Below are 72,089 nucleotides of genomic sequence, written 5' to 3'. Positions count from 1 at the left end.
AGACATGTTCTTCCCCAAAGTTTAAGGAACAGATTTGGGAGGGGACACCAGCACTCTTGAAGAGCTCTGTCATTGTCCCATCTACATGATAGACCCAACAGTGACAGACATGGCTTATCAACTGGAAACTTAAAAGTGTAGTGGGTCTGACTGTGGCTGGAGAGTAGTCAGTCTCTTTCTCTGATCATTCTTGTCATTGCCCACATGATGGCAGGATGATTATTCGTCGACTCAACACTTGGATCTCTTCTCACTAATACTGAACTGCTGTTGAGTGCTAAATTTGCCAGCAACAGAGACGAATACTAAGCTCTAACATGTCACCATTCCTTGGAGTAACCAGTCAACAACCTAGGGGCAGTTGACTACCCTGGAGCATTTCCACTGTGTAGGACTTTGTTCTTAGTAGAATGAAAACTTGTTTTAGGTATAGATTTACCCTTTTTTATGCAGAAAGCTACTACCAAGATTATCATTCATGAACTTATAGAATGACTTATCCACCATCAAGCACTCCATGTGGTATTGTCCCTGACCAAAGAACTCATTCACAGGCAAAGAAGTGCAGCAGAGAGCCAGTTTAGTGATCCATAAAGTGAAAGTTGGAATGGTACACTCACAATCACTCTTAATAACCCACTACCAAAATCCTGTAGGTTAAATCTCTAAAGAACTTTGTTGAATGTAACTGCACTTATAGTCTGCAAAATAAAATAACCATAATGACACAGATTTTATATAACATATATAAACTTTTACTAAAACACATACTAAAATCAAGTATAATCTTTGGAGGCTGGATTAGAAAGTGACTATAGGAGACTTTCATTGCCTAATTCTGAGTATGTAAGTAGATATTTCTTATCTACAGAAAAACTAAATATAAACAGATCGATGATGTTTGTTCAGTCAGTCACCAGTAATAACGTCTCCTCTTTACCAATCCCCATCTCTCTGTGGTTATTGTTGAGCCCTGACCTTCACCTAGATTTCTCACCATGCCAAATTCCTTTATCTCTCTGACCTTTGTTCTTCATAGCCACTAGGCGTATTATTGCAAATCCAGAGTTCAGTGTTCTGAGAAAAGTGCTCTCTGGTTTGTTTTATATGAGGTATAACTACAGGGACTTTGTTTTGGGCAGTTTTGTTTTGTTTTGTCTTCTTATACCTCTGAGGTTTTCAGTCAGCTAGGTGACCATGAGGAAAATGTCCTCACATCACTTTGGTCCTCTTTGATAAGCCATGATGGTTGTACATTAGGTATGTTTGTGTGCTTTTATTTGGGGTAATTTCCATTTTCAATGTTCTTACATTAATGTGTAACACTATAGTAAATTGAAACCATATTTTGGCTCACGTTGTTGCATCTGCAGTTTGGGCAATTACAATCGCCCCTAAAATCAAATTCCTGTGCAGTCACTGGAGACATGCTCTCAAAGTAGATCCTGGATCCTGTCCTTTCCTCTCCTTCTTTGTTTCCTGGATACCGTGAAGTAAACAAGCCTCCTCCCTGCTGTGCTCCCACCATGATATTCTGAACTATCATATACCCAGTAATAGTACCCACAAGCCAATAACTGCCACCTCTCAAATGGGAGTCAAAAAGTCCAGACTCTTTAGGATGATTTCATTGGGCATTTTGTTTTAATGGATGAAAAGTTAACACTGTATTTTCCAACATAATGTGTTTTTAAATGTAACTCATTTTTGATGCATGGTGTTCATTCTATGTAAGGAACAGGAGGGCAGGGATTTTACCACTTATATTTCTAGCATCACAAATACAGAACTATGAAGGAATGAGGAGAAGGAAGAGAAGGAGGAAAAGGGTGAAAGAATCAAAGAGTGGGAAGAGAAACAGAAAGAGAGTGACAAAAAAGAAAGAAATGTGAAAAGAAAACAGTCTGGGGGATATCTTCATGGGAGCTCAGTAAAGATAGTTTTTCACTCTGATATACAGCAAACCATACACTCTTGCAGTGAGAAAAATATCCTTTGCTTTTAGAAGTTTTTCCCTCAGTTTTGGGCACAGAACTCAAGGCAACCTAGATTTCATTTTAAGTCTTGTACTTGAGTTAATGAAATGAATATCTATATGTCTGTCTGTCTGTCTATCCATCTATCCTCCTCTCTCACACTCATACACACACACGCAGAAGACACCCTCAGTCAAGAAAGATTTCTATATTACATATATTACATATGTGGAACTATAAGCTCCCAGTCTCAATTATTCTCTCTCCCTTTCATTATTGTATATTTCACAAACATCCTTTCTCAAGGTGTGTGCAACTTTGTTTTTGAGTTACCACAGTAGAAAGGGCAGGAGATGATAGTAATCCTTTCCACTTCATTTTCCTTGTCATATACAAAAGTACACATCTTTCTGGTATCCTCTATTACTTTCAAGTCTGGTCCAGAAACCCACATGAAGAAAATTAGAGCCTCCTCCTGTCAGAGAGGCTGTCAGAATGAGAGCACCCACATCTTGGCTACCACATGCTCGAGTGAAAGCATCCACACCTTGGATACCACAAAACCCAATGTCATCTCTGGCTTTAGGAATAGTTTAAATTCTTTCTTTGACTCCTGATTTGTTTTGCTTTCTTTTGAATTGCATTTTTCATTGTGCTTTTGTTTTGTAATGAACAAGATAAGACAAGAGAGTAGAACAAGACAGAGAACCACTTTCTTGACATCTCCAACTGAAATTTCAAACTTGCAGTAATAATAGTAACTCTTTATTAAATCCTACTCATTACATCATGCCTTTGCTTAATATTTTTAGTATTGTGTGCAAGGACATTACTAGTTCCATTGTTCATAAAAGACATTGGATGAGGATTTAGCAGCATGGGAAGCTGTACACTATAGCAGGTATCCTGAATGATGGAAGTAGTAAAAACCACTCACTTTGCTGAGCTGTGAAAAGCCTTTTATAATTTCCAAAAGACAGAGGCTTAGTGGCAAAAAATCAAGGCATAATTCAAGCTGCAGTCAGTCCTTCTCACTGCAAAGGCCATGCTCTGCCTTTTGTGCCATGAGTATGTGTTCCCTTAGCACAGCTGTGCTGGGCATCAGTAAAGAGTAGTCACCCCCAGCCTTAGGTCTCCAGGACAAGTTTAGCCCTTTGCTGGTGAGTTTGTTAGAACATCCTTTACAAACATTTTCTTTATCCTTGGACTGGACACTCCAGGCATGACCATAGTAGTGATGTGTCTGAACTCACCCCTCACTGAGAGCTCTCACTCCATAATGATGTGAAGATGAATAAAGAGAGAACTAGAACACAAAATAAGGTCACATCCTTTCACCACATGTGCTCAGTAACAAAGAGACCTACTAACTTGTAGAGTTGACATTTCAGGCTAGGTAAGTACCTGCTGAAGTAGATGCTGGCCGTGGCAAGATGTTTGCCAATGCCTTTTATTTCTAGTCACTGCGTGTTCATAGCACTCATCAGCTGCTATGATAATCAAACTGTCTCAGGCACCATGAGTTTGGCCCAGAGATAGGAACAAGGTCACCTGCAGCTGAGAGTCAATGCCTAGAGGCATATCCTAGCAAAGAGAAGCAAGCAAGTAAACAGACTATGAATAATAGGATGTGATTTTAATAAAGGATATTTACAGACCAATTACTTTAGAAAACTCATCTTGTTCTAATCTCAATAATCTCCTGAGCTGCACAATATGGAATAATTCCAAATTTTATAAGTAATGGCATTGAGAAAAAAAGAGCTGAACTGACAAAACACACAGATATAGACTAGTAGAACCAGTGCTTGAATTTACCTGTCCAGTCAATGAGGCCCTGAGATGTGAAGAGTGTCCTAACATGTTTCTGTGCTTGTTCATTTTCTCTGCATATTTCCCAGCTGCATCTAGGACTATCAACTGAGAAGGAAAATTTATATTTGATGCCTAGTTATATCCTCTCATAAATACTGTAGTTAATCTTCAGGGGCCTCATTTCTGCAACTTATTTTGAGTGACTTACTTTGTGAGCCTTGCCTAGGTATCCAGAAGAAATATCTATTAATTCTGAAGGCTGAGATAGGTATTGAAAATTGATTCATCTTATCTCTGGTAATCGATCTGTTTTCTCTATAGAACCAAAAAGAAATCTCTAAAGGCAAAAAAAGAGTTTAGCTAGAATTAAATACAGCCAATTGTTTCTATTAAAATGTTTTTGTAAGACACTTGTAGAGAAAGAAGGAGTGACAGGGAGAGGAGATGGGGAACAGAAAGTGTACATATTCTCTCCCTTTTTAGTAAGAGAAGAATGAGGAAGTGTAAGGATGAGACTGTTGTCTTTCATGTTCAAAGTTCTACAATTGATTCAGAATACCTCAAGTAGAATATTTCCTTTATAAACAGGGAATAGTGTAAATAGTCCATCATTTGGATGACACAGCCCTTATTTTCTATTCATGTCACACTGTAGTAGACCACTCGTGTCTGTAGTCTTTCATTTGTGTGGTCTGTTTATACACCAGCCCGACTGGTAGAGCATGAAGATCAACAGAGGTACCAGAACCATCACTGAGAAGTCATTAAATCAATGGGCTTCACTGTGGAGGGTCTATGGTACAGGGTCAAGATGTCTGACCCACTAATTCATAATTACTGGGAGCATTTGAAGGCCTAGAGAGAATTGGAACTGAATAGCAGGTCTCTGAGAGTCAAATATGGACCAACATGTATCAGTTATGCATTAATGCTCCTTGGGGCTGTATTATTGTTTCCAAGATTGGATTTAAAAGTCTCTAAAAGGTAGAATACTGTTTACATGCCTGACTTAAGTTTGTCTTTGGGCCACTTGTTTGGGGAAGAAAAGAGCCTGATCTTCTGGTTAATGTAATAAACAGAAAAATCAGCTAACAAAATTCAAGGCAAGTAAATTCCCTTCTTATACTTGCAAATGACATCAGGAATTAGTGTAGAAAACATTGGCTTGACAAAAAATCTGTTACATCTACTTCCTAGTACTACATGAAGAAAGACGATGGCCAAATCTCAGTTTAACTAAAGGATATTCTACAGATTTCAACGGCATTGCTTCCCAGCCATTTGGCTAGGATCATGTGTAGATTGATGCAGCAAAACTAAGAATTCCTCTATTTACTTCAAACACACACACACACACATATGCACACACACATGCATGCTTACAGGCACAAATGCATGCACATACAAATATGCACACACATTCATACTTGTATAAATATCTAAATATATATTTACCTAATATTTTAAGTTATTAAAATAATCATCCTAATAATATTATCAGAATATGAAACAGATCAGTTATTTCTGCTAAACCACTTCTAAATGACCAAATCTGTCCAGTTCTGAATCTCACCAGCTCCCATACATATTGTTAGGTCTACAGTTATGTCACTTCAAAATTTTATTTACTAATATCTTAATTAAAGTTAGGTCCCCATATCCTGTGTTCTTTTTAAAAATATATTTATTGTTTTATAGCATTAAGATATTTGTATGACTTTATTTGTATAATGTCTGTCTCCCCCTATATGTCCACCTCCAGTGCCATAGTGTATGTAATGGATGTAATAAATGAGTTCAAAACGTTATTGACTGTAATCATGTATAGAGCCATTCATGTTCCTGGCAAGTTCTGGATACATTGTGTGTGTGTGTGTGTGTGTGTGTGTGTGTGTGTGTGTGTGTGTGTGTGTGTTTTCATTCTAAAATGCCTGTGATGTTCTTGAACATATTTAAGTAAAAGAATTTTTCTTGAGCCATCTGGAATGAGTCTTTCATTGCAACAAAAGTGTGCTAAGTCATACCATAAATGAGGTCACATTGATAAAACAGTCAAATACAATGACAAACTGACGCTCCCACATGAACTTCTGAAGTCTAACCCTTTAGTAAACTGGTCTCTGACTCCATATCGTGAAGACACACTCATGTGTAAAAATAATCTAGGGGCCATGAATTTGAAGTGTGCAAGGAGGAGTATGTGGGAGGGTTTGGAGAAAGAAATGGGAAAGTGGAAATTATGGATTTATAATGTTAAAAAATAAAGGAAATAATTTTTTTTTAAATTTGAAGTTCCCAGAAGCTCTGCAGTAGAAATAATTTGGGTAGTCATTTGCTTCTTATACTCAGTCCTCATGTCAAGCCTTCTTATTTAGGAGTCCAAGAATGTAAGTCTGGCGTGTAGTTCACACCTTTAGTCATAGCACTTGGAAGGCAGATATGGCCAAATTTCTATGGGTTCCCAGCCAGCTGTCCTATATAGCAGTTCCAGACCAGTAAAAAATATAAAATGACACAGGTAGAGGGGGAGAGACAGAAAGAGGCAGAGTCAGAGAATGTCAATAATATGGCTGTCTAAATTAGACATGCATAATGTCAATACCAGTAGACATGACAATATGGATGGGGAGTATTTCACAAGGTGCTATCACTAGATGAAGAGCTATAGACAATCAATGATTGTTGAGGGAGAATTTGTTTGCTACAGGTACAAGTCCTCTAATAGGTTATTCAATCCTAAGTTGTCAGATCTGAACACATATCCATAATAATGCCTAATAATAATTACAGAAGAAGAGAGGAGGAACTTGGGAGGTTGTAAGGGTGTTAGATGAGGAACTAGGAAAGGAAATTGAAAAGTAGAAATGATACAATTACAGTACTCATGTATGAAATTCTCCAAGAAAAAAAATGTGTTAAATGAAAGACAGACATACAGAGCACCATGTAGAAATGAAAGATCAAGAAATAAACCACACATCTGGAGTGAATTGACTTTTGTCAAGTGTTTCAAGACCATTCAACAGAGAAATGATAGTCTTTGTTATAAATGGAATAATGAGACTGTCTGAGGATTTAAAAGTATGAGCACAAACTAGCAGAGGGAAATGTCAAGCAAAAGTTTGATGCTCTTTAATATTTCCATTCTCTAATAAGCAGAAACTAATGTCCTACTGTGATGAAAAGATGAGCATAAAATAAGGACAGTGTTGTCCTAACTGTGTAAGCACCACCTATGAACTACTTTAAACCTGTTCTCTACAGAAAATTAATTGTAAAAACACCTTAGGCATTGTGACATTCCATCATAAGGAATGAATAAATAAGTTGAACACATTCTTACTGTAGGAGTGGTATGGAACTGAATTTCCAATGATCACTTCCCCATATTTCTTTCTACAACTTGTTGCTAGTACATGTAGTTCCTTGCCAGAACTTCCCACAGGTATGAACTAACTAGAAGCTACTTTGTAGAATGAGCTACAAAGGGATTTTGGATGCTTAAAATACATGGTAAACTGTTTTTCAGAAGGGGAAGATAGAGGTTGAGGGCAACTAACAAGTGAATGTCTCCAAGTATTGCTTCTATAGTGCTTCTAAGTTCTTCATTTTCTTTTATTTTTAGTGTTTAGTTAGTTTTCTTGTTTGTTTCTTTGTTTGTTTGTTTGTTTTGTCTTCTTGCAGGATGAAACTATTGGGATCACCAGGAGACTTCTTCCCTCCAGGGAAGCGTTGCTGAAGTGTTTCATCATTATCATGACTTTTTCTGTAAATACTATGTCAATATGTCGCCCCTGGGACTGAGACTGGGAACTCATCCTCTGTGAATAAGATGCCTCTTCATACAGTGTGGAAGGATTACTTTCCATTCTACCATATCCTCCCGCCCCAGCTGTGTCTTCTGTGAATTATGTGATAGGCAATTTCCTTATATATTGTTAAAAGCATTAAACAAACCCATGAAGAATTTAATATATACCTGCAACTATTAGTACAATTACATTTCAGTGGCCATAAAAGAAAATCTCTCTCTTGTCTTTTTCTCTTATGGATATCATTCATTCACCACACAAGAACACCAGGAGGAGAGGGGAAAAAAAGAAAATAACAAAGGAAAGAAAAAGGAAATTAAAAGAAAACCAGTGCCAAACATAAGTATTTATAAAATATTTTCTGTCATATTCCTGAAAAAGTAAAATGAATTTAAGCTTTGTGCAGGTCTGGTACCCTGTTCTGGTAAACCCTGTGGCAGCAAGAGGCCTTGATTCCCCTTCATTCTGTTTTTGGGCCAGAATCAACGGTAATGAATTATCCCAAAAAGTTTTATGTCTTTTCATGTGACAAAAATTAATTAATTAAAATTTTGTCACCTTCTGACCCTGCCCAATTTGTGAATCATAAAATGAAGATGTCAAAACATGGAGAAGTGATAATTTGGCAAACACACAGTAATGCAATGGAGAGTAAATCGATTGACCTGTGGACAGCCTTGTAGGTCCACACATGAATGATTTTTGTTTTTCTGTCAGCACAGTGGCTGCACCTGAATCTACTGCTGTGACAACCAGTAATTGTGGCTCAGCAGTTAGTGGTTCACTTCTCAGGCAGCAGCTTGGTGGGACTTTGATGACCTGCTGTATGTACCTACATCTTGCCACTGCCATCAAATGTAGTATTTAATTAAGTCCCCATCATTCCGTTTACCAATAAAGATTCAGGAGTCAGTGGCTGTGTTGAAAACCTGCTAGCTCAGAGAAGATGAGGAACACCAAATGACCTCATCCCTTCATCAGTGTCTTAGAAAGAGTTCATCCTTCAGCTCCACCATACCAAAAAAAGAGCAGCACCAACCAAGTCCTCACCTACTACTTCCTGTGAGTCTCTGTCAATTCTCCAGATTCCCTCTGATTCCTATGAGTACTTTCTGTCGACCAGCCGCTGGCTCCACTTTCTGACCCAGAATTGAATTTAATTAATTAATGCAAATGCAAACTCGGGGTTCACAGTGTGATCAAATATCCCACAACAAATGATTTAGGAGCCATTGCTAGCTGACAGACATACAGAAAGAGGAAAGGAGAAAGATTACTTACAGGTTTTTAATAGTAATGCCCAGATAAACTAGTAAAACTTCATTTGCTTATCCACCACTCCCAGCAGCCTTGAGTTCTAGAGAGTGAAATTTTGCACCCAGAGCTCTCAATAGAAGTGTTCCCCAATTACGTCCTTCTTAGCTTTCATTTTCTTTTTGATTCTCTTTCTTCATACCATATCTCCAACCATTTACTCTCCTTTTCTTTTTCTCTTCCTTTCTTCCTTCTTCCCTTACCTTCAGAATTGTTTGCTTTCTTTCACAATTATAGGATTTCTTGAGGTGCTGGAAATGCAAATCATGAAAAATCCCTGACCTCATGTAGTTTACACAGAATAAACCCTATGCATAAAAATGAGTCACATTTAAAAACATGTAACAGAAGAAAAGATAATGATAGCTTTATACCACTGTGACAAAAGTGTAACACAAATAATAAAAGCCCAGAGACAGATATTGGGGTTAGAGCTACATACCAGAAAAGCAAAGCAGCCAGTCAGTAGCTCTTACCTCCACCAAGGATGACATGGAGATCCTGTCTTCCCTGTGACTGGAAACTGAATCTCATGAGACCCTTTGCTTCTTCCTTATGTACCACTCTAGTGCTGTGATTAAAGGCGTGAGCTTTCTTACTCTTTTAGACTGATTCACTCTCATGTAGAGCAGGGTGGTCTTGGACTCAGAGAGATGTATCTGCCTCAGTTTCCAGAGTCCTGGGATTAAAAGTGTGTACCACCACTGTCCAGCTTCTATGGCTAACTAGTGTGGTTGGCTTTGCATTCTCATCTGCAGTGTGTTTATTAGATCATAAACAATATATCACCACACAAAACTCCCAAGGAGATGATTTTAATGGAATGAAGGTTCATTTATTTACTTATTTATTTATTGTCTCCTCATTCAAATGTGGCAGTTCACAGCTAGTGAGCCCTGTTACTGAGCAGGTAGGTGGTGGCTCAGAATATGATGTTGTCCTACAATGGTAAGGAAACCTGTTTGCCTCATGGTAGCCAGAAAGCAAAGAGGGAAAGGAAAGGAAAGGAGAGGAGAGGAGAGCAGAGAAGAGGAGAGGAGAGGAAAGGAAAGGAAAGGAAAGGAAAGGAAAGGAAAGGAAAGGAAAGGAAAGGAAAGAGACCCCAAGAGTCCTCTTCAAGAGCATGACCCCAGTGACTGTATTACCTTCTACTAGGTTTTTGCCCCTAAAGATTGCACTAACTCCTAATAACAACACAGGCTGCTCCCCAATAATTCAGAACAGAGACTTCAAGGAACATTCCAGACCCATGTCATGACTTGGGTACCAGAAAGAGATAAAGCCTGTGGGTAAACTGAGTAAGATAAGGTATAGCAGGACAGTGTGGGATGGCTTTGTGATTTTATTTGGGTTTTCACAATTGGTTTTGGGGAGATGTTGATATTGGTTGACAAGGCCCTAAAGGTAATGAAGGTCAGTCATGAACACTGTGCTGAGAAAACTGGTCCAGTAAAGTAGAACTACCATTGCAAAGGGTCTGCAGTAGATTTATGCCTGTTATGTATGGAAAATACTAAGAGACTAATTTCAATTAACTGGATCTTTATGCCTGTGATACATACATTGGATTCAGAGTCTTTTGTGCAGTGTTTTAATTACGTGGTGTCTGGCAGGAAGGCAATAAGTTTTCCTTCCATGTTGTTTTTGGAAAGACCAAAAAGAGTGTATTTGTCATAACGCCTTCAATACTTTTTTTAAGCCAGCATCTGTTTTTGTAAGTATTGGCAGTACTAGTCCAGCTGCCTCAGTTGTAGCTTGTTTGACATGCTTATGATGGCCTATAGATCTCATCACTTCTATGAATGGCTAGTGCTAGTTGATATTCAAAAATAGATGAATATGTTTTGATTGGTGAGTGGGGGAAAATACACTCAATGACAATAAGAGATAGGCTGATAATTTGCTGTAACCAGTAGCCAGTGGTTTGTTAGTTGTGGAGTATTTGCTTGGCACATATGAGCCTCAGAGTTCAGTCTCTAGTCACAAGCGCGTGCACACACACACACACACACACACACACATGCAGTATATAATAATGTTTGAAAATACCTTAGAAAACACCATAATAATGTTCATGTCCAATGAATACCTAAACTGCTCACTTTCACCAATCATGTCTTATGAGCAGAGCTACCTGTTCTGCTAATGTTTGCATTACTTATGTCTACATTGATTACTTTTTACAACCCTCTGAAGTGTGAGCTACTAATCCTCATTTCACTGATCAGACAAGGAAAAGAACACCTGTTGGGCTTAAAAAGGCTCGGATATGAGGCCTAGTGTAACCTCCTAAGTCTGTCTAGACTTTGGCAAACTGTCTCTGGCCTGTAACCTCCACGTTGGGGTGACTCAGCCAGACCTGATGTAAGACTGCCCCCTGCCTAGCTACCTGCCAGCTTGGTGGAATATTATTGGCCCTTGCTCCTCAAGTCACTTTACCCCATCCTATGATTCCCGTCCCCTACCTCAGCCCTATATAAGTTCCTGCCTGTTGGAATAAATCAAGATTCTGCTTCGATAAGTCTCTCAACTCAGTGTGTATTTTTTCTCTGGTAACTAATGGGGGAAGGGTCTGAGTCTCGACACTCACCATACTGCTCAGCCCCGGGAAGAGACTGGCTGGACCAGCCCTTCTCCTGCTCTACTTGCTGGAGGACCAGGCAACACCCTTCTCCCTAACAGGAAAAAAAAAGAAGGGGAGAAGAAAGAGAAGGAGGAGGAGGGCTTGTTTTCTGAAGCAGGTCTTTGTTACCAGAGACAACTCTTTTATATAAGCTTTTGCTAAGTTTTCTTTTAAAGATGTGATACCTCCTTATGCAAGGGCAGGTGTGTTTCCAGCCTGCCTGTTCTTGTCTGCCTGAAGCTTCTGTGATGAGTAACCTAAGAGTTGATATTAAGTGACTCAGGCTCTCCTTCAGCCTCTATTTCCTGATGGCTGGTGTCCATACTTTTACATTGGCCCCAGATTTAGAGGGTTTAGGAAGAGAAAAATTGGGTGATCTTTATCTAAATGATTAAAAAGAAAAAAGTCAAAACCATTAGGCAAAGAAACCAAAGTTTATTGAATTAAATGATCACTGTTTCATTTATTACAATAATCCAAATGAGTAGGTATCATTAATTCCTTTTAACAGAAAAAAACTATCTTTAACTTAGAAGTATGAAACTTTATCTTTACTACAAGGTTCAATTAGTTCAGAACTATCTAAACCAGATAATTGGGCTCCAAGGTCCTCTTGATTATCAATAGCCACCCTCATCCTCTGACTGGTACTATATTGAGGGAGATTTAATATTAATCATACCCTTGGCACCTGAGAGAGTTCGAATCAAAGTTTAGCATCAATTTGACTCAAAAAGTTAGATTATTTCTACAATAACACTACTTTGAAAGGGTAATGAAATTCACATGTGGCTAAAATATTTGTAACTAAATGATTTTAAAGAGCCTCCTCATGTAACCTGTTATAAAAAAGCAGGGTTCAAATAAATATGCTGCATAATTTGTCCTACTTAGCTTTAAATGTTCACTTAGCCTAGCCTAGAATCACAGAAAAACAAAAGAAAGTCTCAGTTGAGTAATTATCTTTATCAGTTTGGTCTGTGGAGCTATGCAGCCTCTATGGATGGTATCATTCTTGGGAAGGTAGATGGTCTTGGCATGAATAGATATATACCCATTCCAGGACCTCCATTGTGTGTGTGTGTGTGTGTGTGTGTGTGTGTGTGTGTGTGTGTGTGTGTGTGTGTGTGTAATCTGTAAGCAAACCACAAGCAATATTCCTCCAAGGTTGGTTTATACTTCAAGATCTTCCTTGAGTTTCTGCCATGATTTCTCTCAATGACAGGCTATAACCTGTTAAGATGAAGTAAATCTTTCCATCCCCTCAGGGACTTTTGTTGGCATTTATCACAGCAACAGAATAAAAACAGGAATTATATGACAGAGGCCAAATAATATGAGCACAAGTAGAGCAGTCACAAATGTTCCAAATGGAACATAACTCTTCCCCACAATTATCCAACGAAGAAGGCACTTTTTATCACCATGCATAAATATTTAGTCTGGTTTGCAACACATAATGTAAGAATGAAATAAGTTGTCAATGCTTTGCTCTTAAAATCATCAATAACTCTCTAGTCATTAGCAGCTCAACAATTTCAGTGCAATGTTTCCTAGGCTCACTTTGGAAGTCAAGAACAAGGGTCAAAGACTGAAGGTTTTGAAGTACAATAAGCCCCAATATGTAGGAAGAGTTAGACAAAAAGAATCCATTATTGTAGGTAAGAATTAAACTATATCAATTTTCAATATGAGAAAGTACCATAGAGTAGATTTAGCACAAAGTTTGCCAAGGGTTATGTATTAGATAGTATAATGTTGGCAACTCTAAAGTTTCTGAATTAGATAATTTCATTATGATCTCAAAAAATAGCAACCGAATTTTGAAGAATGAAGAAATGTTTTAGACTAAAAGAACATGATGTCTATAGAGGACAAAATATCTCTTTATATATAATAGAAGTGTTAGTACTAAGAGAGAAATTTTTAAAATTAGTAAATAAAGAATGTAAAATATTCTTTATACTGACTTGGTACCTACAAACTTTAAATCGCTTTAACATTATGTTTACTGTTTAAATGTTCATTATATTTTCCCGGGAATGGCAAATCCTTAAGTAAAGAACCAGATAAAAAGGGGTAAAACAAAATTGTAAACTTGGGTAAAATTTCTTTAGAGTGTTATAGTAACAGCTTTTAGTAACATCTGTATAATCAGCACTGTAAACACTATATACTCATTAAACTATTTAACACATTGTGCTAAAGTAGATATTTGGAAGCATTCCTTTTCTCTTTATTGTATCTCCTTCACAGAGTCATGAATTTGAGTTTGTATAGATTTAAGAATTTTCATTCATGGCTATAGACACTTTCCTCTTAAGTAATATAAGAATCTAAGGGTCAATTTACAGACATGATCTGGAGTTTCCTTAAGTCCCAAAGTGAACTCTGACCTTATCTACCTATATTCATTCTATGCCAATGAACAGACAACTTCTCGTTGCCTGCATATCAAGATGTAAAACTCTCAGCTCCTTCTCTAGGACCATGTCTGCCTACAACCTGCTATCTCTCTTCATGATGATAGTGGACTGAACCTCTGAACAGCCATTCAATTAAGTGTTTGCCTTTATAAGAGTTGCCATAGTCATAGTGTCTTTTTATGGCACTAGAAATGCTAAGAAAGAGTTGGTACCAGAAGTGGGGTTTTACTGTGATAGGCCTGACCATGATTTTGTTTGAAGGAATGTGAACCTTCAGGTAGAGGATTAGAAAAGCAGTTGAATGATTTAAGTGCTGCTTAATGGGCCATACTAGTAGGAATATGGAGGACAGCAGTGCTAAGTGTGTGAGTCTGGCTCAAGCTATTTCAGAGAAGAAGAATATTAGTATGTGGCCTAGAGATCATTCTTGTGATTTTTGGTGAAGAAAGTCTGTTTGAGGCTAAAGTGAAGAGTTTTGGATTAATTCCATTTGCAGAGGAATTCTCAAAACAGCTTCACATAGACTCGGTCATGCAGTTATTAATGGTAAATCTAATGGAGATTTGTATGAAAAGGAGAAAATTGAGCATGGTAAATTACAAAATGCAAAATTTGAGGAGAAAAAGGAACATCAAGAAGTGATATGAAGCTAAGTTCATTGTTCAAGGAGATAAACAGATTAACAAATGGAATAAAGGGAGTGATGACCTCAAGTCTAGATCCCACCCAGTTAAGTTTCTAGCTTGTGAAAAGGAATTAAAGAAAAGTTTCAAGCCAGATGAGGTGATATACACCTTTAAATCTAGAACTTCAAAGGCAGAGGATGGTGGATCTCTGAGATTTAGGCCCGCCTGATTTACAGAGCAAGTTCCAGGACAGCCAAGCTTGGGCAGTGAAGGTGACCATCAAAAACAGCAATCTGGTGAAAATGAAATAAGTGGGGAGGGGGCACTAAGCAGAAGAATGTGGTAGCTTCAGCCACATGATTCTGGAGTTATGGGTAGAAGAAGAGGGCTATAGAATTTTCCTCTGGAAAAAAAATGGAATCTTGACATTTGCAGGCAAATGGATGGCACTAGAAGAAACCATACTAAGTGAGGTAATCCAGTCACAAAAAGAGAAACATGGTATGTACTCACTCATTAATAGATTTTAAACATGAATCAGGGGAGTGCAAGCATACAATCCCACTGCCAGAGAGTCTAGGAAACAGAACCTTCATCCAGCAACTGGTGAAAGCAGAGGCAGATACCCGCAGACAAACACTGAACTGAACTCCTGGAATCCAGTGTCAGAAAGAGAACTGATGGGCAAGGGAGTTAAGAGTGGGCTTGTTTAACCCACAGAAACAGTTGACCTGAACAAGGGGAAGCTCTTGGACTCCAGATTTATGGCTGTGTGCAAAGCATGGGACTGACCAAGACCCCCTGAATGTGGGTGTCAGTAAGAAGGCCTAGGTAATCTATGGGGCCTTGGGTAGTATTTATCCCTGGCGTACAAAATAGACTTTGAGTTCCCATGCCACAATATGGGAGTCTCTCTCAGCCAGGACTCATGGGGGAGGGCCTAGGCCCTGCCCTGGATGAAATGACAGTTACTGGAGATCCACCATGGAGTGCCTCCCCTTCCTTGGGGATTGAAGTGGAGATTGCTTGGGGGTCTGGGAGACCTGGGGGGGAGGACAGGGGATGAGGGGAGGGAGTTGGGATTGACATGTGAAACAAGATTGGGTCTAACATAAATAAAAAATAATTTAAAAAGAAAGTCATTTGCATATTGGACCCCCCCCAAAAAAAGAATTTGCCTCCATAACTAGGGAAAGCTGCTGAGGTGAGACATGTGTCAGGGGTGTCCCTTATGGAAGCCTAGAGAGGCCGTTGTATGAAGCTGTGAAGTTGAAGCCTGGATTGCCATGGAGACACTAAGATGCTAAAAATGACAGAGCTATGGGATACCTGCTGAGGAAAGCTGATAACAGGGAGTGGAACCAACCCAAAAGAAAAAAAAATATGCTGAAGTCAACAAAGTTGAAAGGAATTGGAGATCTGAAGAACATTTTGACATCAGACATGAAGATGCCAGGTTTGAAGTTGCCCAGCTGGTTTTTGGTCTTGCTTTGTTCTAGTATTTCCTCACTATGCTATGTTCCCTTTGTTTTGGAATGGTAATACATATCCTTTGTCATTATATGTTGGAAGTATGCTGCTTTCTTATTTTGATTTTATAGATTATAGTTAAGAAACAGCACAAACATCAGAAGAGTTTCTGAACTTTAGACTTTTAAATAAGTTTGAGACTGTTACATGAGGCTATGGGGACTTTTGAAGTTGGACTTCAACAATTTTGCAGTATGATATGGTTACAAGACTTTGAGGGCCAGAAAGTGGAATGTAATGATTTGGAAAAAAAATGGTCCTCAAAGGAAGTGGCACTACTTAGAGGAATGACTTTGCTGGAGTAGATATGGTCTTCTTGGAGGAAGTGTGCCACTGTGGAGTTTAGCTTTGAGATCTCATGCTCAAGCCATGACCAGTGAGCAGACCACTTCCGATTGACTGCTTATCAAGATGCAAAACTCTCAATTCCTTCTCTAGTGGCATGTCTGCCTGCATTTTGCCCATGTGCCTTCATGTCCCACCATGATGACAATGAACTGAACCTCTGAATTGTAAACCAATTTATAAATGTTTTCCCTTGTAAAAGTTACCAAGGTGATGATGTCTCTTCACAGCAATAGAAACCCTAACTAAAACAGTGATCATGGAACTGATTTTTCATCATTAGTGTCTTCATCAGGATATTAGTTTGCTGTAATGTGTTGTCTTCCCTGTCAGCAGCCTAGGCCCTGCCTAGCTGTCTGGATCCCCAAATAACACACAAGATACTATATTAATCATGAACCTGTTGGCCGTTTGCTTGGTTTCTTATCAGCTAGGTCTGTCTTGATTATTAACATAATTACTCATACATATTTTATAAGAACTTATCTTTGCTAGAACGCACTCTTACCACATCTGTTCCTCCCGGGAGTCACATGGCGACCAGCTTCTTCACTACATTTCCCAGAATCTTCCTAGACTCCCAGTCCCTCCTATCTTGCTTCCCTATTGGCCAACAGTGCTTTATTGACATATACACAGGACTCTCCCATCACTTTGCATAGTTCCAGAGCTCTGGTACTACAACAGAAAGTTTTCATAACTTCCTCTAGTCCCCGAGCCTTTCTAGGGAATTTAGCCATTCCCTCTAACTCTCCTTGCTTGTCAGTCTTTTATCATAAAAGTAGGAAAGCACAATTACATCTCCATTGAAAGGTTAGATAGGGAAACTCTAACAGAAGATTTGAGGACCATAAAAAACAAAAACAAACAAAAAACATAGCTTGGTTAATTTAGTGTATTAGAAGAAAGCAACCCAGTAGCAAGTTTGAGGCTGTAGTTAAACATGGACAAGTTCACAGCAATAAATGTGGGTCAATTTCAACAATAACAATAGCAATTAAAAAATGTATAGCTGCTGGCTCAATGGGTAAAAGTGCTGACCCCTGGAATACTTTCACCTGAATAGTAATTGAGATCCTTGGCCCCTAATTAAATACAGGGTGGATGGATACATCTGGCTAGCAAGACTAGACAAATCTGCAAAGTGTTGATTCAAGTGAGAGACCTTGCCTCAATATATAATGTGGAGAATAACAGAGGAAGACATGAGATATCAACCTGTGGTCTCTGCAAACATAGTATGCACTTTCTAGAACAAGCATATTTGTACTTAAACAGATGTAAATGTGCACATGTATTACATGCATATCCCACATGTAAGCATGGGACAAGAAAAACTAAACACACCATGAAGAGAAGTATATAATTTTATCATTCCTTTAATTTTTGAAAGAAATGACTGTAAATTGTACCCTAAGTTCAATGGATTTTATGTTGACACCAATAAATGGAGAGCCCTGCCCAATTTTTTTCAGCAATTTCAAGGTAAATCCAGAAATATGTACCTTGGTAAGTAGTGGTGGAAGAATAACACAGGAAAAGAAGAGAAAAATATTTCATAGGACAAACTATTTAAGAATCTGTACCTAGGTTCTGAATGGTGTGCTCCAATTCTGTCTAATAGTTTGAGCTTCCCAGATAAGGAAACTATTTTGTCCTGTGACTATTTGTGTATATTGAGATCATATTTATGACTACTAAACTAAATTCTTGCTCAACAATGATTACCCATAGACTGAGAAGACATCTTCTAACTTTAGAAAGTTTTAAAAATTATTGCTGGCATGAATTTGAAACAAATAATGTAATATAAATAATTTTAGAGACATAGGATGAGACAGTATGAAGCAGATATTTTCTGTTTAATCCTGTAATGTCTTATTTATATAATATTTAATTTCTGAATGTTCAGACATGCTTCTGGAACTTGTCTTATTCTGTTCTCAGTCTTCTCTGTGATATATAAAAATGTCTGGGTACAGTTAACTGTGATCACTTCCCACTTATGTACCCACACCTTAAACACATCATGTAAAAATGTAGGTACTGCAAAGTTTTAGGAAAATTCAGCCTTCTTCTGTATTTTGTCATATTTCACTCTTACACTATGTGACTCCTTCAGTTTACAAAAGTTTAGGTTTTCCTAAGCCTTACAATTACTATAGATTTATACAGCTTAAGAAAGTTAAAACTGCAATAATTTCGGGTCTCAGGAACCACTGACTTTCATTGATTCTCACAATGCTATTCATGACTAGAGCAGCTATTAGAGTGTCACAACATCAGTGTCACAAGATGTCTGCAACTTGAAAATAATAAACTACTTTAGTACAGAATCTTACTCTTGAAACTTATAGTCAAAAGATTCCTAACCTTAACTTTCAATTCGTTGAACTAAGAATATTGTAGAACACAAAAACCACACCACACAAATATCTCTTGTTTTCCTTGAGCCCACCTTGCTTCTCATGTGGGAGCACAGCCCAAAATGAAAAGATCCTTGATGAAAGGCACAGAAACCAGACAACTTGAACTGTGCTATATGACTGGCCATTGTTGGGATCATGAATCAACCACAGTTCTGTTAGACTTGTGTACTTTGTATCTGTGAGTATTTGTCCATTGATGTTTGGTCACCATCTGTGGCCTTAATGACACTCTAAAACACTCATCCTATCATTAGCATACTAACCGAGTCCAAGCCAGTTTTCTCATATCCAGAACTTTATACTCTAAATACTATTTAGCTTTAAAATCATACTTCCTTCCCTTATATCCACACCAATCTTCCAATTTGCAAGTCCTATAAAGTGCAAATACCTTTAGGCACAGATCGTTCCAGTAACTTTTGAGTGTAACTGACCACTGCATGAAGCTCAATCATAATTAGCATACAGACCAGCAGGCTGCAGATCTCTGTAGGAGACATAATTCCCCTGGGGAATTAGAACATGAAGAAAGAAATTACAATAATTTTGTTGAATTCCATTCCAGTTTGACACTACCTTGATGGAGAGTCATGGACTTCAAATTAATTAATATCTCTTTCCTTCCTTAAGTTGTATTCAATAAAAAGTCCTGGCCAACCATATAATTTAGCCGTAGATATCTTACTCACAGGCCTAAGAACTAGAACTGGTTTCAGCATCCTATAAGATTGTAAGAGGGGAAAACTCCCCTGCCTTACTGAGGGTTTCTATTGATCTGATAAGACAGTATGACAAAAATCAAGTTGGGAAAGAGTGTTTCATTTTATAGCTTGTACTTCAATTTCCAGGAAAATCAACTGATGTAGAAGCCATGGAGGACTGCTGTTTACTGGATTGCTCTCCAAGGCTTGTTCAACTGATTCCTCATATACTCCTTAACCCCCTGGCCCAACCAGGGTGACACCACCTTCAATGAATGGGCTAGGTCCTCCCTCAACCATCATTAATTAAGAAAATGCTCCACAGACCAAAATAGGGAGGGCATTTTCTATACTGAGGTTCTGTCTTTCCAAATGATTCTAGCTTGTGTCATATTGATATAAAACTAACCAGCACACTCTTTAAGAGTAGTCCCTTGACCTTCAAATGCATACCTGAATTCACAAGAACACACATACCCCCACACACATACAGGCATGCACTCATACATGCATGAACACATGTACTAATGCATACACATATTCACCCAAAAGAAAATAAATGAATTTTTAAAAACCCTAAACTTACGAGACTGGTAATTAAAGAGCAAATACCTCTTTCTACAGTATATATGCTTCTGATTTTGATCAAAAATTACAAATATAATTTTATAAGATGAAACTGTATAACTGATACAGCCAACATCCTATATTAGCCTAGTCTACCTCTTAAGAAAGAATATTTTGTAGCTGTAGAATATCTCATTTTAGTTTATCAAATACTGTACACTGGGTCTTTCAGCACTAAGTGTTCACCTGTGTGACCTTATAAATAGACAGGAGCCCCATCAGCACCCCAGGAAGACACTGTACTACCTATTCTTACTCTATGGCTAGGTCCAACTTCAAATGGCCTTGCAGTTTCTGGTAAATGTGTGTTACTTTTGCATATTCAAAACTAGGAAAAGTGTAAACCCACCCTCTGTCTGTTTTACTGAACAGGAAAGATTTTTCAGAAGTACACTCTGGTATGAGCGAGAGAGAGTATGACTAACTAAAGTAAGCATCATTTTACATTCGTGTATCACATACTAGTGTTGAATATTGAGAAAAAACAAGTATATAAAGTGTATTTAATTCTGTTTTTCTAAAATTTTTACACCTGCACTACCAATTTTGAGTGTTTGGTTACTCATATTAAAATTTATATTTTGACATTGTTTTGTGTTACAAAATATTTGCTGACTTGCTTCCAAATTATGTTCAGAGATTGTGGGGGAACAAAAGCAAACCGCAAGAATCTGAGTTAGTGAGTACAATCTACGGACGCCACAGTTTATATACACACACAGCTGTGGGTCAAACAGACCTATGAAACATGCCTTTCATGTGGCTCTGTCTGCTCAGTGTTCTCTTTGTGGGAAAATATGGGATATTGTAAGCCTCCTGCACTCCCAAAAGGATGGGGAGAATCTTACTCTGAGACAAAGCCATGGGAAAAGCATCCCTACACAATGCTGCTGGAAATAAAAAGCCTTCTTGGTTTTTCTCATGGATTGCGTCTCTTCTTTTCTCACTACTTACATTTAATGTTGCAGGAGCAAAAACAGAGCTTTGGTCCTTAATTTTAACAATAGATTAAAATTATTATTTATGTAAGTGTGGAGGCATCTGACTATGCACCCATCCATATAACTGGTTCACACACACTCCATGTTTATCACCAATCTGCTAAGAGGAGAAAAGAAAAGGGAAGAGAATATCCTTCTCCAGTATTCAAACTAGATAGATATACATCATGTGAAAGCAAAGCTGTCCCTCACTGACTCCAACAGTAATTGTTCCGGAGATCCCCAAAGACAACCTGAACCCAAAGATGCTAAACTGACAAAGTATTTGCATGTAACATACACAGTACACCCATTCAATGTAAATCATCTCTAGATTACTTCTGATACCTAATAGTAATGCTAGATAAGCAATAAGTACACATTAGTGTTTAGTGACTAAGGTACAAAGAGATAAAAAGTGGTCTATCAGTTGGTATTCACAATCACGATAGGATTCATCACTTTGTCTATTTCAGCAGCAACACATTTCTAACCCTTTGTGGGTACAAAGGGTCCACTATATTCTAAAGTGAAATTTATTGTACCAAAACTTATTTGAAGTTCATTTTTCATATCTTCAAATCTAGGAACAGTTGAAGTACACTTTCTAAGGAAGATTTTTTGGGTTGAGGTGTTCAATTTCTGTATTTCTCAGTGTCTTAGTTACAGTTTCTATTGATGTGAAGAGACACCATGACTATGGCAACTCTTATGAGGGAAAACATTTAATTGAAGTATCAGCTTACAGTTTCAGAGGTTAGGTCTATTATTATCATGGTAGGGATCATGATAGCATGCAGGCAGACATGGTAGAAGCCACATCTAGATCAGAAGTCAACAGGAAATTGTCTGAGATATTGGGTGGTATCCTTAAAACCCAAAGTGACCCATTTACTCTAACAAGGCCATACCTACTCTAACAAGGTCACAGCTACTAATAGTATCACTCCCTGTGAGCTTATGTGACCATTTACATTCAAACTACCATACTTATTTTCTATTTGCACTCTTCCATGAAAACTCAGGATGCACAGAGACTGCTGAACCCCTCAGAATATTATTGTATTGTCCTCTAACTAATGTAGCCACTAGGTCAACACCCCTGCTATGGGCTTCTTAGATAATATGACCAATGTACCAAGTATAAGAAAAGACCATAAGACCTAACCATCAATAACAGCACTGGAAAAGAATCTATTTCAAGATATCCATTGTATTTTGGTGGAAACACTAACAATGAGAAAGCAATTGATAAGAATACTGTCTCTGAAGTTATCTTATATACTGGGCATGCATAAAAGAAAAGTCTACTCAGGTATGACTGGTGAAGACTTTCAGCTGGGCATCTGAGTTCCAACAACTGCTGAAATACAAAAGATATGATAAACTATATATAGGATTTGCAAAAAGTATCAGAAGCAACAATGAAATGTTGTAAATCACCCAACAAGAAGGTCAGCTTGAGTGTTATGAAGTTGGAATAATGATAAGGAATTTTTGAGGAGATGTATTCATTGAGATTTTAAAGTGAGTCCTGGAAGGAATCACTAAGAAAACTTGATTAGTGTTTCCTGCAATAGGTTTCCCTGCAGTGGTCTACTATCTGCTTCTACCCTGAAAGAGACATCAAGAGAATACGGGGAAAGCTGGTCAGCATCCCTAAAAGTAAAAACACAGAGTCCTGCTGCCATGTAAGGGTCTCATTGTATGACTGTGAGTAAGCAAGGGGAAGGAATGTCTGACATGGGTCACATGCCAATGTCTTTGCTGTTATAGCAAAATCTTGCAGACTGCTCTGCCCTAAACATGAAAACTTGTTTTCTCTAAGTTCTAGAGGTTAGAGACAAATGTTCATGTTTATAGAGCACTCTTAGCTTGTAGACTAAGAACGTTAACTTTTAGAGCTTGCCTTATCCCCACTGGATCTTTTTTCCTATGTGCACAAATTTTTCTTTTGTTTAATATATTCTTAGAAAGGCACCTGTTAGCCGGGTGTTGGTGGCGCACGCCTTTAATCCCAGCATTCGGGAGGCAGAGGCAGGCGGATCTCTGTGAGTTCGAGGCCAGCCTGGTCTACAGAGCGAGTTCCAAGACAGCCTCCAAAGCCACAGAGAAACCCTGTCTTGAAAAACAAAACAAAAAAACAAAAAAACAAAAGAAAGGCACCTGTTTCAGTACATTAAAACCTATTTATTGTACTTCATTTTAAGTTTTAGTTTGATTTAATTCATTTTAAGTGGGTATTGAACACAGTGTCTAACACATATTAAGCAAGTCATTTATCTGTCATCCATAGCTGTACTTCTTTCCCTCTTTAAATTTACGTGTTTGGGAAACAGTTCTGTTCATTAAGGTGCTGAAAACAGAAAATACATATAATAGTACTCATTATCATAAATTTTCTAGATTGATTCAATCAAAGAGAATTATGGCTTGTTCTATAGCTGTAAGAGGACAAAAGTCCTGTGATAAAAAAAATTTTCACATTACGGAGTGCATATAATCCTCAACTTAGGAAATACCTTAAGAACAAAAAGAAGAGTACCACCAAGAGAACTCAAAGTGCTCAAGTCAAGATCACAATAATATCAATCCTCTGAGAACATTCACACCCACAAAAGACTTCTTAACCTTCCACTCCAGACTATCTCCAACAAAGATTTCAACTAAAGAATGAAAAATATACTCAAACAACTGGTAGGTGATGAAGATGTGGGCTAGCAAAGAAAGGAAAAAGAAGAAAATTGATTCTTTCAGTTAACGTGTTTTTGTGTCACAGAATCTCCCATTTGATCATGACAAATGGGGGCCTTGAATAAGGTGGACCTCTGTGAAATAAATGCCCCTTAACACCTTATTACTATATGAAGTCTTACCCGCCTAAGGAATCATTAGTCCCTGGGCGTTGGTGGCTCATGCCTTTAATCCCAGCACTCGTGAGGCCAGAGTCAGGCAGATCTCTTTGAGTTTTAGGCCAGCCTGGTCTACAGAGTGAGTTCCAGGACAACCTCCAAAACAATACAGAGAAACCCTGTCTCGAAAAATAACCAAAAAAATCATTAGTCAGTGAGCATTGGTGATGCATGCCTTTCATCCCAGAACTCTGGAGGCAGAGGCAGGTGGATCTCTGTGAGTTTGAGACCAGCCTGGTTTGTAAGAGCTAGATCCAGGACAGCCTCCAAAGTCACAGAGAAACCCTGCCTTGAAAACAATAACAATAACAACAATAAAAGAGCCATTAGTCTCTTTGAATGAAATGAGTCGGTAGTAGCTATCATGCACAGTCAGAGCAGAACTTCTTCCATTTAGTATAGTTGGACCCTGTGCATAATACAGGAGAGCTTGGAGAGGAAGCCTGGAGAAAAGCTGACTCTTCAAACAAGTGCAAAGGTGACAGAACAAGGCAACTAACAGCCATATGCACATCAATACTCTCAGCTCACTTCCAGCCAGTAACTAAAACAATTACATGCAGAAAAGTGACAGGTATTGTTATAGCAGGAGATATCTTAGTCTGGAATTCCTACAGAAAGTAATCCTGCATGCTAGTCATGTACTTCTCCTTGAACTCACTAAATAACCACACCCATCACACTTAACCTGTAACAGCTATGGACTGATGGTTTTTCCTGAAGGTCCATGGGATGTCTTTCCATTCATAAACTTAAGCCTACAGGGCAGCTTTTGTGAATTTTGAATGGGAGGAGTTTGATTTTGTGAACAATTTACTCTAACTTCCCAATTGATTCTATGGAAAACAATCTGCTACAATTAAAACGCCCTGGGAACTTAACTGAAAAGAATGACTGGCAGATGTGATTCAGTTGCTTCCCTGATAGCAGTTGTTCCCCATCATGTCAGATCTTCTCATCCTGTGTTTCAAAAAGACCTTGTAGATCAGAGAAGATCCCAGGGGAGTTTCAAAGACCCATCATTGACCTATAGGGATCAAAATTATGAAGGAAAAGGAGGAGGAGGAGGAGGAGGAGGAGAAGGATAAGAAGAAGAAAAGAAGAAGATGAAGAAGAAGGAGAAGAAGAAGAAGAAGAAGAAGAAGAAGAAGAAGAAGGAGAAGAAGAAGAAGAAGAAGAAGAAGAAGAAGAAGAAGAAGAAGAAGAAGAAGAAGAAGAAGAAGAAGAAGAAGAAGAAGAAGAAGAAGAAGAAGAGACAATGCTTCATTTCAAAGAATGACCCTTATCAAATTTCACCATCGTTGTCTGTCTGAGCTCTGCCTACTATTTGCTGTGAGACTTTGCATCTGCTTCCATCAGTTGCTGGATGAAGCCTCTCTGGTCTCTTTGATGACAATTCTGCAAGACTTTGGTCCCAGAACACTGCAGAAAGGAAAAACTGTAGATTGAATGTTTTGTGGCTGGATTGGTGTCCCAATCCCTACACTTGAGGCCATGCCTGGTTACAGAAAATGGGCTGTTCAGACTCCATGTCCCCCATTACTATTAGTATTTTCTAGGGTTACTCTTGTAGATTCCATGGAGTTTACATTGCACTATGTTTCCACCTCACCCCTGAAATACCCTAGCTCCACCACCTGATCTCTCAAGCTCCCAACTCCATACAATATCCACCTATTCTATTTGCCCTTCCTGGAGATATCTTTGTGTCCCCACTTAAGATACCCTTGTTACTTAGTCTCTCTGATTCTGTGGGCTACAGCATGATTAACTTTTACTTAAAGGCTAATATCTGCTTGTAAGTGAGTACATGCCATGTTTGTCTTTTCGGGGTCTGGGTTACCTCACTCAGGAAGTTTTTTCTAGTTCCATTTGTCTTCAAATTTCATGTCATTGTTTTTAACAGCTGAGTGATACTCCATTGTGTAAATGTACCACATTTTGTCTATCTATTCTTCTGTTGAGGAACATCTAGGTTGTTTTAAGTTTATTCACAACAGGTGAATAAGGCTGCTTTGAACATAGCTGAACAAGTGTCCTTGTGGTAAGATGGAGCATCCTTTGGGTATATGCCCAGGAGTGTTATAACTGGATCTTGAGTTAGATCAATTCCCAATTTTCTGAGAGATTGCCATATTGATTTCCAAAGAGGGAGAACACTAGACTTCACTCAAAAAAAAAAGATGAAAAAAAATAATGTCGCTGCCATCTGAAAGCTTAACAAAATGTGTTATAAACCTGAAATATATGCTGAGCCTATTTTAGTCCTGGGTGAGGGCTGTCATCCCAGACAAGTGGAAGGGTGAGACAAGAGGACTGTGAATCCAAAGTCCTTCTGGGTTACAGAGTGACATCCTGAAAAGCATGGGCAAAATTTAGAAAAAAAATCCTAATGGTTTTTCATGGAACATGAATGCATAAGAACAAACTTACCTTTCTCACGGTACAGTCTAGAGTCAAAGGTGAGACACATGGGCTTAACCTTGAAAGCTAACACCATAGACCCATGTGGTACCGGGGCTGTTATACTCCTGGGACACAAGGACATCAGTGTTTCACTTGTGAATTTCTGCCAGAGTTTTGCAAGTTGTTACAACAGGGAGAAACTAGGCAAATGTTATGTAGTTTCCACTGTGTTGTTTAAGAGAAATACCTGTAAAGTGCAATGTCAACACTTTACCAAACCATTTTTGCCTAATTGCTTAAGATACCATAAGCTGGCTTTGAAATATATATAGAGTTTTTTGAGATACAATTCTCTGTGTAACAGCTCTGACTGCCTGGAACTTACTTTGTGGGCCAGGCTGGACTTGAACTCAGAGAGATACACCTGCCTTTGCCTTCTGAGTGCTGGGATTACAGGTGTGCACCACCAATATTAAAATGTCTTGAACTTTCCACCTAGCATTGAATGTCAAATATACAGGTCATTTACCACACAAAGTGCAGCTTCCCAATTTTATTTCTCATTTCCAAGCTAGAGTCGTCTTCCTTCACATGCTTGGGTTATAGTCAGTATACAAAGGAACTATGGTTGCCCTTCCATGGAATCAGAACAAAACTGCTTTTTCCAATGGAAAAAAAACTGCAGAATTTCTTACTATCAGTCACAGACACTATGTGTTCTACTTTATTATGATTATACAATTTTGTGTGAATTTCTCATCTTTTCTACTAGATTAAAGCATTGAACCTATGGGATCTTTCACGTTTCTGTCAAGCAAGTCTTGTCAGAATGCCACCTACAACCAAATTGACATAGAACAAGGAATTCACACCTAGAATGTCCACTACATGTCTCCATGTTCCCTACACATTATTTCAACGCTTCATTCATCATTCAGTAAATTCAATGAAATTTTATTTTTGGAACTAAATTATCAAGACTTTAAAATGTAACAGAAAAAATAAAAGAATAAAAAAGAATAAAAAAATCTCACTAGACTAGACATTTGATGATCTTTATCTGAGGTCTGAAACTGTCCTGGCTTGAATGGAAAATTCCAATTTCTATCGCTGAGCTTGCTATTTGTGAAAACGAAAATTATTTTGTTCTATATGCTTTGTGAACAATAAAAATCATACTTACAATTGCAATACTAAATCTCTCAAAAAGTTCTTCACACATAGACCGGCAATAAATTCCATAACATTCCAAAGTTTTAATCATTATTGCTGATGTGGCTCTCATGCGATTAATGAAATACAAAAATATTGTCCAGAGACTCAGGACCAGACAATGTAAAGCAAAAAGGTTTTGTTTAATCCTGTAATGTCTTATTTATAGAAGGAAGATATGATTTTCAAATAATCAAACTGCTTCTGGCTTTTGTCTTATACTCTGCTCAGCCTTCTCTGTGATGTATGAAAAATGGTCTTATGGGGTGCATTGCCACAGTGTTCACATATCTGCTGGCTGACATATTTATACATGGTTAAAACACATCTGGTAAAAATATAGGCACTCTTTGGGTATAAGAAAATGCAACCCCACTTTTTATATGAATATTTTTCATTCTCAGTAGCAAATTACCTTTCAGGTTTTCTACAAACCTCCATTTCTTAAACTTTTAAAATGGCAGTAATTACATTCCAAATCTTAAAAGGCAGCCAAATTGCAAATCTTCTAAATTTATGAAAACAAAGAGGCTAAAATTATACAATGGAAAAAAGAAAGCATCTTCAACAAATGGTGCTGGCAGAACTGGATGTGGAAGAATGCAGATAGATCCATGTCTATCACCATGCACAAAACTCAAATCCAAATGGATCATAGACCTCAACATAAACCAAGCCACACTGAGCCTCTTAGAAGAGAAAGTGGGAGTTACCCTTGAACGTATTGGAACAGGAGACCGATTCCTGAACATAAAACCAGTAGCACAGACACTGAGATCAACACTTAATACATGGGACCTCCTGAAACTGAGAAGCTTCTGTAAGGCAAAGGACACAGTCAACAAGACAAAAAGGCAGCCCACAGAATGGGAAAAGATATTCACTAACCCCATATCTGACAGAGGGCTAATCTCCAATATTTACAAAGAACTCATGAAACAAGTCTCCAAAATACCAAAGGATCCAATTAAAAAGTGTGCTACCGAACTAAATAGAGAATTCTCAATAGAGGAGACTAAAATGGCTGAGAGGCACTTGAGGAAGTGCTCAACATCCTTAGCCATCAGGGAAATGCAAATCAAAACATCTCTGAGATACCATCTTACTCCTGTCAGAATGATTAAAATCAAAAACACCAATGACAGTTAATGCCGGGGAGGATGTATAGAAAAGGGAACATTCCTCCACTGCGGGTAGGAGTTCCAACTCATACAGCCACTTTGGAAATCAGTATGGAGATCCCTCAGGAAAATGGGAATCAGTCTAACACAAGACCCAGCAATTCTACTCTTAGGCATATACCCAAAAGATGTACATTCATACAACAAGGATGTCTGCTCCATTGTAGTCATATCAGCATTATTTGTAATAGCCAAAAGCTGGAAGAAACCTAGATGCCCCTCAATTGAAGAGTGGTTAGAGAAAATGTACATTTACACAATGAAGTACTAGTCAGCGGAAAAAACAATGGAATTTTGAAATTTGCAGGCAAATGGATGGCACTAGAAGAAACCATCCTGAGTGAGGTAACCCAGTCACAAAAAGACGAACATGGTATGTACTCACTCATATATGGATTTTATACATGGATCAGGGGAGTGTCAGCCAACAATCCCACTGTCAGAGAGTCTGGGAAACAGAACCTTCAACTAATGACTGATGGAAGCTGAGGCAGACACCCACAGCTAAACACTGAGCTGAACTCCTGGAACCCAGTGACAGAGAGGGAGGACTGATGAGCAAAGGGGTCAAGACTGGGCTGGTTTAACCCACAGAAACAGCTGACCTGAACAAGGGGGGAGCTCTTGAACCCCAGACTGGGAGTCCAACATGGACTGATCCAGACCTCCTAAATGTGGGTGTCAGTGAGAAGGCCTAGGCAATCTATGGGGCCTTGGGTAAGAGATCAATATTTATCCCTGGCATGCAAACCGACTTTGGGTACCCATCCCACAATAAGAGATGCTCTCTCAGCCTGGACTCTTGCGGGAGGGACTAGGCCCTGCCCTGAATGAAGTGACGGACTCTGGAGATCCCCATGGAAGGCCTCACCCTCTCTGAGGAACTTAGTGGGGATAGGGGTGGCTGGGAGAGTTGGTGGGGGGGGGCATGGGAGGAGGGGAGGGAGAGGGAGCTGGGATTGACATGTAAAGCAACCTTGTTTCTAATTTTAATTTTTAAAAAATTCTCACAGCAAAATTAAAGTTTAAATTTAAAAACAAAAGCTTAACAATACTTGATATTGGAGTTGCCCTGACTTCAGGAGCCACTGACTTCATTCATTCTCACAATGCTGGTCATGATTATGGCATCTGTTAGAATGTTACAGTATCACTGCCACGCAGTTTCTACTATTGAGAAATGTTAAGCTATTTAATTACGACATCTGAGTCTGTAAGCTGTTCATCTAAAGATTCCTAATCATGAAATTTAAGTCACTGAAATAAGAATTTTTTAGAAAACACACCAATGCTCAAATATTCTCTCATTTTTACTTGAGCCCAGCTTGTTTTCCATGTGGGAGATCCAGCCAGAATGAGAAGGTCCTCGTTGTAAGTTGTAAGTCATAATGGGAACATGGGCTGTGTGTGTCACATAGAGGACATCAACTCAGAGCCTCCTTTGATCTTCAGACCACTCCCTGTCACTGAAAGAACAGTACCTTCCAACATGGCTGTTTCATTGGTGTTAAATGAGGCACAAAGAAAATGGCATCATGAACCAAAACAAAGCATATTATGGAACTTTCCAAGCCCTAGATAGTTTTCCCTGTATAACTTTGAACTCCAGGAGAACACAGTGTTTAGAATGCCTCCAGATAAATTTCCATGAATGGTCTGGGGATCAGGGAATGTTCTCTTTCTCTTTGTGCTCTCACAACTTACTCTTGAGCTTCCTACACAGTCAGATTCCCTGCACTAATTCACTCTCATTTCCCACAAATGCATAACCCTTTACACATTGCTACACCCAAGATTGTAGATGTGTCATTCCTATTACGTTTTCCCTCACTTTATTTTTTATGTGCAAGCATTGTGTATTTGCTATCCATTAAATTAAACCACGTAGGAAGTGCTATAATGGCATAACACTTATAACCAGAACTTCATAGCAATTCAGTAAGTGCTTATCAAGTGTTGATACGATCTGTCTCAAATACATGCTGCTTACTTTAAATTTTATTCTGACAAATATAATGTTTATTTGCTGGACTGAGAATGATTGATAACACTTTTATTTACTCATTTTAGCTCTGCTTTATAGGGATTGGTATTTTATCACTATAACTCAAACTTACATTTTAAAATTTCATAGTGTGGCATGATAGATGGCTCAGAAGGTAATGGTGCTTGCCACCAAGCCTTAAGAACTGACTTGGATCGCTAGATCCCCATGGTAGAAAGAGAGAATCAATTTTCCCAAGGTGTTTTCTGACCTCAATGTGTGCCTTAGCACCTTCATTTACACCCATGGACATACACACACACACACACACACACACACACACACACATATGTATATATATTAAATAAAATTACATGCTAAATAAAACAAAATTAAAAATTTCAAGTTGTCATTTCTTGATAATGTTGCCCTAAACGCCACACTGGAAGAAGTGGCTGATTATAGTTAGAGAAATTAAGAGAACAGGAATATGCTATCACTCCATCAACTGTTTCTCTGTTCCCAGAATCCATTTTAGAAAGTCCCAGCCACCCAATTCTATTGACATTATTGCTATAACTTCACTAGATACATTGAATTATACAGACCCTGGCAAGCTAATCAGAAAGACTGACACCACAAAATCTGCAAGGCTACGCCTTTGGGATTTGACAGAAGGGCTCTTCAGTGACTAGGTACCACTATCCTAACAATGGATCATGAAACTGTGGAAAGTAAACATGAGTTCTAACCCTTGCTTTAGGCATCACACAGCCACCCCTTGCTGCTGGCCAGACAGGGTCATGCAAAGTATGATTCTGCAAACTTGGCCTAAGCTGTCCTGGCTCACACACAGGAAGTAGCTCTGCCAGAAAACTCATGAGGAGGAGCCTGGAGTTGACAAGAGAAGAACAGGACTTGCAGAAACCAGTACTCTGTCTATCTTGTACTGGGACTGGGAGATAACACAGCAGACCTGCCAAGGACACTGAAACAATATCAAAGTCAAGTGTTTTTTTGTCTTATCTTTTCACTCAGCTCGCTGTCCTCCCTACAGCATCAGTTGTAGCAAGCTAAAACTGTTCCCTCCAGTTCACACCATTCTCTCATTTTTGCTGTCTCTCTATCTCTGCCTTTTTTCTTTCCTTTCTCTTACCCCTTACCCTTTCCTCTTACTATCACATCTGCTAAAGCCAGGAAATGTGGTGATAGCTTGTTTGTACAAATAAAATGAGTCTGAAAATCAGAAGGTAGAGCTTGGCACTAGCTAACCATAGAGGCCTGGAGGTCTGTACAGGCAGAGAAAGGAATATATGCAGGAGGAAACAGGAATTTGCTCTTTTTTCCACTAGCAAACTAGTGAGGTAAAGGTGGCTTTGGCTTGCTCCTTCTTCTCTCTGATCTCTCAATATTTTCCCCTATATCTGACTCCAGACTTTTATTATTAAGACGTATGAGAATTCAAATTACATAGAGATGAACTTTGTTTATGATACCTACGTATGTATCTTACCCCTTCTTTTTAGTATACTGTTACCCAAAATGTCAATATATTCACCCTCTCTTTTTCCTTGGCCTCTATTATTTCCACTCCTACATGTCTCTGTCTCCTATACTTTCCACCTACCAAACTAATACTAACAGGTCTTACCTTGATTGCTTACTCCTTTTTCTTTTCCTTTCCACTCAAACTCGGAAAATCTAACATTGTCAGTATTGTAAGCTATCCACAGTGCTATCAGGGCTCTTTTACTCATTAAAACACTCAGCACATAAAAGTAGCTGTTGGGTCACCACCTGCTCCTCTCTGAAGCACAGTAGGTTAAGAGATAGATAGTGACTTTTGCTGAAGACAATACTCAACCCATGGAAGTAAATGACAGCAAGAGCCTGCTGCCTGGGACATCATGGTAACAGAGGAAGACACCAATATAACTCTCTCACAATCTAGTCTCTCCTGAACACTGCAAACACCTCCACTGAAAGAATGGAGACATCCCAAATTAAAATAACAGCAAAAATTCAAACAATGACCTAACCCTGGATGAGCGGATACCAATGCAAAATATAGGTAACGCCAAAATACAGGTAAGACAGGTTTTTATTTTTCTCAAAAAATTATCAGTCACATAACAATGCCCCAAACAAAAGCAAATTTGATGAAATACCAGATAATGAATTCAATACATTATTATAAACATGGTCAAAAAATTCTGCTATACTCATAGCTCAGTGCCTTGCTCAGCCTTCATCAAAGGAACTGCTCCCTGCAACAGGTGGGAAAAATACCCAGAGATCGACAGCTAGTAATAGACAGAGAGTGAGAGACTTTGAAACTCCTAGTCCTAAGTGGGATGCCTTCATCAAATCTTCCTCCAAACCTTCTTCATCACAAGTTAAGGAGTCAAACTGATACTGCCTTAGAAGTGTCTTTCCTGCTGTTTTTGCTTTTTTCAAAATAACAGAAGGTGCTATGTGCATTTGTGTGAAGGATAGAGCATCAGACTTCGTCTGAAGACTTACATCTTTGCACATAGATTATTACATGTCTCAGTCCTCTCTAGAGAAGTTGCTTTTTCACATGGGCTTAAATGTAGAGAATAAATATCTGTGGAATTATCATCAATAATGGAACTTCCTTATTATCATTCCTCTCCCCAACGTCCAGGGAACATCATAGAAGAGAGGTAGAAATATCTTAAGACTAGAGTTCAGCAAAGACTACTACAAAACAGTGCCTCTGGACATGACGGGTTCATTGTACTCATGAACTCATCATGGTGGTTGTAGTTAACTACACAAGACCTGGACAAGGAAAACCCAGCCAACATTACAGCATGTATGCACGAACATAAAAAGTCACATTCCCAAGTAGTTTTTAGCAGTTGATGGCTGCTGGGGGAAGGAAAGTGAGTTTTCTCCAGAGATATGTCTCCTTCCTGGTAGACTGACCATGCCCAGTGAATGGCTCCACACTCATGTGCATGTGGGCCAACATTAACTGGGTTCAGTGGGTCATAATCAATTTAAATGTGCATGAAATTTGGAGAAGGATGTACATGGATGCAGATCAGGGAGGAGTCATAGGAAAGAAAATATTTGTACATGTATATGAAATTTTCAAGGAATAAATATATATTTTAAAAACTCAAATTGAACAAAATCCTGTAAGATTACCTTTATTAAGCTTCACATTCTAATTCCAGCTAGGCATTTCATTTGACAAGCAGGTATGGCATTCTAGAAAACATTTCACAACACTCAGAAGGGAAAACCATAGGGAACAGATCACTCTACTCTGCAGTCATTGTGCAGATCGAGTGATTCAAGGAGTCACTGAAGGACAAAGCTTAAGTCACAACTGGTCTTCCTTACCAGGTAAATATTCTAAATATTCTACAATGGAAAGCACCTGAACATGCATGACAGAGTCACAGAGAACTTGTACTTTTCAATCTGATGGTCATGGGTTCGAGCCCCACATTGGGCTCCAAAATGTACATGGAGTTCTTAGTTGTTCTAAATAATAAAAGCTCAGAGTCAGAAACCTCCTTAGCATCTCAGCAGACAAGAGAATGAGTTCCTGTTTCTCCCTGGTTATATTGTTTCTCCCCAGCTATCTCTGTCTGTTTCTACAGACCTCCAGACTTGTATGGTTAGCTAGTGGCAGGCTCCTTTCTCTAACCTTCAGAGAGGCTTTATTTTTACAAGCAAAATAAAACCACAAGAGAGAGCATGCACCTTTTATTCTTGGGTATGAAATGGGGTCACATTTTATAAGACTAATGATTCTTTCATATTAAGCTACAAGTTTTTTATATGTGTCATCAATACTGATGAGTCACTTATGTTTATGAAATCAATAGAAGAGTTAAAGGAAAACACTATAGGGGTGACTAGGAGATGTGTAGTCCTTGCTGAAGGGTTTCTCTTCTCTCTGGTGACTTCTTTAAGAGTTCTTCTGAGATATTTTCATGGCAACTGTCTTGAGTTCAGTGTATTCATAAACACCATGCTCACCCCTAGACAGGGAAGAAAAATAGCCTATGAGCATGTTTGCACACTGCAGTGTAAGTCAAATATATCCGTCATAATTTGGTGCAAGGTTTTTCTTGCTTACCTGAGTAGGGGCAATGTAAAATATTTATTGAATACATAGTAATTTATATAGGTGCTAGGTTACCATAAGCTTTATGACCAATTATAAACTCCCCAGTGGAGAGTAATATTCTAAAATGTCTTTTATTTTAAGTAATTACGTACTTGGCTTATTTCCAGGGAAGACATCCATTATTTACATTATTTTATTTGTTCATATGACCAACTAGTACATAATTCAATCTGATTATAATTTGTTGAACCAATAAATAGGGAAGTGTAGTTCCCATTGCACTATACAATGACTGAAGAGCAACAGAACAAACCACCAACTGCATTAGAGCCTGCATTCACCACACAGGAGTGGTGAGAGGTTAGAAAATGACCAAGATCCCATTCTGAAACTGTAGTTTTAACAGGAAATTTGATTGTGGCCCAAACAAACACCTAATCTTTGTAGGTGGTATTTTTCTTTGTTTCTTTTGTTTTGTTTTGTTTTCTGGTTGCTTGTTTAGCCTTTTAAGAAGGAAAGAAACTTAAGATTGACCTGATTCAGGATTTTCAAATTTTAGCAGATGTTGGTTTTCTCTGTTGCTCAATATCCTATTATACAGTTAATAATTTTTTTTCAAATCAAGCCCAAGTGACCTGAAGTTGAATTGAGTCCATCTGTGGATACCACCGTAAGCTATTAGGGTTCTACCTGAGACCAATTTTGGGAATCATGATCTCTTTCCACCTTGTAGATAACTTAATTTAGAAGGACTGCCCTCACTTCTCTTCTGCATTGTTTGGATAAGAAGATCATATTGCAAGTATACAGGACTGTTCCCAGGATCATCAAACCTATATACACACACACACACACAGGTTTACCAAGTAGTTGGACTTTGTAATTCTCTACCAGTCCTGCTCCTGAATCACTTGTGTATGTAGACATAGATGATGTCTTATGCTTTACAACCAGTCATCAATAATCCCCTTTTACTGATTTTGTGAATAATTTGAATTTCTGAAGCTAGTTCTTGAAAACCTCAAAAACATGCTTTTCTACACAATTAAAGGGCTTCATCCAGCTGTCTGAAGTCCATTAAATGTATTGTTTCAATAAGTAGTTCATATTTAAGAGGCAGACAAATTATTAGCTCATAATTTTGACCAAGTTGCTTCACATTGTATTTAGGGTTGCTAAGGCACTGGGCACTCTCAGAAGAGTTCTAAATGCATTGTCACATCAAGGATGTCCTATGTTGTTTTAACACAGACCATTAGAGTATCTATCCCCTTACATTTTTCCTTAGCTAAGAAAAATCTATACATTGTTATCTCTAACTTCTAAGTCTTCTGTATACAAATCCCATGGGACCTTCATCAAATGTTAATTCTAATTGAGCAGATATGGAGGAGCTCTAGTAAGCCTTCACATGACAGTCTTGATTCTCATGATAGTCCACACAAAGAATAAAGCAATATGACATTAAGCTATGTCTGCTTCATCCCCAGTGCCAAGAAATGAACTTAATGAAGATTCAGGGAAACATTTGCTAAACAGACTTGACAAATACAATCAAGAGAATACAAATTCATCTGAGTTCTCTTCTGGGGGTTCTTTGAGAACCCTGTTTCCAGATTTGTTAATAATACTTTTCTGCCTTTGAAAATAACTCATAACTCTTGGAAGGCGTCAATAATTCTCTGGGAATGTTTTGCAACAAACATTATTTAACAGATGCATCATAGTATTAGGTAGACTTCACCAGAAGCATATCAGTTTGAAATAAGGCAACTATAATTTATTTAAGAAGTGTATTCAAATATTTAGAGTGTATTAATTTACAAGCATCTCAATATCACCAGTTTACCCTTAACCTGCTTTCCTAGACTGTTTCCCATCTAGCTTCTATGCACATATACCATAGGCAATCCTAAAAACAGGTAGCAATTTAGTGACCAAGGAGGAGTACTTAGAATGGCCACATATGGGTAGTAGGTGTTTAATAAAGTATATTCCATCTGTTATTGCTTTGCTACACTTAGGAAGTATTTCCAACATTTAAAAAACTATTTGGTACTAAAAATACTTTATCCCCAAAGCAGTGAAAATAAAACAGTTTCCTGGGAGTGGCAATCCTTATAACAAAAATATGTGCTTATTTTAATATAAAATTTAACTTACAGTTCTCTCCCATTTCCAGACATCTTGAATCCACCAAAGGGGCACTGGGAAGGAAGAATTAAATAGCAGTTCACCCTAAAAAAAAGAAGATGTGGCTACTATAGATAATTCTTAAGTCTTCTCATAATTTCTAAGCAGAAAATTTAAAAATTCAGAAATCTCCTTAAGAACTCCTTTGTTTCAATCTATTATGATCATGAAAATTAAAAGAACACTATACATTAGAATTCAGAAAGCATCTATATATTACTAGAAATAAAAGGCAAAACTATGAATTTGAATATATATTCACACACACATATATGTATGTATATATATATACATTCATATATATTCATATACAAAAGGAAATATCTGATGTTGGGATTGAATGGTGCTATTTAATGCCTTACATGCATGAAGTTTGTGGTGATCTTGAGGTCTATACACTTAGCATTCAAAACTCACATACCTTTAGCAATTATTATGTGTGTCAGTACTTATTACATTTGTTTCAATTATTGGTCAAGAGATGGTTTAAACAGAAGTGGTGGCAGGAATTGAGCCCACTTATCAATCTGATAATTAGCTTTTAGAAATATTTTGTAGATGTTTCTAAAGGAAAATACATTTTAAAAAAGTGACAGATCTCAATAGAAGCTAAGTAGTAAATCAAGGCAATGGGGAAGTGTTGACTGGAGTGCAGTTCTGCAGGCCATGAACAAGTATTTTAATGCTAAAGCAGAGAGAACAATATTCTATATTTTATAGAGCAGCTGTTGACCTCTGACAGATGATTTATAAAAGTACATGGGATTCAGTCTTTGTAAATGTAGAAATATGAATGTGTATTAGTTAGTAACAATGAATTTATCAGTACTTTTGTCATAGAAAAAATCTACGCTGATCATTAGTTATACTAACATGATGGCACTTTGATTATTTCCTTGAAGAGATTTGGGGGTTAATTACCACTACTTAAAAAACAGGCTTTAAGCTCTTTTGTTTAATGCTATTTTATATTAAGATTTACAGCAGTTTTAAAAGTTTCATTGAATAAAATACCTATGCCAGGAGTAAATCACAGATAAGTATTTTATGACTGAGATCTTTGATACTCAACCTCATCCCTCATTTGGTTGTTTATATAAATTTTTCATTCATCTAATGTGTGTGTGTGTGTGTGTATACATGTATATGTGTGTGTGGTGCCCATGCATGCATAGGGAAGACACAAGGAGGCCAGAGAAGAAATAAAGATGAAGTTTTCTTTTTTTTCTGTTTTTTCAATTGCTCTCCTATCTTTTTGAACTACATCATCCATAGAGCCTGAGGCTCAATAGTTATGCTAAAGCGCCTAGCCACTAAAGCCCAAGGATCCTTCTGTCTCTGGCCACAATGATAAACTTCCAAGCACAGGCCACCATATCTTGCCTTTACATGGAGACTGGAATGAAACTTAGTTTCTTATCATTGAACACGTTTCTTATTCTTGAACACCAAGCACATTCCCTGGTTGAAAATACAATATTTGAAATACTCAAAAATACAGTTATAATTTTATGTTGGCATGTTTCAAAGCATTTTGATTTTGTCATTCTAGTGTGCAGCTGGCTAAATTCATACTAAACTATAACAAATGTTGAGAACTTTTTAGAGAGTATGGCTCTCACTCTTCTATTCATTGTATGGTCTTGATAAGTTCCTAAAGTGTCCACTACAGTTTCTAAATCAGTTCCTAAAGTTCTCAGCAAACTAAATTCCTGATTTTTATACCAAACAAGGTTTGGGAAAGCAAATAGTAGTATTGAGTAAGAGAAAACGATGAGTGTAAAAAACACATTTCAACTTTGAGGCAATAGTAACTAGCTGATGACTCTCACTTTGGTGAGAGGAAAACATATTTCAAGCAATAAAGAGGGTTAAGAATGTCCTGGCTGTGTCCCTTAGGATGCTTTTCAGTACCTAATCCTAATTTTCTTTAACTGGACTAGGTGAGAGAATGAAAATAGTTCATGCTGTTGCCAGGATTGAAGGAAAGGAGGCCTTATGAGAGAAAAAAAGGCTGCTGAGGAAACAGTGCATGATAAGGAGCTGGCTGGGCAAGTCTCAGTTTAAGAGGCACATCCTGAGAATTTGAGAATTTGTATTAAAGTTAAGTTACAAAAATCAAAGAACAGACTAAGTCAGAAGCTCGAGAAAAGGCTGGAGAAACAGTTTAGAGATAATAGGCCTTGCTATTCTTAGAGAGGACTTAACTTGGTTCCCAGTACCTATATGCCGAGGCTTACAACTCCAATTCCAGTATGTTTCATACTCTTTTCTGGCTTCTGCATGCACCAGGAACTCACATGGTATACCGACATACATGCCAGCAAAACACCCGTATGTATAAATTCATTTTAAAAATAATTGAATAGCACCATGTCTACAGATGTAGACTGGTGATCCCAGCCTCTCAGGAGCATGTTGCACGAATATAAGAAGTCCAAGGGTGGAGTAGACCACAGAGTGAGTTCGAAGCCAGATTGAGGAACTGAGTTCCTGTCTTGTATTAAAAAGTGTAAAGCACACTAAGATAAAGCTCACAAGTAAAGCATGTTGTCAGCTATTGTAACACCATAGGTTTGATTTTAAATATGAAAAATGATAGTAACAGTAATATGTATACTGTAGATAAGGTATCAATATACATTAACTAATATATAGTTGACTATAACAGAATTTATCTTTCATCTCCTTTGTTTATAGTAGAGTATCAAGTGCCCTGAAATTATCTAACAATACATATATTGTGTAAATCAAACAGGCATTAAAGGGACACTATTCTTCATAAGTAACTTGGAAAGCTAGATAAGGATAATTTGTTTTTTTTTTTAAGAAAAACGATTTTTTACCAGGTCAGATAATTTCTCTGAGTATTTAAGTCTAGAGGATGTCAACTCAGCCTGTCCATGTGGGTGATACAGCAAGGGCACACCTTACTTCAGACGCACTTACCACACCATCCCAGCCTGTAGAGCAGAAGACACGGTGATGGCTTTATCCAGGTCTTTCGTGAAGACTCCTGCTGCTAGGCCATAGGTAGTATTGTTCGCTCTCTTGATCACATCATCTAGAGATTTGAACTTCATGATTTGTTGCACTGGTCCAAAAATCTACAGAATAATAACACACACACAAAAAAAATCAGGTGAACACTCCATATGTTTTAAATACACTACATATGCTTCCCTGGGATCCATTCTACATAGACAAAAGTGCTGTCTCTCACTTCAGATATGTGTAAGGATCAGAACAGGTGACCATGGCCAGGGAACAGGGAAACATGTTCTGATCATGTGTGATTTTCTCTGTGGAGCAGACACCAGTCTTCATGGTAGCATCTAGTCTTACATGCTGTGACAGAGCTGCCCTAAATGAATGAACTGAACATCAAATCACTAAATGCATGATTTCCTTGGAAACAACTTAAACTCTAAGTCTAGTTTTCTTCATTGTTCAAGTTACTACACAAGGCAGCATGACTGAAGAAGAAATCACTCAGTAATATACAGAATTACCAAAAAGTAAAAACTAAAAAATTTATTACTGGAGCCTGATTCCAGAACCTATAGAAACCAAAATCTTAGGTCTCTGGCAATGGCTAGAGTCTCAGGGTAGTGAACAAGAGTCAGAAGTTTTCTAATCCAGTGTGAGCCAGCCTTTTATATCTACTGGAGTCTAGTTACTAAAACCCAATCTGTATCTCACCCCCATCTAATAGGAAACAACTGGGTTTTCACATAGATACAAAACTGCTGAATTTTTGGTAAGGTGTTTATCAAAATAAAATTAAAGGGCTTTCTGAGTGTTAGTACAATTTCCTGGGAAATGGGAACATGGGGTGTCAAAAACTCTCAATTCTCAAATGGTTTTCTGGTTCCAAGTCAATTTGAGTTTGAGGCAGTTAGTGGCTACTACCTGAAGTTTGGGGCAGACCCTAGGGTTCTAATTTCTACCATGATCCCATAACAGAGAAAAAAACAGCATGAAAACTGTAAATGGAAAGCAGCAGGAACAGGACTATGGTGGGTTTGCTCAGAGTAGCAACAACTTTGTCCACACAGTGTGGGCTCTGGGCATTTCAATGAGTATATTACAGGAGCCCAATAAATGCTTTCTTGAATGAAGATTATTTTCTGCTTTACTACCCTTTGTATACAAGTTAACCAAAATCTGTTAGAATGATAGGTATGGTCAAAGAAGAATAGGCCAATAAGTGTAGCAATTGAAATGCAGTTGAGGAGTGAATCAATGCAGATAACCTAAGTATGGTGGATTATCCAAATACATTTGATTTTTATTTCTGTTCCTTGTGTTTATTTCCTCTCCTGGCAAAGCTGGTAGTTCCCTTTTCTCTTTCTTTGTTTATATTATGGAGGTAAAGAAAACAACTTCTCAGATCCTCTTCCATATCAGGGACATGTGTATAGATATACTGGATACTTAAATTATGATTCAGGGCCTTTGAGTCACTGTATCTTCTTGTAGTAACTGACACTTTCATTGTTTAAGGCAAATGCTTATATCTCTGCATATAGCAAAAGCCCTCAGACACATGAAGTATACTAGCTATCATTTTTATCACAAACTGCTTTCTCTTAATTATACACTGAATACTGGTACCATCTTTATTGATGCTACTTGATGGCACCCCCAGAACTCACTTTCACTTACCTTACAAAGACAGTCCACTCTGTCTCTGTGAGTCTGACTCTTTTGTGTTCTTTTTTATGACAGATCTTTCAGTGTAAATTGTTCAGTGCTGGCCTATGTAACACAATGGAGTGCCCATTTGTTTATGTTTTTACAAATGACAGAGTCTTTTCCCATTCCTCTAAAGCTGTAAATGAAGCACCTATAGAAGTAGCTGTGGAATTTGTTCTGTGTTTGATATAAATTGTTTGTAGCCCACTGCATTCATCACTGGTCAGTCTTGATCACAACTTACTTTAGACTGTATCAACAAGAATTTTAGGGGAATGCTACTCAAGGAGCTGAGAGTTTAAGGAGGGACAAATAGGATACACACAGAAGAGTATGGCAGGCCCAGAAACAGAACCTCATGAACCATTACCTCCTCTTTGGCAATGCGCATCTCATCAGTAACATTGGAGAACACGGTGGGCTGGACAAAGAATCCCTTGTTCCCCCAGCGTCCACCACCTAACTCCAATTTGGCTCCTTCTTTCTTCCCACTCTCAATGAGTTCAAGTACTTTATCATGCTGTTCCTTGTCAATCTAGTTGAAAGAAATCACAAGAAAAGAGCCATAGTAATGATAAAACATTGCAAATGAGGGTTTAAAAATGCCAGGATATTCATATTAAATCTGTTTCAAAATAGGTAACAGGTATTCATCTCATTCTTCAGTATGTTTCTTTCTCATGAATTTTTAGGAGAAAACCCTTAAAAGTATTTAAATTGAAAGTGTTGCTTGTCATCACTTATAAAAATGGTGTTATTAATATTCTTGGACTCTCCTAATCTCCTCAAACTTGTGAGGATCAGAAGTGATTCCATGGCATGCTTTCTAACTGCAGGTAATCTCAGTTTCAACATACAGGTACTGCAAATGCTAGCTACAATCAGTTGTAATTTTAGAAACTTTGACAATGTATATGGTACCATGTTGCTATAAAATCTTCTATGGTCATAACTCAAAGGGATATTCCCAAAGAAAATATCTACATTTCTAGCCTATTATATAATTGTAACTGACTTTCCTTAGCCCCCAGCACCCAAACCATGACATGGAGACTTATTATTAGTTATGAATGCTCAGGCTTATCCCACTAGTTCTTTGCACTTATATTAAACTGTTTCTCTTCATCTACATTTTGTCTCTGTTTTTTTTATCTTCTTTTATATTGCATGTCCTGTTTTCCTGCTTCCTCAATGTCTGGTTGACTGGAGACTCCCTGGATGGCTGGTCCCAAGCGTCTCCCTTGTTCTTAAAATTAACTAGACCATATCCTCAAAACTCACTGTTTATTAGTTCTTGTTTCAAGTTTATTTCCCAAATTAAAGTGTTTCACTGTCTTTTACCAGAGAACAGAGTTGGTGGCAATCCAGTCCTTGAATATTTACTAAAAGAAGAGTCAGAAGGTATTTGTTTGCTGGGAACATTATAAGAGCAATGTATTCAAATGGAATAGAACATATTTACATTCAAATGCTTTAATACTGACAATGGCTCTTGCAGTAAGCATCTTGGATATCATAATACAGTTAAAATATGCTTCATGGATCCCATGATAAAAGAACTAAATGAGCAGGTGAGTTAAATATACAGAAAAGACCAAAGGACAAAATGTTAAAACATAAGTCTAATGGAAGAAAATTTGGCAAAACATAGGGACATGTTCATCATGGTTTGTTCAGTTATGTTTCAGATCATCTTATAAGCCCACTCAATAATTCTTGTGTGTATCAGAGGCTTTTATGTTTTCATGGACAAATCTAGGAAATTGGATGGGTCATGATGTTGTAATGGTCTCAAATATACACTTTAGTTTTTTGAATACACAAATTCTCTTATTTCTTAGAGGTGATGTGCTGAAAATCAGATAATTTGAAGAAACACAGCATTACCTGTGGAAAGCCCATATTTGAAAACCATAGTCAAACAAGGCAATTTAGAATAAATATTAAAATGTATTAATTCAACTGATAAGTCTACAATACAACCCCTTCACCGTGCTAAATAGGAGCAAGAATATTTATGAGTTTATAAGAGAATTAGCATGTCTGCTGTGAGAGAGTGTTGGCTATATACAACAGGGAAGCTATACCCATGAAGTCTCAACAATATGTCCACCTAAACAAGACCCAAACAATGATGAAAGCAACAAACAATGAGTTGTGTAGTAATATTTTGTTTGTGTTCTGACAAATAAATCTTGATTGGAGTCAGAGGACAGAGCTAGCCACTAATTAACCTTAGAAGTCTGAAGGATTGTACATAGAGGAGACATGAAGTGATGAGATGGGGTGGAGACAGGATCTTGGCTCTTTTTGTCAGAGGAAAAAGGAGGCAGGAAGTGACTGTGCTGCTCTGCTGCTTCTCTGATCCTTCTGGTTTTTACCCCAATATTTGACTCCTGGTTTTTATTGAAAAGATTTATGTTTCAGACATGATGGAGAAAATTGCACCAGAGGAGGAACTATAGGAAATTAATAGCTGATGACATAGCGAATCAATTTTGACAGAAAAATACTCTGACACGTTATCCAGTCCTAGACCGTAAACCACACCAAATTCACTTGGCAGAATATGTTTATGCACAATATGTAGATATGTGTGTAGTAATAATTAAAGAAAGTGACATTAATTTGAGTAGAAGAAGGGAGGCAATGGGGAGGAGACGAGGGAGTAATAGAAATGTATTCACATCAAATTCTCAAATATTTTAAATTAAAGAAAAAACTAATTGCTTCTAAGAAGAGAACATGGTTACCATGCATAAAGGCATAAAGGTTTTTTTTTAATTTAGTAGACATCTATAAATATACAACAAAATCAGTGTGGTGCTAGATGTGTCAGTGTAACACACAGTATGTCTCATTTCAGTGTGTGGCAAATCCCTGGGACTGATATTACTATGTTCTCATTATAGGCAAGGAAACTGAGTTGAGGAAAGGTCAAATTTCTTTTTCAAATGAAAATACTGATCATTTCAAGTATATCTACATATATACCTATGTATGTGTATAGTGAAGTAAAAGAAAAATCTTTATAAATTAACTACCCCTATATAAATAAGTAACATACCTATTATAACTTCTGGGAAACTCAAATACAGTTCATTGGTAATCATAAAAAAGAAGACCTCCCAAAATTGTGGAAATTATATTTCCTATACAGATATATAGGACATTTGGTGTCACCATACATCTTTGGTTGTGATACAGTATGTATTCCCAAAATCTGTTTAAAAAGACTTGGTGACTCAATCAACAGTGGGTAAGATACTACTCAATGTCTCTTACTTTAGGCTCTTTCATTTTGGGGGCAGGGGTGAGGGGAGGTTTGAGACAGGGTTTCTCTGTGTAGCCTTTTGGATCCCTTCCTGGAAATAGCTCTTGTAGACCAGGCTATTCTCAAACCCCGCCTCCCTCTGCCTGCCAAGAGCTGGGATTGTACCACCACTGCCCTGCATGAGCTCTTTCTCATTAAAGAGAGGAGAGGACATTGAGATGCTTGGGACTTACCCCTTTTGTTGGCCAAATTCACAGCATGACTGTCTTTTCTACTTACTCAGTACTACCTGCCACAATCAGCTATGAACTCACAGAGTGGATCCCTGTGATAATCGGGTAGAAAATGGGATTGTGTGCTCTCAATTTATATGATTCAATATTTAAAGTCTATGTTATTGTATTCTTCTTAAAAGTTATAAAATATCGAAATGTACTTTTTGAGGATATTGACTTCTTTCCAGTAAAGACATTTATTGGCCCTTGTTTAGTAGTATGTATTACAGATACCAATGGCTCCTCCTTTTCTTTACTGTCTTTCAAGTATGTAACACTGTGTCACAAGTCTAGCATTTATTTGTCTTCCATTCATCTGCTCTCTATGTCTTCTATATTCTCATTAATATATCTAATGATAGACATGTTTTATGTTTATGTATAGAGACTTAGAATGGGAAACAATAACAACAAGACCATTCAGAATTATACATTTTTCTGAACTATGAGACTCACAAATAGAAATGTGAAAATTACTAAATATGATGAAAATCACCAAATACTAAATAATCTCTGAACTCAATGATAAAAAATGCAAAACTACTAAACAACACTATAATGCCCTCACTTGACAGTTACCTTATATCGTTTTCTTTTTGTCCTAAAGATTTTCTACTTGTATGCTTATGCCAAGTAGAAAATTCCAGGACCTTCTTCCAAGCTAAATCTGTCCAGAGAAAATAGTGACCATGTCCTCTTTGGGTTTTACGGCTTTGCCTGGCTTCTCTCTTAAGGTATGGTAGTAATGTACTCAATTTCTTAACTGAATTTAAGTTACACTTATTAAATAACTCAAGAATAAGGCTTTGTTCCAATTCAACAGGAGAAACAGTATATAATAGTTAATATGAAAAAATAGCAAACAACTCCAAGGTCAGTGTCCAGTCCCTAATGCACTGCTCTCAGGAACAGTTCTACTGGCACTTGGGGGCAGTAAGATCATTGTTTTGAGGTTGCCCTGTTCACTACTGGTGCTCAGCAGCATTCATTCCTCTGCTCATAGATGTGAGTAGATCCCTTTCACCTTGTTGTGACAATTTAATCTGTCTCCAGATATGGTCAATGTCCTCTATTGTGGGATACAGAGGGAGGAGTGAGCTTAAAAGGTCCAAGGACTTGAACAATGAACCATGAACAAAAGCTGTGCAAAAGCAAAAGGTTAATTTTAGATGAGAAACAAAGACATTCATATTTGCAGTGGATGTAACTACAAAGAAGAAACCTAGAGTCCTCAGGGAATGCCTGGCTTTTGATAATTAAAAGGAGAAGCTTATCTGACCCAGAATCCAAGACCTTCCCAAACACGATATCATTACATCGGAGAAACTGAGGACCCTGCAGAGAGTTAGGGAGTGCTTACGATTATAGAATGTCAGTTGAGATAAAGGATTGATTACAAGGGAGAATTTACAGATATGCATACAAACATCCAGAATAAAAATTGCACATAGAATTTACCAATGAAAGACTGCAAGAAATGATAGCATTTTTAAATTTTCCTTATTTTTGGTATGTCTACATGAGTGTGGTATGTATGTGGGTGGGTTTTCATGTACGTGAGCATAGGTAGCAGCAAATGCATGTACAGGTGTGAGCAACTGCATGTGGGAAAAGTGTATATAATTGCATTACATATACATACATGTGTTTGGATGCCAAATGTTGACACTGAGTGTGGTCCTCAATGGTTTTCAAGTTTTTCTACTGTGGAGGGCTCTATCACTGAACTCGTGGGTCCAGTCTTACTAGCCGGCTGACCCTTTTTAACACTGGGACTACAAATGGATTCCTACTCAATCCTACTTTTATGTGAGTGTTAGAATCAGAACTCTGGTCTTTAGGGTTGTGTGACAAATGTTTTTATGTGTTGATCCATCTCCTCAGACCTTCTTTTCATGCTTAATTTCCACCATGACTCCTACAAAGGTTCTAGATAGGGAAAACAAAACAGAATGATGTCACTGCATTTTAATTAAAACACCAGATCAAAACAATATCAGCTACCAATGAGCATGAATTAGAAATTAATCTTACTCAACTGAAATTAGACATGAAAAGATTAGTTTTGACATCCAAAGTTCTTGCTTAACATTTACTCACCTGAGGACCTTGATTTATTTCTGAGTTCAGAGGATTTCCAAGAACGTACTTCTTAGCCCTCTCAACACTCCTTTTCACAAACTCATCATAAATTGACTCCTCAACAAAAAGCCTGGATGCTGCCACGCAAACCTGTCCCTGGTGGCAGAACACCCCCTGGTGTGCAAACTCAATGGCACTGTCCACTGCAAAGGAAGCATTCACAGGAAAGAAGGAACATAAGATGGAAGATTTTCTAAAGGATATGTATTCACACATACACACACATATGTATATATATATTTCTACGGTGAAATATGGTGATAGAAAAAAATGATCAACCATCTGATGAGACACAGACTCAATATATTCTACTGCTTGGAAGCCAGGTAACAAATTAACATGGAGATAATAACAAGAGAGCTCTGAAAAGGCGGTGTCTATTATGACTTTCTGAAGAACATAGATTTGATTAGAAGATCAAGTATCATTGCAAATTATTTTATATCTACTTCCATTTTATAATTCTTCAAGAAATTATATTTCTTTTAGGTGTCAGGTTTTTAATTAGCTGACAAGATAAACCTGAATTATCTATTGCCTTTAATAATTTTAAAACATTACTATTTTGCTCAATAGAAAAAAAAAGTTATCTTTCTGAAAATGACACCCAAACAATGAAAACTCACTACATCATAGCAATTCGCCCTTCCATCCTTAATCCAGGAAAAACAGTTCCAATATCTAACGAAAGCCTAAATAATAGAAGCAAACTAAACTCTTAGTTTAGGTGGTCCAATATGCCTTGAATTTTGTGTTAGAATATTGTTGATTCTAAACAAAAAGACATAGGTGTGTGTGTGTGTGTATTTTAATTTTAAAATGAGGATACTCAGTTTATGATTGTAGAACTTGCATGTATATCAGTGAGCTAACAGCAGTTGTTGAAAGTGTAGTGAGGAGAGTTTCCAAAGTAACAAACTAGGAATCTTCGTAACCAAGTAGTAAGTTTTAATATTTCCAGTAAAGACCCCAATAGTGACAACAGTGAATTCTGTTGACCCTTTGTTTATAGTTTCATTTTAAGTCTGAGTCACTAAAGACTGGTTAAAGGAATTATTCCCCATACCTTCCTACTAGATCATTACTGTTTAGGAAGTAACATGAGGATTTCATAAAATAAGAATGATCTGGATCGTTGTTAATAAGGACACATCAAAACAATAAACTTAACTACCCTTAAAATGGAAAAAGAGAGAAATGATTTAACAGTTTCAATTTTCTTCTGGCCCTTTCCAGGTGAAAGATCCAGAGTGAAGACAGGAAAAGTAGGAACATGCTGACAACCAAGCTACTTTGGTCCCAAATGTTTCAGGTATCTTATGTCCTCAATACAATTAAAGTTATGCAATTATCAAAACCATATCATATAGTCTAGATTAAGGCCATTTATACTATCTCAGATTGCTACTTGGAAGTAGCAATCTACTCCAACCCAGGACAAAAATCTCTCTGTACTTGTCAACTATATACCACAGGAACACTTTAAAATCATTCCAGAATCACCACAGACTTTAGTTAATTTCTTTTTACTTTGAAGCAAAGTCACATTTGAGACTCCAGGTGGCTGTATGACATCATCAAGCATCAGGAGGAAGAAGGTGAGATGCTAGCAAGGGACTTGTACTCACAGTCAGCATCTGCAAACACAATGCAGGGGCTCTTTCCCCCAAGCTCCAGTGTGACCCTCTTCAGATTGCTTTTCCCTGCAGCTTCTTTGATTAATTTGCCAACCTGAAAGTAGACATCGCAGAGGAGGAGGCTTAGTTTGTTCTAGTATAAACGGGTTGTTTTTAATACTTTCCATTCTATTTAATTTCATTTGGAGGAAACATGAAATTGCGCTATGCAAGATCTGGTGCCTTCAAGTGTAAAAGCCTCCATCACTAAGTCTGCAAATATGAGGCAAATCAGAAAGTGCTCATGGGAAGAATTGAGAGCTGACTTCCTACGTGAACAGATAAAAGTTTATATTTCATTTTTATCAGAATGTCCTCTCTGTACTTGATCAGAAATACCCCAAAAACCTTATGCACTGACTTCTCATCCTTCTAGACATTCAGAGAACTCTGTCAAGCTAAAACAGTATCGTATCTATCATCGAAATCTCAGTTCTCTCCCTCTCTCCCAACTCAGACTGCCTCCAGGTTGGTTGTTTACATGGTATCAGTTCTTAACATAGTCCCTTCTTCAGTCTTGTTCTGATGAGATGGACATGATTCTTTTTTCCTAGCCTCCTAAAGCTCATAAAGATGTTCCTGAGTCCATCTTAAGTGGTGTCATGTATATCTGTGTAAATCTAAAAACACAGTCGCTGCCTATTTCCCCACCTATTTATCAGAGTGTCCTCATTCTTAGTCACCTACCTTCCTCCCCACCTCTCAAACACCTGTCACTTTGCACAGAAAAAGAAACTGGCTCTGAGCTCTTTGTTCCTACTACACTGAGCTGGAATCCCACCATTCTTGCTTCATTAATTCTGGTTGCTTCTTTGAAGAAACATACATTGCTTTTGTTTTATTTTATTTTCTCTGTGACTCTTTTCCTGTCTGGAGAATTATCTAAGATCATTTTTGGCTTTGACTTTTGAATCCCATTTTAATTATCATTGACTCTCCATTTTACATATTGAGACCACAATATTCTAAGATGATCTACTTTCTCATTTAGAGGCAACCATTGTATTTTGTTTCTTTTATCATCTGGCTTTTGCCTACTCCACATGCTAGAATGTAATGAAAGGTTTCTATTTTATCAGAAAAATAAGGTAAGTTTTTTAGTCTTACATTGAGAATGAACTGCTATTAGACAATAGAGAATTAATTTGTTAATATTTCTAATCTTTTAAATATTTTATGAATAAATTTAACTCTGAAATTATATCAGTAGAAATAAATAAATAGTAAACATGCTTAGAGAAACCCTAAAAATGAACATGTACCCAATTATTCTTTCATAGTTCCTTCCCTACTCTCCCTTCCTCCAATTCTTCCTTCCTGCATTCTAGTCTTTCTTTTTCTTTTGCTCTATCTTTGATTTTCTAAGAGTATCTCCCTATGCAGCTTAATCTGACCTTAAATCTAATATCCTCCTGATTCTACCTCTAAAGTGCTTGAAGTCCTTGTGAGTGCCACCATATCCAAACATTACAACATATTTCTTAGCACCATTTTCCCTTAAAATGATTAAGAATATCACATTTTTTAGATAACAAATTCTTGTATCTCTTTTTTTCACATTTAAAAAAAATCCAAGTTTACTGAGGAAGTCCTGCTCTCATCTAGCTAATGTTTATCTTGGGGAATGGAAGTATTAGAAGATGTTTTTCTAGAATCTACAGATGTTAAGAGAATTAAGTGGAAAGCTGGATAGAAACATTAGTGAGAAAGGATTATTATTATTGTTGTATACATTCACACGGCTAACCAGAAGTGTGCTTGAATTTTCCAATTAAACAGAAAACAATTTTTAGCCTACAACTTCATTTCTTCATACAGAGAAATAAAATGTTATCAACTTCAATGACAAAACAGAATTCTTAAGGCTGTGGTGGAAAAATGTGTTCATCGTATTGTTGCATTGCTGTGTAGCATAAAACTAGCGAGTGTTCCCTACCACCAAAATGGACTATGTCTTACTGTGTGGCTAGAAGTCTATTTTTAAAAGAATGTAATACAAGTTTTGTTAGAATTGGTCTCATTGTTGTTTTGACCATGAGAAATGCTGCCCTGTCTTTTACATATTTGCCAGTATCTCTAAGTTAACAAGTCCACCTGACACTTGAAGAAAGAAGCAAAATGAGGTTGAGCTGAACCAATGCTATTTTTGTTCACTGTGGTGTCTATAAACATATTGCTAACCTGTATTTATTCAGTATTAATTCACAAAGGAGATTATATCTTTTGTGGATAACATAGAACAAGAGAGTCTTTGAGACTAACCATGCAAGGAAGAGAGACTAACTATGAGACAAGGACATTCATGCCTTCGTTATTCCCTCAGACCTGAGGATACTGGCATCAAGGCAGTGCAGAAGCACTGGGAGTCAGCGGAGAGGAATTTATGTCAATGTACAGGCCAAAGTCTGGGCAAATTAAAGACAAAGGATTAATCAAGAGATGAGAGCACACAACAACCACCTCCTAAATTAATATGAGAAAGTAAGAGTAGGGACAAGGAAGCAGACGCTAAGAATGCTTTGCAAACATTTTACTAATTACTCAGCAGGGTGCTAAATGTCTTCTTCTACCAGCTCTCTTGTTGTGTGAAACTGAATAAAGTAGGAATTACAGTCCCTGGGATTTCAAATAAAGAAACTCAAACTGGGAAAGGAATCTTCTGTTTTCTCAGCCATGCCCTTCTTATTGGAAGCCAAAATTTGACTAGTCTCCAAATTTCATTGTTTATTTTTCAGAAAGTGAGGGGGCATAAGGATAGCATTACAGGTATATCAAAAGGACACCAAGCTGAGGATTAGTTATGATAATCATAGAACAAAGCTGCTGCCAGAATCAATGAACATCAGACACTGGCAGAGGCAAACTGGAGAAGTGCCCACAGGATCTGGGTTCAGAAGAGTTCATTGCATCCCTGTTACAGAGGATGTAGAATTCTAGGCTTCCTTCTGGCCTGCCTGTTTAATACCTCACTATCACCCTACCTACTGCATCATCACAGCTAAAGCTATCATCACGTGTTGGAAACCATCATGCCTTTTTTCCAAAGGAAATCTTGAATGTGTGGTTGGTTTTACGTATCTCAGTCAGAGATTTGCATTATATACTATTTTTCTACTATCTATGAAAGACAAATATACACACATTTGAAAAGAGGAGGAAAATCAAAACTCAATGTCTTATTTCAATTCTGTGTGAAGTTTCAAAACAACATCTAAGTAGCTAACTGCAATTATGAAAAAATGAACTTATTCTCAATTCACTACATAAAATGTTTCTTCTTAAAACCTTTAGTAAGTTGCATGTTTGCATGAGTTTTAGTCTCTTGATACATCGAATAGAACTTTGAAGTGTCCAATCACCTTCTCCATCCTACCTGTTTCTTGGGTTGGCAATTTAGTGATGTCTTGATGGGAGCCATGTAACCTAGTCTCATATCAGCATATGACTACCTACCCAACAGGTTTCTTGAGGGCAAGGTACCTGTGAAAGCAGACTCTTACTTGGCAAAGACCAGTAGTCCACAGGGCAGCACAGGAATTTGCAAAATGTGTGCCTCTCCAAGCTCTTTTCTCTCATTATATTGGTGATCCTTTGGATGGCTTTTAGTTTTACTTTGTCAGTCACATAAGCAATAGTTTTAATTATCTTGGAAATTCTGTTCTTTCTCAAATATTTTTACTTAAGATTCAAAAGGGAGCAAATGCTTCTCAAAATCTCTTATCTGATTAGTAACTACAGCAGGGAACTTTTCTGACTCAATAGACAGTGAAATACATATGAGAAAATAACACGTGAAACATCAACCATATTTCATAGTAAGGCACTTATATACAGAAAAGAGGAAAGCCTCAGGAATACAAATAGTGGAAACTGTTGAAGGAGGTTCCCTGAAAACCAAGCATAGAATCACTGGTAGGATATTGTAAACTCCAAGAGGAAATAATATAATGCAAAATGGGGGACAGATAGATCTATTTTTACCATGCACAGGAACTTATATTGGTGGAAGAAGTATGGTATAGTGAGATGGCAAAAGAGTGCTCTATCAAGGTCTGCTTTTTACAGAAAGGTTGAGACATGGAACCCTCTTGCAGAAAATGGAACTGTAGAAAAGCATATCTTGCAGAAAGTAAAGAATTGTCTGGATTTGATGTTGTTGACCTTAAAGCATTGTACCCATGTCTATTACTTTTTAACTTTGTAAGCACAAGTAGCTGCCCACGGACTTAAGTGCCACAAGAGCAGAATGATGACAGGCTCCATACTTAGTTAAGCCTGCAAAAAAATGATGAACTATGTCTAGAATAAGGTTATGTAGGGTATTTGTAGCTGCATTTGGGAAAGCATTAAGGGGAACAATGGGATATTTCATAAAAATCACAATGTATTCTTTGAATTGTTATGTGTTTTAAAGTCAAAAATAGAAGCCATTATATGCCATCCGAGGGCCTTCATCCAGTAGCTAATGGAAGCAGAAGCAAAGAAGCACAGTTAAGCACTGAGCCAAACTTCTGGAATCCAGTTGTAGAGAGGGAGGAGGGATGAGCAAAAGGGTCAAGACCAGGCTGGGGAAACCCATAAAAACAGCTGACCTGAACAAGGGGGAACTCATGGACCCAAGACTGATAGCTGGGAAATGATAACATGACTATTCCAGACCGCCTGAATATGGATGTCAATTTGGAGATCTGGTTAATCTATGAGGCCTCAGATAATGAATCAGTATTGGTCGATAGCACACAAATGGAGTTTGGGAGCCCACTCCACATAGAGAGATATTCTCTCAGCCTAGACATACAAGAGAGAGCCTAGGCCCTGCTCAAAATGATGTGACAGACTTTGATGTTTCCCTCATGGAAGACTTCACCCTCCCTGGGAAGCAGAAGAGTGATGGGATGGGGGATTGGTAGGGGACATGGGAGGATGGGAGGAAGAGGAAACTGGGATTGATATGTAAAATAAGATTGTTTCTAATTTACATTTTAAAAAGAAAAGAAATAGAAGCCATTAATAAAGCTGTTCATGTAACCCTGATGAGGAAAACTTTAAGTATAAATAAAGACAGCCTGAGCTATTTGGGGTGACTTGAGTTCAACCCACTTGGTAGTTAGAAGTTTTCCTTCTGCCAATGCCCTTTCCCCACCTCAGGACCTGAACCTGAGTCGAGGTTGTACCCTGGCAAGATCTACTCATGCTTACTTTTCATATATGCCAATGAGCCATGCAGTATCTTTTTGTCAATAGTTAATAGCATTCCAAACTCACAGAGTGACACAAACATGACTATGTTTGAAACAGCGTAATATCTATATACATTTTGGTTTCTAATAGAAACTCATTCAATCCCCAGAATTATATATTTCACAAGTCTTTCTCTAGTACTCTCTCTCCACTTGCTGAGTCTTGTTACAGTTGTGACTGGTTCTGGTTTTTCAACTGTCATCTACTCATGGTGTAGTCTGGCACATAGAAAACCAAGGCTCTGCCAACAGGAACATGGAAAAAAAGCCGAATTTATCTCCCTCTCAGAGTATGCTGGGTTTCAGGACCCATGAAAAGGAGTCCATTCCATCTTGCCACAAGTTCTGTCTCATTGTTCATAAGATATTAGTTTGGCAGCTACAGGATGTTTTGGCCTTGGTGGTGGATGTCTCTTATCTAAACAACAATAGGCTTGGGCCCAGGTGAACATATTCTTGACCCTGAATGTTGGTTGGCACATATGGCTAACAAATACCTGGAGGATTAGGAGAAGTAAATCTCTTTGCCCTTTGTACATGATAGTAGATGTCTTCTGCCATATTGTCCTCACAGTTGGCTGAACAGATAAGATCATTAAAGAATAAACTAAGGGAGCATTTAGTATGGACTGAATGGCCCTCCTGACAGATATCCTGTATCTGTGTCGGGGATTCCTAATCCCTTTAGCTATCTTTTCTCTCACCCACACTCCCCCTCTCAGGCAGGAACCTCGGGCTCCTCGGCTGGCTCTGACTGTAGCCCCACAAACACAGGCTTCCAACAGTTGTGTAGACACAATCGCAAACAAGGCACTAGAGGTGATACTCTACCATTTACTTTTCTTAATATAGAGGCAGTAATATCATTGATTCATACAAATCACTGTGGCCTAAATTGTATTTCCTACCATAAACTTTACTAATCATCTGACAGTCTCAAAGGCTATATTGCTCCTAAAAGATTGTAACGATTATGCTAAAAATTGTTTACTCTAGTCTTTCCACATGAGTAACAGGAATTTTCTTCTGCCCAAAATTCATCCACTTGTGCTTAATACACCTATTTGTAGGCTAGAATAAATAACAAAACACCAAAGGAACTTTTGTAAAGAAAGCCTTGGCTGAGAGACACCTGCAAAGAGCATGCTTCTGCTTGATAGAGATGACACCTTCAGGAAACAACTCTACCTCTGTTGATCCCGTGAAGGACACTTTGTCGATGTCCATGTGAGAAGAGATGGCTGCCCCTGCAGTTGGCCCATAACCAGGGACAATGTTTACCACGCCAGGAGGAAATCCTGCCTGCAAGTTAAGAAGCAAGCAGTTAGTAGATCAGGAATTTAATTCATAAAAGACGGAGTGGAATATTGATGCTATTTCATTACACTCACCTTTGGAGTACTTTTATCAAGAAGGTATACCTAAGTATATTTTTCCTTTATTCATTACTGTTTTCAGTTTCTCATCCATAGGAAAATATCTCTGAAGGTGGTAAACCCTTAGGACACCGTGTTATAAGGGCAAATCTGTCACCATTGTTATATTAATTACCTTTCATTTGGTATGATAAAACATCAAGCAATCTTGGGAAGAAAGGGGTTTATTTGGTTTACAGGTTATATTTATTGTTGAGGGAAGCCAAGGTAGGGAATGAAGCCAGGAACAAAAGCACAGACCATAGATAAATGCTAAGCACTGCCTTACTTTCTCTGGCTGGAACAGCTACCGTTCTTACACAGCCAGGCCTACCTGCCTAGGATAATACTACAGTGCCCTGGGCCTTACTACATCAGTCAATGATCAGGAAAATACCCCATAGGCATAGCCACAGGTCAATCTGATGAAGACAATTTCTCATATGAAGTAACTTCTTCTTAGGTATGTCAAATTGACAACAAAATTGTGACAACTGTTCATAATCCCGATGATTACCTGTATCAAATTTCGTAAAAGTAACTCAAATTGCTAGGATATAGGAGTACATGATAAATTACTTGTGTAGAAAGACAGAATTTATTGTTTCTGCCAGTTAAACTAGAAATATATTGGCACAGCAGGCATACTGGCATAGAAGCCTCTAACATTTAGAGATAATAAAATTCACATAAGTTTACAGAAGCAACTAGGTCAGTTATAAGCTGGATGGTGAAGATATAGCACAATATTTCACCACTTGAGAAAACATTATACTTCCTCTGGAACTTATATTGATGAGATATGAATAATATAAATAACCAGTTACAAAATGTCTGGCTATAAGCCTGTGTCATTATTTAGATAGAGATACATTTGTTCTGACTGAAAAAAGTCGCAGACCCTAGCTCTTCTGCTTTCATCTCCATGAGTGGGCAGGAGCCATATGCGAGCCGTGAAGCTCACAATATGAGGAATGAGGTCTCTAAGGTAAACAGGGGACCCTGAATTTACCTGCATGTGGTGACTCTGGAGACTCACCTCTTTTATTAAAGATGCCATGTGAAGAGCAGTGAGAGGAGTTTGTTCTGCTGGTTTGACAATCACAGTGTTCCCACAGCAAAGGGCAGGGCCTATCTTCCAAATGAACATTATCAAGGGACCGTTCCACTGGAAAGCAAAATTGAACAATGAACTGTTTTCATTACTCGAAAACACAGTGGTTATTGATGCTTGCCTCCCTGATAAATGCTGACTAATATTTTGGAAGTTGTGTACAATTATCTAGTTTATTTTACTTAATTCACAAAAAAACTAGTAAATGATTTTAAAAAAAGCACCAAACAAGCTGTATAGGAGAAGGGAACAGGAAAATGCTACCAAATCTAATCAAGTCCTGTTACTTTGAATCCCTATGTTATAAAACAAATGCTACCGCATGGTTTTCACATATAGTTAAGGATGCTGTAATTTTCTCATGTTTTAAAAGTGTGAAATATCCTCTTTTTTCTCCTTAAAAGGCAAATGTAGGGTATTTTAAATTTATAAAACTCCGTATCCAAGAGATTGTGTGTGTGTGTGTGTGTGTGTGTGTGTGTGTGTGTGTGTGTGTGTGTGTGTACTAGACAGTGATACCAGCAATGTAAGCACATTGAATGTGTTCTCTACATCAGTGAGCTAGGTTGCTAGGTTCAGCCCAGGACAAAGAACATTGTTAAAGGCAATGAGGTATCACATCCAGAGGGTGAATGGGGAAGCTAACATTTAAACTTATTCAATATTCCTAGCTGGTAGAGTGATGTAGGTGTGTTTGAGTGTTTTTCTACGATTTTGAAGTACTAAACACTTCCCTGAAATGCACTTATATGTTCGGTGTCACTAAACAAGAGTCACTGTCATTTCAAAAACTTCAGGACACCTTGTGTGTTTTAATTTAGCCTTTTAAATTATATCAAGTAAGCTGTATGTGGCCAGTGTCCTGTGTTAACCGTAGAGGAAATTTGGTTACACCCAGAACATGATATTTGGCAGAAGAATTTTGAGTTCCCAACTCTGCTACCTAAAGGTACAATACAGGCCAAACACTGTTCAAGTTTTCATGAAGATTATTTCCTTCCACTTCAATCTAAAGGCATTTTCCAGGATTTGAACAATCTTGTTTCACTTAATGTCCACAGTGGCAAGTCTCAAGGAGACACATGCTGGGAGCAGATGAGCTGTGATAAGCCTTTGTCACATACTTACAAAGCACAGCTCATGAAACCAGAGCATAGCACAATTTCCAAAACAGCCAATGCAATAAACACTTAGGGCTTATTTGGCAACACTGAAACACCCTCTAAGGTAAAGCAGTATTTAGATGGGGGTCTGCACCAGCTAGTTCATATCCAAGAAGCAAAGGTACAGGAATATATTCTTCAGCACTCATGCTTATTGAATTTAATTCACACTTAACCATCACACAAGTTTCACTTGTGTGAGGATGGGTTTCAGATCAAATAGAATTATTGCTTTTTGCCCCATTAGAGTCATGAAGGAGAACTTACAGGGAGGATTTGGCCACACACCCCAATTGGTTCACGTCTTGTGTAAGTGAAAATATCTCCATCTGGAAAACAGAGCAGACACAGAATCCATTAAAGGCAAATGTGGTAAGATGCATGGCAGAGAGATTCAATGTTATATGAGGAGGTCCCCAGTGAGTTTACAAAAGGGAAACAAAATATCCTATCTGTAAGGTTGATAGCATTGACAATAGAGTCCTTAAACAGCAATTCCAGTCTAAAGACTGGGGTACATGAAAATAAGTGACAAGATGGGGAAAGACCTGATAGGCTGTTAACTCCATTCCCTGTATTCACAGATGGCTGCCTTCTGTATCACTCTCATACAGAGTAGTTCAGAAAGGAAGTGGGAGGTGATGTACTCTCACAGTAAGTGCAGAGTCACATGCAAATGTTTGCAGCATCTCAAATGCCCCAGTAGCATCAACTTTTAAACAGGTAAATTATTTAAAATAGTAAAACTTCTCCGAGGCATAAGAAGTCTTTCTCTAGACGTGTTCTAGTGCAAGGTTTCCTTTTTTTTCTACTAAACATAAATGCAATCTCTTATTCTGTGAGTAAAATATCTAAAGTAAAATGTGATTCTTCTCTATCTTGATTTAACTGAATCTTGTGCCTCACTAGCAGCACAAACCTAAATATATCTTGGGAGAGGACATCTTAATTGATAAAATGTTCCCATCATACTGCTCTGTAGGCAAGTCTGTGAAACATTATCTCAATTATTGTTGGATGTGGAATGGCCCAGCCCACTGTGAACAGTGTCATCCCTTGGCAGATTATCCTGGAATGCATAAGAAATAAGGCTGAGCAAGCCATAAAAAGTAAGCCTACAGTAAGCTCTATCTGTCCATTGCCTCTGCTTCCATTGCTGCTTCCAGGTTTTTGCCCTAAATTTTTGCCTCTTTTTTCCCTCAGAGATGGAGTATCGTGTGGAAATACAAGTAAAAGAGATCCCATCCTTAACGATTTGATCCTGGTCATGATGTTTTACCACAGCAAACACTCACTTTGATATAGCCCCATTTGGAGTGGTACATTTTGTTCTGACTTCCACAGGAACTTGCTACCACACTAGTACTTCCCTGTCAAAATCTAATGGAACTTAAAATGCCTTCCGCTATGTTTCCTAAGAGTCATGAAATATCCCCCTTCCTAGTACTCTCGTTGTCTTATTCTCATCTTCTAACTTCCTAGCTAACACCTCTTATACTGTATTGTCAAGTTAGAGTGGAAGTGCACACCATAAACAGAACTTGAAGCTGATCGTTTCCATTCCTATACTCATTACAGTGACAGATGTGTGACTGCCTCCAATTCTTCCCCAACTGATTCTTTTCTCATGTAAAATGTTTGTCATGTGTCTGCTCTGCTACTTGTATACCTAAGTAATAGACAACATTTCCATGCAAAGTTTCTTAACGCACCTGATAATCATTGTCTTGTCTTGTTTGGATGTTTTAGGAGCGCATTAGTCTAAATTGTGTTATTGAAGTACCCTCAGCTAAGTACACTAGGCTTAAATGGGCACAGATTGGCACAGCTAATTTATTCTGGACATGCAAAGTCTTAGGTTACAATATTACAGAGGAGATGTAAATGTCAGTATATGGAAATGGAGCTCAATATACAATTTCCATCACCAGCTTTGAAAAGTAAGGACCATGAGACATCTCCCTCAGATTAGTAGTTGAGTCTATGAGAATGTTCTTACTAAACTATCCACAATGTTGGCTACTAACAGAACTTCCAGCATCACAACTGTTGGGTCAATGTGCAGAGGAAAGCAATTATTTGCCTGGCTGATGCACACATTATTCAGGCAGATCTGTTCTAGTGCCCTCGCCTTTATCATCATGCTAGTAGTTTCCCAAGAATACTTACCACTTGGTATTGTTTGACCATGGATCTTGTCAGCCCAGCCTGCACAGTACTTTAATGTTTTTAACATCATCTCGAAATCCATCATGTAAGCCTGGGTGAAGAGTCTGCCAGCATTCATTGACTCCATTGTCTGAAAAACAGGTAGTAATATCAAAGTCTAAACTATCAACAATAAAAATTAGATCAAGAATATGAAGTCAATCTTTTTATTGTCTATGTACTAGAAACTTTTAGAAATAGAAGGATGCTTAAATCTAATGCTCCTTTGAAAACAACTTAAGAAAGAATCAAACGTCTCTTTGTGGTCATATAACAAGGTCATGGTGTGAGAGGTCATGAGGTTCTAATTGCCTGACCCCCCCCCTAAACTTTCTGTCAGATTCTAAGTACCTTTGGCTAAGCAGTATCTGACCACTGTTATATAAGTTCACAGCTGTGAAAATGATTCTTAGTATCCTATCAGAGTTCCAACAAAATTTTACTTGTCAGATGACTGTATATTTCATCAGGGATTTGCTATAGCAAAGTTTTAAAACATAAACCCCCATTTGGTAAATATTTTTATAATTATTTCAACAATCTCTTCTCTCAGAGCTTAGTGAACCACATGTAAGACAAGCCAGAAAGATTGTAAGAGCCAGAGACAACAGATGACACCAGGAGAACAAGACCCTCTAGTCCAACTAAGCAAGGTGTACACTAAGAAGTCAAAGAACCGAAGCAGCAAGCACAGGGTCCACTCGGGTTTGCACCGTGTCTTCTGCATATATACCATAGCTCTTAGCTTATTATTTTTCTGACTCTCATGCCTGCTCGTGAAGCTTCTTTCCTTCTGTTTGCTTGCTGTGCTCAACTTCAACATTATGGATTAAATTTATTTTAGACTTTATTTTATTGTCATGTTTGGTTGTTATCTCTTAGAAATCTATTCTTTTCTAAGGAGAGACAGAAAAGAAATGGAACCCTATGCAGGGATGAGAAACAGGGATAAATACAGAGAGGTGGGCAAATACAATCAGGATATATTATAAAAGAGAAGAATCTGTTTTAAATAAAGGGAAAATAAGAGATTATAATGTTCTACATTTTCTTATCTCAGCAATAACTTCTGCTCTTTTTATGCAGACTTTAAAAGACCCTTTGAAATAATACATTCTACTGGGAGGTCACCTGGCAAGATGCACAGGTTTAATACTGTCCATTTAATACTTATTCTCCTCTCCCTATGGCTCCCAAGCTCACAGAAGAAATTAATACTTTTCACTCTGCATTAAGACAAATGAGAAGAGCTAAGCTTTGGGAAATGCCAGTTACTTTCAACCAAACATTTCAGTTTCTATGCATTTATTATAGAGCTATATATTCTATGTTGGCATGTTTTGAACAACACAGAATCCTTAAAGAATAAAGGATTCTCAACAATTGCTGATTGTTAATATTTTGAGAAAATAAAATTTTGAATCTTATTGCCAATTAAGATTCTAAAGTTATCGACATTTACTCTGAGTTGTAACCTGTGTGCCACTTTGCTTTTGGTTGACTTTACTAAAATTAAAGCTGAAAAGACAAAGGGATGGACCCTCCATCCTTGTTCTATACTGACTTATCTAACTATTGAAATTAGAAAATGCAGGCCCTGAGAGCATGAAGAGCTTTCATGAGTCTAGCACACCTGGCTTCTGGACTCTGAGAAGTTCTAGAAAATGCCAGGAGCAGTTTGGCAATCTGGCTTAAAACCAAACTGACTGGCCACTTGGAGCGGTGCATGCTCTCCAGAGTCTCCATTGGTGCTAGTGAATACTCACAGTCAGCAACAGGCGATCTCTTTCCATTAAGTCAGCCAGTTTGTACAGGAGGCGCCCTCTTTCTGAAGCATCCATGGTGCGCCATGGGGAGCCAATCTGAAAAGCTTGCCGTGCAGCTTTCACTGCTTTGTCAATATCTGCCTAGAAGTCACAGACATTCAATTCAGGATATTCAAAATAGTAGATGAGCAAAAATAACACCACAACCTTGTAAACTAGGACACAATCCTCACAAGCTGGAGTTAGACCTTCATTAGTCAAAAGTCCAGGACATTTCACACACTCTGCACCACATATATGCTGGAATGATTTCTTTTGATTAATGTTTCAAATAAGCTCCATATCCTTGTCAAATAGTTAAACTCCTACAAGTGTTGTTCTAACAGTTATTACTTTATCATATTATAATAGGACAAAGTGTTTATTTTAATTGAAATAGTGTTCTAGTTAATTTATACAACTTATCTCATTTGATTCAGAAAATGCTGTGAGAAAAATCTATTCCTCATTTTACAGATGAAGAAGTTAAAGCAAAAAAGGAAAGACTATCTCAGAGTGGCTGTAAGTCGAGTGCCCTGTTCACAGCTCTACATCTGGTACTCAGACCCTCAAGACCATACTCTCTCATAGCCTCTCAAAACAGTGCCACCAACTGGGTGAAAACTGTATAAATTTAAGAGCTTATGTTAAATGCTTCACATTTAAACCAAAGCACTATGTGTATGATAAGCCTCTATTTCTGAATTGTGTATGAAGTGATCTACTCTAGTCCCTAATCAAATAGAGAAGAGAGTCTCTTTTATTAATAATATGTTGTTTATAATCTCATTAATTGAAGAAAAATGCAATAATAAAGTCACACACGCAGTGTTTAGCTTTCTTGTTTTCAATCATGTATCACCACTATATTTTCCCTTTAGTTTATCCATTTAGATTTCCTAAACCACTTCCCTTCCAAACTTTGCCATGCTTACTCCCACTCTGAGTAGATCTCTACTCAGACTTCTTTCTACTCTCTTGTAGTCCACCTGCTGAAAGCATCACCTCTCCTTCTATTACTGTGTCATGTGCTTTTTTAACTTCATCAAATCAGCTGCAAATAGCAGGTATGTAAGGATATTCCACAGCTTTTTCTCTACAGGACTTACTCACTCGTGGGACCCCATAAATTAAGATGATCAGAAGGGCAATGAGCTACATCTTCTTGCAATGCACTTTGAGCATGAGAACACTGTGGTTTTCAAATGACACATTTTAAACCAGTGCAGCACAGCTCTGTGTCAGTCCCTCTCCTCAGTGTTCTGTCATTGGCCTTTGCTTAATAAGAGGTCTCTTGAGCTCCCTGGATTCTCCAAGGAATAGAGAGAAATAACTTTGAGACATCATATAGGCTTGTATGTAGAAAACAAAAACAAAGAAACCACAAAACCTGCCTACAGAAAACTGTTATAAGTAAATTTGTTCCTGGAGTTTTGTCATTTTAGCCATGGCTTTCCTTTTCTCAAACCAGATGTTTAATCATGCAGGACCAGGAACAGACTAAAGACAGTGAATTTTTAATAATAAAGAAAAGGAGTCTGAGTTCTCCTTTTTAGTTTTGAGGCATCCAAATGTTCATCCACTGAATAACATTCTGTCAGTGGTTAACAACAGGACAGTGAGGCAAAGAGTTTGTTCTGAAATATTCATTAGATGGGAGGAGCATACAACTGAATATTATACTATTTTGTTATAAACACAGGCCTCCTGCTAGATTCCACAGCACATATGCTAAAATTGCAATAATACAGAGAATATTAGCCTGGCCCCTGCACAAGGATGACATGAAAACTTATTAAGAAAACCAAGAAAAAACAAACAGATGAAGGAAACTATTCAAAACTAGAAAATGAAAAATAGAAGTAATAAAGAAAACACAAACAGAGGGAATTCTGGGAATGGAAAATCTAGGTTAAAAGCAGACCTCCTTTAGTATCTGAGATCTGTTCCCCAAATCAGTGAAAGATAATCTAAATTCATGAATAATAAACTTATGTAGTATTTCCATATAACTTCTTAGACATAGTTTCAGTAACTATACTTTTGATACTGAGTCCAAATGCTAGGTACATAGTAGACAAACTGTGCCGTTTCAATAATAATGGCCAAAATTGTCTGCCCTCTCAGTGTGCACACAGCTGTGACTGGCCTCTTCACATCATCTTTGTCTGCAGCTATACATTTCACCAACGTAGAATCTGAGGGCACAGGTGGTCCACTCTATTATAAAGTGAAATAGATTGTGCCACAACTTGTTTGAAGTTCATTGTTCTTATTTTTTTGTTGTTATTGTTGTTGCTTCTCAAGACAGGGTTTCTCTGTATTGTTTTCAAGGCTGTCTTGAAACTCCCTCTGTAGACCAGGCTGCTCTAGCACTCACAGAGATCCACCTGCCTCTGCCTCCCTAGTGCTGGGATTAAAGGAATGCACCACTAATGCCCAGCCATTGTCCTTATATTTAAACTCACAGCCTTCTCACATTTTCTATGTGGCAGACGTGCCAAACCTCACAAGATGGGGTTAACTAGAAGACAACCCAACGAGAAAAGGATGACAGCATGTAGTCCATTCTAGCATATTCTGTCAGCCTCTCTATCGTCTCTTACTCAGGTTTGTAAACAGCCTCCCACTCATTCTTCCACTTCCTATGCTCCCAGGTTAACTTTCGTGTAATTTCTCTCATCACATTCCTTTGTGTTTGCAGCTGCTGGCTCCACCCACAATCCTAAGAGCAAAGACCAAAGCTCTCTCTTTGGTTTTCAAGGTCCAACGTTTTCTGGACAGACTTCACTTGCACGGACTTCCTGTTTACATTTCTCCTACTCTAGCTGAGTCACCCTTCTCACCTTTGCTACTGAAATTCTCTTTATATATCCCTGGCATACAAAAGGACTTCATGTGTCCATAACACAAAAAAGGGATGCTCTCTCAGCCTGGACTCTTAGGGGAGTGCCTGGACCCTGCCCTGAGTGAAATGACAGATTCTGGATATCACCTATGTGGAAGGAAGTGGGGATAGGGTGGAAGGCTGGGGGGGGGATGGTGGAGGGGTGCAGTAGGAGGGGAGGGAGAGGGAACTGGGATTGACATGTGAAGCAAGCTATTTAAAATTAAAGTAATAAAAAAAAAGTCCTACCAGGAATCCCATTAACTTCAAAAATTTTACGCATCTTTCAAGGCCTGTTTTAACATAACAATCTCTCACAATGGTCACCAGACACACAGTTATGTGGCACATAGTTAAATCAAGAGACAGTTAAGCAATAGGAAGGAACTGAAGTTCTTTATCACCACAAGTTACTATTGTACTTAAATATCAGGGACCCTGTTTTCGTGATAAGAAAGGAGACCTTAACTTGTGCTAGTGAAACACAGCAGAATTAGAACCAACACTTTATGTTATATCTGACTTCCACATTCAATGGTCTCCACAGTGAACTACAATAGCACTGCTCTGTTATACAGTCACAGCTATTGAGTTACTCCATATTGTATAGAACAGGGGCTTTTCAGCCTGTGCATGAGCCTGTGAAACTCCATTTTATGAGTTGCTTTTGACTCCACTTTGAGTGGGAAATAGTTGCAACCCCAGAGTCCCAGAAACTCCACCAAACCCCACCTACCTACTCCTGGGAATAGGATAGAAAGCAAGCCATCCTATAGGTATACTGGGGAGAAATGAAAAGGTGTGGGCAAGTGGGCATACTAAGATCAAATTAAGGAAAGCAGAGAAAGAACTTATCAGACACCCAGAAAAGGGTGCAAGTCCCTTGCCTGATCCCATAAAGTGATGGACACCTAAGACTGCAATGGAATGGCCTCTGATCAACTTACTGTCTGATACCTGGTGTGCGTGTGTCAGCTATCACAGACTCCGTGACTCAGTTGGGTCCCTGCTACTGAAACTGCCTACTGAACAACACATGATCACCTGTCTGAACTGCCATTTTCTGTTCTTGACCATGTTTGGCCTTTAATCTCACAGTTGAGCTTCCCAGCTACTCTCTTCCACCTGACTCAGGGCCCTCCCCCTGCAGCTCTGCCCAGGAGAGTTTTCTTATCATTAGATTCCTTCTAAGCCATTTCTGAGACCTCTTGAACTCTACTGCAGAATCTTCAACTTGTATTCACTCAGATATCCATGTATACATATACAGAGGAACAAATATGTATACTATGTGGTATGTTATATGAGAGTTAATGGTATTGAAAGACCCTGGCCCAGTATACACAGACAGCTGAGGCTTATGGAAAATTCCGTTTCCCCCACAGCTCAGCTGAATAGTCATTTTTTTTATCAGAAGGGAGCTCAGCTCAAGGTCCTAATGGCTGAATAGTCACTACTATCAGAAGGGAACTCTGCTCAGGGACACAGGTGTCTGCTGTCTGCATAGCCACACAGAAACCTATTGTTCCTCAGATAGGGCCAAGGCCGAGACTTGAGTTCCAAGCAAAACCTCAATTGCCCTCGTTCTGAGCCCCAGCCTCATTTAAATTGCCCAATCAGGGTCCTGTAACTAGGCTTCTCGCTTCTGTACTGTGCTTTTTGCTATAAAAGAACCCCCGAGTCCCCAGCTCGGGGCTCTCAGCCCCCCCCCGAGACTGAGACGCCCGGGTACCCGTGTGTAAATAAAGCCTCTTGCTGTTGCATCCAAGCTCGTGGTCTCGTTGTTCCTTGGGTTCGGGTCTCCCTCCCGTGAAAGTCCCCCGCCTGGGGTCTTTCAGTATCAATTAATACTGGAATGAAGAATTAGCATTATCATCAAGAAGATTACTAAGATGTGTGACTTTTATAAAAAATTGCTGTCATTTAGATGCCTAAATCTTGTGAACTTATTGGTATGCAATACAGCTAGATATTATGAAAAAGCATAAATATATTCATCTATGTTTTGCATATGGCACATAAGATTCATATGCCTTATTCTTATTTATATTTTAAAAACAAATCATGTTTTCAATAAGTATTTTCCATTAGGTGACAACATTTTTACATTATCATCCAAAATTGCAAGTCTCATAAATGTTTTTGATAGTGGTTTTTATAATATTAAAAAAACTTCAATATTCTTGAATAGTAGAGTTTTATTCAGGGGATGGCATTTCCAAAAGAATTTTGAATTAAACAGAAAATAGTAACTAGGTTACCTGTGATTTCATCAAAATCTGTGGCCTAAGGAAAGTAAAGTATTACAGTTTTGGAGTCAGAACCACTGAAGTGGCAGATGTATTTTCTCTGGACCCTCCCCCACTACTGTGATACTATGAAAAGTGGGATATGACACATTGGCAGTCCCACTCTGCTTGTGCAATGGCATCTCCAAAACCTTTAGCCTGTGACCTAGTGAGTCAGTCCTGAATATCAGACCCAACTGTGAACTTTACCAGGTTAGAGCCTATCTGTAAGCAATACTAGCCATTCCTCATTAGATTCCTCACAAATTGCTTGAACATCAACAATGCTAAAAGGACAATTTGTTGAATAATTCCAAAAAGATTACAGATACAGGATTTGGTTGGTAAGTAGGCTCTTGTTTATCACAATTTATTACTGTTTATTACTGACAATTTCCTTACCTCAGTGCTTCTCAACTCTCCTAATGCTGTGACACTTTAAAACAGATCGCCATTTGTGGTGACTCCAACCATAAAATTATTTTTGTTGCTACTTCACAACTGTCAATTTGCTGCTGCTATGAATCCTAATGCAAATATCTGTTTTCCAATAGTCTTAGGTGACCCCTGGGAAAGGATTGTTCTCCACCACCCCTCAATGGGATTGCTACCCACAGATTGAGAACCACTGCTTTAGAGGACTATTTGTCCAGACAACCAGATTGGAACAGTGACTTGGATTGCAGGTTGCCTATGTATGAATTAGTCTTTTTGATCATTCTACAGGAAGTTTTTGTGTATTATATATATTTATTCTCTACCAGATGTATATGTGGCAAATTTTCTTATGCCAAGGACAACAGAACATATACTCAATTACCTGAGCAACATTTTTTCATGTCTTTCATTGAACTTGCAGTGGGCTTTTAGCTCAGAACAGTGAGCCACAAAGACTCCAAAATGAAGTGGATCTATGGGTGTTGGAAAACTTACCTTGTCCCCTTCTTCTACATGACAGATGACCTCCTCAGTTGCAGGGTTAAGGACAGGAAATTTCTTGCCACTCACTGAGTCATGCCATTCATTGTTTATGAAGATCTGGGGCAATGAAGCAAAGGCAGATTAAAAAGCATTTAAATATGCAGTAAGTTAGAGGGTTTGATACACTAGTGTTGAGGTATTAAACACTGCCTAAAAATTATGTATCTTTTCCTGTCTAAAAAAATACCTGTGTGTGTGAGTGTGTGTGTGTGTGTGTGTGTGTGTGTGTGTGTGTGTGTGTATGATTTAAACCTAAAGAAACACTGAGGTTAGGCAATTGGGAATTCAGGTTGTGTCACTAAAACATAGTAACTAGGAGAGGCACCCTTAGATCACTGGAAAAAGTCTGAATTTCAATACTTACACCCTGGCCTTGCTTTTCATTACATGCATTTGACTTCATTACTTCTTCGATATAAAAGAAATCTTAGCATTGTAATATGGCCATTGTGAGAAAATTGTAGTTTGTTCCCTGTATACATGAAAATATTATTAACTCATAAGACATTTTTGAGCATGGGAAAGTAATGTCACTTGATAACTCAAATACTTTAAAAATATGTGTATTTTTATTTACATTCATATATGTTTGTCCATATGAGTTTCTATGTATCAATGCATGCTGGTACATGATGATGATGGCCTTGCCTAGCTTGGAACTGGGGTCACAGACACTTGTTCCTAGTCAACAAATGTGTAAGGTGTGTGCAATGAGAAAGGAGAAGACCCCAAATCCCGAGAAACAAATCCTTCACCACTGAGATCTTTGGAAGAACCTCAGACTTCTCTTTGGTCAGTCTTTGTCAGAACAGACATGACTGTGCAAGACAGACTGACAATTAGGAGAAAAGGAAAGGAGAATGACAAGGTGGGAAACAGATCTTGGAAAAATCACCTCCTCAGAAAATAGGACTACACATAATCCCATTTTAATTGTAAGAGAGCAGAGGCAGGTAGAGGTGATAGAGTTTCACCAGTGACCATGTAACTTTCAAAGAAGCTCTTTCTGCAAAAGCTCAATAGCAAGCAAGAGGGCACCTGTGGCATGTACTCACTGCTCCTAAGGAGTTATGGCGACAGAGATGTGATGGGTGCACTTGGATTTATAAAGTTATAAAGACTTCAAATACAAAAGGTTTTGTAGGTTTTTTTTTAAACAAATAGTTCTTAAAACCTGAACTTCAATCATCTACCCCAATCAAAGAGGAACTGAACTGGGAAATAAGAGCTGAAAAGATGATGAACTGACAGCTTCTTTTGTCCACACAGAAAACACTCTGAAGATTAAGATTATGTAACTCTCTGACTACAGTTGTTATTCTTTCTCTTTTTGTTATTAATCTGCTTGCTTGTTCTCTTTTTGTGTACCAAATATTGTTCGAGTATAAAATATCTCTTGGTGAAAATAATAGAATCTCTGACCTGGGTGGAAACTTAACATTACAGTTGGACGAGATCAATCACTTTGGACAAGGGACCACTCCTAGGATTAATAGACCTGCTTCTCACTCTGCTTTACTGCACCCTGAACAAGAACTGTTCTTAGAGAAGGAAATCTGTTCTCCTTAGACATATGTCACCCCTGAATCAGCCCACTAACTTTGAAAGGATTTTATTTTTATGTTTGCTGAGAGCTCTTGAAGACCCCACAACTGACCTTGGCTTTAATCAGGCCTCCAGGGAAAACCCTGCTTGCAAGTGTCTTACCTTGGTATACTGAATCTTCAAGTTGGCCAGCGGGGCAGGGACTTCAGGTTGCAAAGAGGAAGACATTGCTGGTTTGGCTCCTGGAATACTGGTGACAGGCTCAGCAAGTTAGTTCTGTTAGAGCACTTGCTCTTTTTTTATCTGCTGGCACTAGGGGTCATTTGCATATTGGGGTATGATTGGACGGGCAGACTCAGGGCAGAGCAAAAAGAACACTAATGACATTTAACAACAGGAACTGGCATCCTTTGCCTTTAAATGTAAATCCTTAAGGAACCTGTGCTTTAGCCCTGAAGTTCCATGGGGAGATTACTCACTATTAACAGATGAAATATTTTACAAAGCCAAACCGATGCTAAAAGAGTACTTGCAACTGACTGACTCTTAAAGCCAGCTATAATCTTCTGGGTTTCTCATGACTTTTTATGTTACCATGTAACTTTCCCTTCTCTGACAGACAGGGAATCAGGGAATTTATGAAGTGAAAAGAAAATGTTCTTATTCTCAATAGGAACTAGGGGGAGAAGACCACCTCATATTAACCTTAAAGCAAATCCTTAACTCTCAGTACTTATTTTTACCATGGTCTACTTGGTAGTCACATTTAAGAAAACAAGAAAAGCACAAATATACACACACTTCCATCTGAAATTTCCTTAATGACTTCAGTCTCTCTCTTTCCCTTCTGCTGCAACAGTGAATCCAGGACACTCTTGTTCTCTATCTCTGTGAGAGCTATGACTCAGCAACTTCAGTCGTACCATAATTCTTGTCCTTGTGAATGTTGCAGTAGAGGTCTCTTTTACCTAAACACTAACACTGACCAACTGTCTGTAAGGAAGATACTTGCAGTAAGGTAGATTTCTAAGTTTATACAAAGACCTGGCTGAGAGAGTAAAGTTATTGACTGTGATTATTTTCTTCCCAGGATCACCAATAGCTGGGAGGAATCATCCAATATACCAATGCATAGAAGAAATTGTGCCCAGTAACTGAGTCATATATTGCTGGAGTTTGGGGCATGAATTCCACCACAGAAAGGGAGCACTATGGCTTCGCAGGGAATTTACAGTTACGACAGTGACTACTTATAAAGCAAATACTCCAACAGCCCTGTGTGGGGACCTCTCCCATCAGAATGTGTGATCCTGATGGGTAAGCTACATGACTTGTCAGCTGGGCTCTCACTACATAATTCTATGGTCTATAGCAGGAGAGGAACAAGATAGCAGCACTCTTTGGATGTTCTGGTTATAAAGAAGGAACAATGACAACTATGGAGCAGTTGTCATCTCCCCTGCATAGGGATTTAGCTAGGGGCAGGAACAAGGATTTGGAAACCTCTTTCTCTTTCCACCCTGACCCAAGCTTCTCATTTTGCAAACACAGAGAGAAACACAGCTTCTAATCATACACCTCACAATATAAGGTTAAAATCTCACTTCAGACCCAGGTTCCCCGGTCTGTTACCCCTCCTTTCCAGTCCTGCCTTGATATCCATAAGACAATCCCTACATAGGCTCAAGAACAGCTTGAGGTTTTGAGTGAGTAGTTACACACATGGAAATTATTCATCTGAGCAGGGAATAGCAAACTTTTTCTTAGGAAACATTTTCATCTCCCTGGGACACATCAATTCTGTTGTAATTTGGTCTACACTGATTAGAAGTAACAATAGAGAGCTGGTGAACGGATGAGTGATTATGTTTTTAAAATAATTGTATTTGAGGAAAAATAGGAGGCAGGTCAGGTCTGGAGTATAGAACATTCTTCTAGATTCTATTACTGTATCTTTTAGATATCCTTGAGTAGCCAGCACCTCTCTCTGTGTCTCTGTGTCTCTCTGTGTCTCTATCTCTCTGTCCTTTTCATTTTCGAAACTTGTTTTCTGTTTTACTAATGCCCTTTGAGTTAAATGCACAATTGCTCAACAACCATTATATAACACGCAGACTAGTGTTCTTGTCAATGCCCAAAAGCTGCATTTTGCAGAGTCACAGTTGTTTGTGCATT

General features: G+C 38.1%; 1 protein-coding gene and 1 non-coding gene across 2 annotated transcripts; one reads left to right on the top strand and one right to left on the bottom strand.

Annotated features, from left to right (window-relative positions):
* Nucleotides 1-34,062: 34,062 nt before the first annotated feature.
* Nucleotides 34,063-70,208, bottom strand: LOC101835395 (aldehyde dehydrogenase, cytosolic 1). Its single transcript, XM_040746544.1, has 13 exons — nt 70,077-70,208; nt 68,322-68,426; nt 62,175-62,315; nt 60,370-60,499; nt 58,468-58,529; nt 56,963-57,091; nt 55,697-55,810; nt 49,221-49,323; nt 47,551-47,735; nt 42,272-42,436; nt 40,153-40,310; nt 37,174-37,248; nt 34,063-34,921 (listed from the first exon to the last, which is right to left on the bottom strand). Exons 1-13 carry the CDS (start codon nt 70,140-70,142, stop codon nt 34,849-34,851), a joined length of 1,506 nt encoding a protein of 501 aa, XP_040602478.1. The 5' UTR covers nt 70,143-70,208; the 3' UTR covers nt 34,063-34,848.
* LOC121135541 lies at nt 63,921-64,027 on the top strand. Its single transcript, XR_005872645.1, has one exon. It is a non-coding gene; the product is annotated as a U6 spliceosomal RNA (small nuclear RNA).
* Nucleotides 70,209-72,089: the final 1,881 nt, after the last annotated feature.

This window comes from Mesocricetus auratus, unplaced genomic scaffold (genome assembly GCF_017639785.1).
Source record: "Mesocricetus auratus isolate SY011 unplaced genomic scaffold, BCM_Maur_2.0 Super-Scaffold_4256, whole genome shotgun sequence".
Classification (NCBI taxonomy): domain Eukaryota; kingdom Metazoa; phylum Chordata; class Mammalia; order Rodentia; family Cricetidae; genus Mesocricetus; species Mesocricetus auratus.
Note: the sequence above shows the minus strand (reverse complement) of the source record. Positions and strands in the feature narration are given on the sequence as shown.

What these genes read in the sequence shown, in the direction of transcription:
- LOC101835395 (XM_040746544.1), bottom strand. Translation starts at nt 70,142, where the DNA reads ATGTCTTCCTCTTTGCAACCTGAAGTCCCTGCCCCGCTGGCCAACTTG. An exon ending in TGGTCAAACAATACCAAGTG is followed by an intron (nt 58,530 to 60,369) that starts GTAAGTATTCTT and finishes TCTGTTTTCCAG; the next exon opens with ATGGAGATATTTTCACTTAC. An exon ending in TGCGCATTGCCAAAGAGGAG is followed by an intron (nt 40,311 to 42,271) that starts GTAATGGTTCAT and finishes ATTATTCTGTAG; the next exon opens with ATTTTTGGACCAGTGCAACA.